The sequence below is a fragment of the Perna viridis genome, chromosome 8, assembly GCF_037379345.1.
Source record: "Perna viridis isolate PV_CMFRI_1.1 ecotype Kerala chromosome 8, ASM3737934v1, whole genome shotgun sequence".
Classification (NCBI taxonomy): domain Eukaryota; kingdom Metazoa; phylum Mollusca; class Bivalvia; order Mytilida; family Mytilidae; genus Perna; species Perna viridis.
The window spans coordinates 17,483,659-17,546,579 of NC_142452.1; the positions used below are offsets into that span (position 1 = coordinate 17,483,659).

Consider the following 62,921-nt stretch of genomic DNA (forward strand, 5'->3'; position numbering starts at 1 on the left):
ATTGTTATTCCAAATATAACAGTATGCATTCAAGTAACTCTTACAAAAACCTTAAACTTTTAACATTTCTGCAATTTTAAGATGTTTTTGCGTGGAACAGAAGACGCCACATATCTGTTGACTCACAATATTTCTACACGAGTTGTAACTGACAATCTTACACAAAATATATGAAGCACGAGATTCAACACGCATGTGACATTGTTAAAAGAGTGAAAACTGCACAAAATTTTGTTTTCTCCAGCCTTTTGAGCCGTTTTCCCAAAATCAGCAAAGTTTGAAGGGCATATATGACCGTATATGTTCAAATAATTGCCATTAGCCAATCAAATCAACTATAAAACACATTAAAGAGTTTAAAATTTTGCCCTTACCGAACCAACTTCTTTCAAATTAAAACAATAATAAAGTTTAAGATCATACTTTTTGGAATATGTGGAAAGTTTGATTTGAGGATATTTTTCATTGACGTTTTGAACCATGGAAACGTGGTTATGACGTATTATTATGTTTTTGCTTTTTGTTTTTGTTTTTATCTGTTTGCATTTTTATGCTTGCAACAAACATCATGTTGTGCCGTCAAAATATACTAATTTGTATTATATTGTGATATCTCTAAGAAATGAATTAAAAATTCATATTGCTAAATCTTTTAAGACATCATTTTTCTTCCACACTGTCATATCCGCCAATGCGTACATGGATGTGTTACGAATGTATCCCTGATCCATGCATCTTTCGGACCTTTTTGTAACTTCCTACAGGAAACTTTTTTAATCATAAGATTTCAAGTTCAAGTCACAACAAGAGGTTTGACCGCCATCATGTACTTGTCGACCATTATCATGTGTGTACCATTCGTCATATGCAGTATTATGCTTTTAAAATGGTAAATAGTGCACGTTTATATTTTACTGCATATAATCATCATTGGATCTTCCGGAAAAGTCTTCTAAATTATTCAAGGTTAATATTGTAGCAAACTAAAATGTGTTAGAGCTTTAATGAGTGAACCCATATCAGTTTGTTCATTAGTTTGTTAGTGGGTATTTTACAGTGAGAATGCCGAGCTGACAGGAGAGTTCCACTTATTGGTCACGCGGGAAAGGGGAGACCGTGTAATTTTCGTTTCGCGTTTTGTTGTAAAGAAACCGGAAGTAAACATGCTTGCTAAAAAACATAAAATACGCCCTTTTCACAGTTGATCGCTAAAATATTTAAAAATAAATGTTTTTCAAAGAATTAAGATATGTTTTAGAGCAAAAACTCAACTTAAAGGTGCAATGATTTTTCGGGACGATCATTTCAAAAAGGGGGACGTGATTATTTTCTTTCAAGTTAGGAATACCCCTGGGATATATTTAACTGACACAATTGCATCCCTTGTCTTCTGATTAGTCAGTAATGTGATTTTATGGTAGGAATGACGCAGACCTTTCTACAAATACCAAATACTACCCATCATTCCATGTGAATCGTAGTAAATAAAGTGGTTGGAAATATGAAAGTTGAGGGGAAAAAATCGACATTTTGTGGCTGTTTTGAAGCGATTGCAAAGCGGAGATGAAGTAATGGTGGACTGTGAGACACATATAATCCACGCCTTCCATATGATTGACGAACGTTATTTTGGAGTCCTCTAGACGATGTAACAAACGATTTGAAGCTACGAAGAAAGATACATGCTGTGAGTGTGATGTACAAATGATACCTAGCCCAAAGCCCAATGGCTCATCATGTGTTTCATGATTTTTTTTCGCTATCATTATTAGCTTCCTTTCTCGTGATTCATTGTCGATTGAATCATTTTTTTTTTCACTCTTGAAGGATATATTGACGTGAACATTTATTTCTTTTTACAAATTGTCGAGGGGATGGGGTCTTTTGCGGTGATCTCTGAATCCCTTAAAACATTGGTTGTTTTGTCCAGTTCAAATTGAATTATTAAACAACTGTCTAATATTTTGAAAAGCTAGGTCTGCATTACAAATAATAAATGAAAATCATGAAAAATGCACTTTCTAAAGGAAAATGGGGAAAGTAGGTTGTACTGGAACAGAAGATCCAGAAATTTACAAATTAAAGAGGACCTTTTTTCTTCCTTCAAAGTATTTCTTCATAATACATTGAGATGTCAGATTTCCCATCCCCAGTTTAAATGAATGATGCTTTTTAATTCCTGTCTATCAGCGTGGCCAAATCAGAGCTTTCAAAGATATAAGAATAAAAGAATAAAAATATATTCTACAAAAACCAACACACACACAAACAAAGAATATATGCACTTATTGATATCCAACTGTACTGTAGAAATTTGTCCTTTTATAATTTTCATTATTATGCATATAAAACTACTGCACAATTACAATTTATCAGTCAATAGATACTTTTTCTACTAATGTATTGGATTTAAAGATACATGTATAACACAGTGTTAGACATATATATTCTGAAGGTAGTATTTAAGAAAGGAAAATTATTTTCTGTAAAGGACTTTCTTGGATATTTGTTCCTTCCAATGTAGGTTCATATTTGTAATAAATACAAGATATCAAAATATATTAGTTTTAGTATATAAAACGTAATGTATTACTGTCAAATTGGTGAAATATTTAGACTGAGTATGTATATTCTTGCAGGAAATTGAATTTTCTTTGTGAGAGGGATAGCATCAATACCAGTAACCTCAGATTGATAAAGACCATATAGATGTAAAAGAAACACAAATAATTAAGTTTGACTTGTGCATACATGCACACTTGTATGTGAAAAACAACATTCAACATTCATACTTGATAAGAAGTGTCTTAATGTCAAAAACTTAAAATATGGACTTAATTTGTTAATATGTGTGATTAACAAAACAAACTGACACAGATTTCTGTTCTAAAGCCGAAAATACAACTATGAATCTGTATCAAATCTTAGCATGTGGAACCTGAGCGAACTGCGACTGCTTCTTTTCAATTTAAAATTGGAGATGCTAATAATTTCCTTAAATTAACTTTTGTTTTATCTTGTTCTTAAATATTACAATGTTACAAACGAGGAAAAGCATCATGGCAAATATTGAATTTTTATACACGAGACTTCAATACATTTGTAATTTCATTGATTACACATGCATATTTTTAAGTGATGAAGTGTTGTCTAAAATATCTTGAAATAAAAAAATCTACAACTTTTTCACAGGAATTTTTTTTTATAGCTTACTTCTGTTAATTTTATGTTCTATTTAAACTGGTTGTTTAATGAAAATAACTGATAATTTAATATATTAAGATTGTGATGGTATATAAATGTAAAAATATACTTGTATTTCCTTATCCTTTTCTATAACCGCTATAACCTTGGTTCCCTTGATTACTCTATGATATTTATATTGTTAATGAGTGAACAGTTCTATGACCAGAATTTTTTCGTGCCAGTTCACAAACCCTTTTTATAGTATGTCCATCGCTGGTTTGAGTGAGTGATTTTGACTTCTCACCATAGAGAAAAAATGTAATTATTATAATCCCATCTGACAGATTTTATTTTAAATATTATGTTAATGCATGTTCATGTAGATAAAACATTTTAATAGAACGGCAATAACACCACAGAAAGATATTAGCAAAATTTAATAAATAAAAGCTGAATGTTTTGTCCTGGATTTCTATGGTATTAAAGAAGCTTGTATATTTGTTAGAATAGAGAACACACGTCAGCCAACAGAATCTCAAATATCCACATTTTGTGTACAAAGGAAGATGGAAACCAGTTAAATACCAAAGATACTACTGTCAACATTCAGTTGTCTGATTTACATCTAAAGAAAAAAATCAGCTCGTCCATTGTGCCAAGCCGTCAAAATCTGAATTATATTTCGGTCATGTTTGGAGATGAATAGAATTATGATGGGTGTTTCTGGAATCGAGAGGCTACATATACATCTTATCGTCCTACTTATGGTCGTACTTTGTAAAAGCAATTGTGTCAGTTATTTTGGACAATGGTATTTTTCCTTAACTCTCGCCGACGAAGCGCCTGACTATCCAGGTAATTTTTTAAGAAAGTGGGCATAGAAAAATGTTGACAGTATGTCAGTCACCTCGACAAATATGTTTTCTTATACAAATCGGGTTATCTGGATCTAAATTCTCATAATTTATGACAAAACAACACAATTTTCAGACCCGCAAGATGTAAACAAAGATCAACTGCCAAGACGATACTAGCGCCAACACGAAAGAATCGGTAACGGACTGATCTTTCTGGTGAACAATAAAATGACCACTTTTCTACCTCCACCGAACGCGGCGCTCCGACTGTTAACTGACATTCACGAGTAAAATAATCTGTGCTTCTCTATTTGTCTACATGTGTTTAGTAAATTTTGGGTCATATTTATATTCGTGCACTTTTAAACATTAAATAAATAACAAAGTTATCTATGATATTGAAATTTAATAAAGCGAATGGATATTTTGCAAAATTCAAATTTCATGAGCTATTAAACCTTTCTTTTTCCCTTGAGATATTTTTAATTTGGTATTTGTTATAGAGGAAATTCTTGCGACGGCACCAGTTGTGATTAAAGAAAAACTTAAAACGTCATTACGTCTATGGTGTGATATTGCGAATGCTAGCCGTCCATGAAAGATATAAAGACCAATTCACAAAAAAATCGTTTTCCCGCACATTAGGCTATGTCTTATCCAAAATGATGATTTTTCAGCTTCTGTATTTTGTTATTATATATATTTTTTCTCTAGGTTTTCTTTTTGGTTTTTTTTTCATTGTTTTTGTTGTAATTTAAACCAAACTTCACAATTATTTCTATTTAAAATACCTCAGTTCTATTATTAAACATTTTGGTCCGGAAACTTATATGCTTAAACAATAAAGAGTTTGTGAAAGGTCCAGCCATATAACTATGTCTCATGGTTGCGAAAACTAGTTTTGCCAGGCCTTAACCATCTCCATTTAATTCAAGGTTAAAAATGAACGGAAGCAAAAACCACACATACCATAAAATTCAATGTTCTTTGTAAGTCTACGATATGAACATCAGACCCGTTCAAATTTTTATGAAATGCCATTATTCCAACTGGATGCTGGATCTTTTAAACAATACATAATTAATGCGTCATAGTTTTCCTTTCCTCTTTCATCTACACAAGACTTGCCTGTATGTGAGCAGTTCGGCGGATGTTTCTAGAAAAGCAGAGGACGTCAACCTTACCGTTGCACCTTGTTCATGCTCACAGTTTTTAGTTGAGTACTTTTGTTACTTTGTACGTATCATTTTGGTTATTTTATGTTCTTTGTTGTGTTTGTCTGTTTTCTGTGCTTGGACTTAATCCCTTGTAACATTATTTTAATTTCCGCTCGAATCTGGGTTCCTTGATTACTTTTTTATAACATATTAACATATCAGCCAGTATTCACGATGATATTAAAGTTCATTAGTGTACTGTTTTCATTAATATGATGATGATATATGTATTAATTAAGCGTTGTAATGATACTATCTTCTTAACTTTTATCTTTCCCCTTCCATTTAATGTTATTGATCGTGAATAAAATCTATTGTTTTGTACTGGGCGCTGTCTTGTGCAATTAACACATATGGTAGGGAAAAGCATCGAAAATGTACTCTGGTCCAAATGGTGCTTCCTTTCACGGCTTTTTGCTTTTTTTCTTATGCTATAAACCCAAATTGTCACAACCAATAAACGGAAAATTGTTTTGTTTTATCAAGAAAACAAAGTCGTCAAATATCGCGTGTTATCTGTCTCTGATAAAAATCAGTTTGCAAGAGATAAAAATACTATAAAAACTTGACTTTGTCTTTAAATGTTTTTAAAGCCGCTTTTAATATTTATTATTTTAATATACTCTAATGAATAGAGACTGATAGTTACTTCCACAAAAGTCAAAATTCATTTGTATAGAATATTGATAAAAAATTAGTTCAAATGAATAAGGAAATTTTGCTAAAAGATTTGTACCCGTGCAAATTAATTTTGGAGAAATAAAAATGTGAAGTTGCAAGACAAAACATTATAATGTCAAAATTGCTAGTGAAAATCATTTGATAATTTTTTTTTTAAATATCATTATGTTTAATTAAAAGAATCGACAGAATTTATTAATAATATCAATCAGATATATTGAATACTAAGTACGATAGATAAATTTCCCTAGTTGTTTAAAAGTATGCTTCTGTTTTCGATTGTCATGGTCGAGTCATTTTAATTTATATTTACAACGAGTAGTGTTGATAAAAATTATGTTAGGACTATTATGCATGTATTCCTCTGTGGTGAATGAACAGTTATGTTGCTCATGAATTTGTAAGTATTCCTGCTATCAGCGTTCAAAATCAACATAAGAATGCAAACTTCCAATCATATGAATATTGCAAATTTAGATGTGCTGTACACGCTTTTCATGTAGTAACCTTTCATCAGTATCATAAGAATCAAATACGTAGAGAAATGTAAACCCAAAAGTTAATAGTATATAATAAAGATTTACAACCAAAACAGTCTAGATAAGAAGCCAACTCCATCACAAAGAAGTTCTACGATGTACAATACAGGGAATGATGCCTCAGTGCTTTTCTGATTAAGAAATGTGTAACACTGCAAATATTGATAGATAATATATGATATAATTCGGAGTCAGACAAGTCTAACATCTGACTACTGGTTCGGTAAATACTCTCTAGGACCTGTGGTCCTCCAGCAGTGGGATAGATTCAATGGCTATTAAATTAAAAAAAATGTAGAATTGGCTTCAGAGTTTGTTAAAATGTCTAGACGGGTCATTATTTAACTATTTTTTTGTGTTTTTTTTGTTTATGCCTTTTTAGTTTTCTAGTACTTGGGCCACTCGGAAACACCAGAACCAAACGAATGATTTAAATTTGCTATCAACTCTCATTTTCATTTATTATTGGAATATAGGGTTAATAATTTATGCATTGCACTTTCAGTTAATGTTTGATTATCAAGCTTGTCATTGATTTGTTATAAAGTTTCGATGCTTTGAAAAAAAAAAACAATGCCTTAATGAAATATATTCAATGATACTAGGGAATTTTCTGTTCATGTTTTGTTCCCTGGTTTACATTCCTTTGATTTCCGCTAGAATCTTGGATTCCTTGATTACTTTTTTGTAAAGTAATTACTTAGACAAAGAGTTATCGCATACGGTGCATCCATCTGCACCATGCCATGAAAACTAATTTGTTTTTAGCGTGTCCTAGTTTTTCTCTTTCCTCTACCCTGAGCTTGACTTGTTTATGAACAACTCGGCGGGAGTTTTTAGAAAAGCGGAGGACGCTTATTCTACCAGTACACCTGATACATGCTGGAATGTGGAGTCCGAGTTATTCATTTACTTTTGTTACTTTGTGTGTATTATTGTGGTTATTTTATATTCTTTGTTGTGTCTGTTTGTTTTCCATGTCTGGTCTTTGTCCCTGGATTACATTCTTTTGATTTCCGCTAGAATCTTGGTTACCTTAATTACTCTTTTTTAAATTAATTACTTAGACAAAGAATCATTCAAAGGATAGAGTTCAGGATACCAACATTTTTTTCTAAGTTATATTAAAGAGGATAAATGCCTTTGGAAAAGGCGTATCTTAACTTTCTTAACTAATCTTAATTCAAATATTATTTATTTCGTCAATACATTGGCAGAATGCAATTTTCAGTGTACATCATCACACCATCACAGTTACTCATCAATATATAATCATTAAATAAACACTGATGTACAGATATAGAAAATAACAGTGCACTGACTTGACATTAAACTAATATACGGATGAGCCTTAGAACCACGGAAAAATGAGAGGCTGTGCCGAGCATATTCACCGGTTTGAGCCGAATTCGTATATAAACATTAATGTCTTTATACTGCAACAAAATTCGAAACGAAAAGTGACGTTTTAAGGGAGCCGAGAAAAGCAGCGGTCTTTATTTGAAGCGGGGGACATCTTGGCAACTTCAAGACGATGTAACGTTCGTGACGTCACAACAGAAACGTTATATTCTGTAAGTGACCGTATATCACTTGAAAGTAAATGGTCAATGCATTTTGACTGCTCTAATATAAAGGTTGTAGTATAAAGATTTGATAAATGATACAAAAATGAAAAACATACTTTTATAATCCAATAATTACATGAAAAGCTAGATTTCAGAATGGATATTTATGGACTTAATCAATTTAATCCTGCAGGATTAGTTTAAATTTTATCAACGACTTTTTTTTATCAGAACTTTGTTTAAAGATGTGTTAAATTAAAGTGATATAGTATCAATTAATATTTAATCAGCGACCCACTTTCCAATTGCAAGGTTTCCTGTCAAGACAACCCAACCCTCTTTGAAAAACCATTAACCTATTATTGTTTTAAATAAAAATTAATAATTCACTATCAAAATATCTTCGAATACATAATCGCATTAATGTTCGGAACAATTAATTTTTACAAGTTAATTATATTCGCAGATAAACTATATTGCAGACATTATCGAGATTTGAGCTTTGTAGTTTTGATAATGTTTTTTTTTTCAATTAGTTTTTGTCGTCTTAGTTTGTTTTTATTTATTCTTTTTCATGTTTAATTTCTTTTCATTTTGTTTTTCATTTCTATTTTGGTGTAAATCCGATGAAAACTAATATACTAATCGTTTCTATAATAATATCATTTAAGAACCTTAAAACATTGAAGGGGGGTGAACTCCTTAATGTATGTACCATTGTATGGAATTAATTTATTCAAAAGCTGGTAAAAGGTAGTGTAGGGGAATAAAAACATCTGTATTTTTCCCATATTTTCTTTGCCCTCTGAGATTAAAATCAATTTTAACTCAGAATATTTCCTACTGGTAGATGTCGACTTCATGTATGAAAATATCATAGCAATGAAATTGGTAGTTTTTTTTTTTTTGTTTTTGTTTCACCCTTTCGTAATATAATCTTTGGAAATGTACATGTAATTAAGTAGCTGTCTTTATAAAAATCAGACAGAAGGTCATGCATGTCAAAAACCCACCAGTTTCACATTTATTCAGAATCAGTTACTGATCACATCAACAGTCTTAGTTTTTCATTTTGGTGTTGCGCTTTCGAGATAAAATTAAAAACCCACTAGTTTCACTTTTATTTCTTTTATTCAGACTCAATTACTGATCACATCAACAGTCTTATATTTTTCATTTGGGTGTTGCGCTTTTGAGATAAAATTTATATAGACTGTACATGAAATTAGCACTTTGCAAGAGTTATCGTTCTTGATTTGATTTCATTTGATTGATTTTAGTGGAAGATAAATATATGATTTTCTCAAAAGTACAGATCTGAAAACTGAAAAGACAACTTCTTCATAAAAATATAGCATATGTAGACTGAAGCAGCATTGTTTGTTTTGGTGGGTTTTTTCTTCACCATGAATCACTTAAATCTTGGCACTGTCAGAATTTTATATGGACTAGTACTTGAGAGATCAAATACATTTATTTTTGTTGCTGTTTGTTCATTGGAGATGTGATTGCTTGTATTCTGCATGCTTCTGCGTTAAACCCGTTGTGTCCCTTTTCCGTTATTTTGCATACGCTACCGGTGCACCTGTCCCATGCTTCCAGTTTTTAGTGGAGTCCGAGTTGCTCATTTCCTTTGTTACTTTGAATGTATGATTTTAGTTACTGCATGTTCTTTGTTGTGTATGTCGGTTTTCCATGTCTGGTCTTTGTCCCTGGATTACATTCTTGATTACCGCTATAACCTTGGTTCTCTTGATTACTCTTTGCAGACATACAAGTTATTTCTTTATATTTTTCACGTTCGTCTTAAAACATACTACAAACAGTGGATCATATCCTCCACGATTTTCATGTATATAGATCGTGTCATGTGCTTCATTGTCAATCGTTGATACACTAATAAAGTAAAGAACGACCTCTAGTAAAGTGTTTACTTCACATATCCCGGCAAATACAATGGTAATTGAAGTGATCGGTGAAATAATTTTTATCATGACAAAATTCTGAAATTGCCTTACTTATGCAGTTTTATAATCAAGAATGTAACATTGATTACAGGATTACTCGTCAAACAGTTGACGTGGCAAAATGACGAACTTCGTAAAAATAGAGAACCACATGCTTCTGTCACTGCCGTATCTATGATTACAAGTGGATCACAATGTGTTTTAGCTTGTGCACAAATCGATAGTATGAATGTTTCGGGAATCTTTTTCAATAAAGATAAGAAAAGATGTCTTTGTAGTTCTACTCTCCACAGGCCAGTTTTGTCATTACAAAGCTCGGAAGGTTTTGTTTATTACATACCAAGTAAGTTGAATTATTCTACTATGATAAATATAGAAAACCACGGTGTTGAGCGAAGGAAATATGTCAATAATTCACAATCAGTCGGGCACATAAAAAATAGATGGAAAACAGATGACACAAATATTAGACGAAAACTGGTAACACAAATAAAAGGCATTAAACGAAAACAGGTGATTCCATCAGCTATTCAAATAAGGCATAATCAGCTATACACATCAAGCACAATCAGCCGAATAAAACAGACCAAATAAAAGTGACAAAACCAGCTGGGAACATACACAAAAACAAACACGAAGAAGAGCTTACATAAAGTACAAAGAACCAAGAAAGAGACATAAAATCAAGCCGCACGAACCCAACCAAAACCAGAAGGGGATGAACTCAAATTTTCTCAGGAATGACTAAAATGATTATAACACAATATTTATTTTTAATTTCAAATTAATAGGTCTAATAAATTTTTAAGTATATTGGGATTGTTCTATTGTGTTTTCAACCTAAGTATATCATGATTAAAATCTACAAAAAACGTTCATCGAAAATCACTTCTTCAATGAACTACAAATACAATGTATATATGTGTAAAAACAATCTTTGCATAATACTGTGCATTAATAATTTAATTCCTGAGTTCACATTTGTTTTTGTTTTGTTTTGTTTTGTTTTTGTTTTTGTTTTTTGTTTTGCTCGTAATGACCCGGGAATTGTCTTCAATCGACCGTTCATGGCAGGAAAAAAAATCTGATTAAACAGTGTGAAGGTATTTCTTTTTCATTTCAAAGGAAAATTCAGTATGACCTCAACTGAACAATAAATTGTTTTTCTCAATGTCATCGACATATGTTATTATGGCTAAAGAAATAACAAGCATTTATGTTTTTTTCAGTCATGACTACTTTTTCACAAACAACATTGTAAATCAAAGCATTCGGTACCGAAAACTGTCATCATTTAAAACAAACGCTATTAGACATTTGAACATATTTGCTTTTAAACCATTTCTGCTCTCGATTCAGGTCGTTCTAATTATTTAATTTTTCTTCATTTCAGAGGTTTGTGAAATCGATGGGTATTTTGAATTACAAACTGAGTTTTGCGTTAAGCAGTATGAGAATGCTTTATCGTACGTCGACTCCGAAAGCTACTGTGATTCTGAGGGTGGAAGGCTTGTGAGAGTTGATAGTTTAGGCAAATATCAGGCTCTAAAAAATCATTTGATTGATGTAACAGGTACGTTTCTGACTAGGCCTTAGGTCTTTACTGCTTTATTTTCAGACAATGTGTCGGTCTCGTGTCAACGGCAAAGCAAATATTTGTACAAATTGAGAATTTCGATTCCATCCCCACTTCAGAATGAATGCGTGATTAAATTTGTAACAAAATGCATTAGAAACTTCGGAATACATCGGATAATTTGCGCATGTGCTTTATTTCTTAGTTTTTGCTTAAAGTAAATGATAAATAGGATATTTATTTTTGTGTATCTGAGTTTCTAGTATGTTAGAATAATTCCGACATTTAGAATTAAATTTCTGTAATATCTTCTTCATTTATCACCGATATCAGAAAATTGGATAATTTCAGTAGGATTATGTTACGAATCTGACACCCAAAATTAATTTGAATAATTTGAGTTATAAACTATTATTATGTTATTATTTTAAGTTTTGGTTTCTTTTTATGAGTAATATTAAATTTTTTATGTTAAAATGCCCTTTACGTGAATGTTTTTCTACATATAATTTACAGTAAAAAGTAACATGACGTACTATGTAGATGGAACCAAACGGAATGGAAATTGGATTTTTAGCGATAACACGACAATTCCACCGGCTGTATTACTTTGGTATCCAGGTGAACCCAATGCAGACAATTGCTTAAGCCTTTATACAACAATGTTTCAGTTTGGAGATACTATATGTTCAGGAAATGTTCATGGGTATGAGTTTGGTTTCATTTGTGAAAGAATAATTTAACTATTCAACATTTTTGTTGCGGTATAGACACAATGTGAATGAAATAATTTCATATTACTTAGCCGGAAAAATACCATATAATAGAAATGTCGTTTTGAGTTGTGTAGGATAAGTTAATTAATAAAAAAGGGGGGTTTTCAAGTACTTATTGGTATTTTTTCTTTATTAATTCTATGTATTACTTCGTGTTGTCATTTCCGACGTACCATTTTTATCAATTTTAAGTATCGTGCGTTTGGTCGAATAAGATAAGACATCAGTGCTAAGAAATGAAAGTGTTAACTTTTGTTTTTGTATATAGATTATTTTTTCCATAAATGTAGTCATTAGCACTTGGATTTTATCTCTTTATCCGTGGTGTAACATCTCGCATTTAACTTTACTTGATTAATGTTTGTGTGTACAATTATGAACTGCGGGGTTGTCTGTTTCTTCCGATTGATGAGTGTTATTTGGCTCATTTGTGTTTTCTTACTGATTTTGCAGTTGAGGTGTTTTGGTTTTCATCTAATATGATATACTTTTATGCAAATATTATTAAAGAACTAGAAAACAGCGACTATTCATTCAAGCAAGGATACCTCTTGAACCGCCTTCAACCCTACAATCAATTCGTCAAAGTCGACAAACATAAATTGTGTATGGCTTCAATCCAATATGAAAAGAAATTCACACACACACACACACACACACACACACACACACACACACACACACATCTCTATGTGCAAGTCGATCCTTTGATGACAAAAGGTAAAAATGCTGATAAAAGAACTACGTGCATTAAATAAAAAACATTCAGTTCTTCCATGCTTGTATAGTTCATTTTCTTTACGTGTTTGTTTATGTTCCAAGTTAATTTTTTTTACAAAGTCCAAGACTATCTCAAATTTGGATTTCAATGTTATACTTTCCACAATAATTTTAATACGTCACAGGTTTTCACTTGATGATGCAATACGTTTAAGTTATATGTTCCCGTTATTTACCACCCTAAACACTCAGTATATGTCTAGCACTAAAGAAAGTTATAACTTGACTGAAAATTTTTACACGCTTGTATTCTCTTTTAACATCTTTATCGGTATCATTGTACAATCATTTAGATTTGAATATATATTTGAAAAACTTATATATTGCTTCTGTCAAAATATAGTGACTGCGATTACTTATTAAAGCTGTGGATGTACGTACAAACGGCAAGACAGACTTATGTTTAGTGTGTACCTCCCGCAAAGAGGAGGAATAATAGAGGAGATCTAACAGTGCAGTGACAATGAGTGCCTTTTATATAAACTTCCTGTTCATCGTTTTATTTCGTTAATGAATTAGGTAGAAAAAAAATAATCGAAAGAAATGACTTAAATGGCCACTAAACGTTCATCTATCCAGTGAATGTTCATTCAGTTCTTTTTGTAAGACAACGGTTTGTCATGACTTATTTTATTCTTCTGTTCGGGACCATTCTTTAATTTTCGTGTTAAATGCGTAAACAATATTTCATGATAATTCTGGCATTCGAACATCACCATACCACCACTTGTTTGGCCCATGATACTTCAACGATTCGAAACGAGTGACTTTTGTACCTCTTAAGATAATGATTAAAAATTTTAATGACACATGCAATTGGCTGCTTAAAACCTGACGAGATTCTCCCTAGGCATCGGAAAAAACAAACAAGTATTTTCAATAATGCCAAAAAAACATGCACACATCTGACTATCACCATTACAAGGATTTAGCTGCAGAGTAACTGGATGTTTACCTTGACGATTTTGAAAGTATAAATGTCAGAACTATATCACCGGGATAGGTGTTGACTAAGGGGCCAAATGTAATAGATAATGTATAAGTCCAGACATGATTTTGCTTTACACGAGAAGTAAACTTTCTTATACGCAAGAAATCATGAAAGGCTAACAGGAACATGCCTTTGTAAAGTGTTTTTTTTCATAAAATGAGGATGTGTACATTGGTAACGAGTCTTCTATTTTTTCCCAAATAATTGGTGTTGTAGGAAGCCTAACATCTTGATGTCCTTTCAATTTTTGAAAACCCTGTAGTGTCCTTTTGACAACAAAAGGAAGAGTCGTATCTCTAAAGCCATCCAGCTTATTAAACTGAGCAGGAGCAGATAAATAAGTTGTTACAGTTTGAGGAGTTAAACGATGAGATATGAAAAGCATCAACTGTTTTCTTTGTAACGGGAAAATGGTAGGCGGGGAAAATGCTTAGTCATGAGCTTTTCAAATACAATTTTTACCTTTTGTAATGCCCAATATATTTAGAGACACGAGATAAATTGAAGAATGATACTGCCTTTTTACCAGAACTAGCAATCAAAACTTTGCTTTTTTTGGAAATGACACATTATCTGATGATTAAAACAAAGATATATTTAAATTAGTTCAATAATTAATGAAACAATCAAAGCGTTCTGACATATGATGATCACAGCAAGCAATTTTAACTTCATCCTGTTAATATTTCCCATATTTTTATGCTTAATTGCAGAACGTATGTTCACAAAATATTTGTAATTAATTATGTGGAAAGGACCTTTGTAAGTTGGTATAACTTATGTCCAATCCAATTGCCTGTACATTTTAGCAATAAAATATGTTTGAACTAAGGTAAAAATTTGTTCTTGGTACATTGAATTTCTAGTTTAAAATAAGCCCCTTTTACCTGCATAAAATGGGTTTCGAAAGAAAAAAGATATTTGGGATTTAGACAACAACAATTTTAAAGCTTGGTATTCAATATCTATACTTGAAAAAAAACTTTTATAGGTTCTCAATATATCTTCCTATTTCGATATGTTTGTGTTTGTTTTTGTATTTTTCACAACTTGATTTTCTTATATATTTGGGTCTAATGCCGTTGATTTCCTCCTTAAAACACGTGTACAGCATGCCAAAATTCGCAATCCTCATATTATTGGGTTTTTTTAAGTCAGAAAGTAATGTAACCATGCCACTGCTGGTGGACCATAGGTCCACGAGTGTATCAACTAATCTACCAGTCAGAATTGTCTTACCACAGACTATATACGACGTGTGGCATATGAACAACTGAAACTATTAAAACATCGAGGCTTTGTTTCTTGTTTTAAATATGGAGGTACAATAACAAATCTCCATTTACATAATCTTGTAAAACATATCGGTACTTGATTTGGATTCCTTAAACGATTTTTGTTGTTTTTAGTACTTTTTGTATACAATTTACTTTAAAACTTCAACTTCCCATGTATTTGGTTCTCATGGTGCTGATGTGACGGTACTCCAAAACATTTGTTAACTAAAAAACATTATTTAGAAAAGACTAATTATGCTCGATAAATAGAAAATATATATATCCTGAATACATTTGATTTGTTAAAATTCATAAATTGTGAATAAAACACTCATGTGAATTGCAACTATGAAAAAAAACAGAAAAAAAATTCAAGAATAAAATTTGGATGATTACTTGAAGGCCGGTAAGAAAAATTAGAATACTTATCCAAATGTGGAGAATTTCACTGGAAATTTAAAAGATGAAAGCAGATTGCGAAGCAAGGGGTCAAATTGTCAAAAATGATATTGAAACTGTAAAGAGTGTTGGAACCTCAATGTTACAATGTAAATGTGCAATGAAGTTTGAAATATCATTGCCGAAATTAACTACATTTTTCAAAATTAAAAAGTCAAATATTTCGAACAAGATCGTTTCGGATTATTACAAGATAATTGTTATTACACATGGTACAGGGATAATTCATAGATTTCTGTTGAAATAAAATACATGTATATGTACCACTATTAATTTCATATTCATTTATTTGGGATAAAGTGTAAGGTCAATTTAAGGATAGCTATAACGCTTCACATGCTATGTAACTATTGATGTTTTGAAAATTGATATATCTTATTTTTTTAAATCATAAATTATTAAAATTGATTTGTAACAGCTTTCTGATTCTGGTTCTTAGAGCAAACCAGGTTATCTTGTATTTTATGCTTGAAACTATAACGTCATTAACGCCGATCTGTCCGCACTCCGCGATTCAAATAATTAATAATAATAAAGAACGTTTAGATTACGAATCAATCATTTAAGTTTGGACTGTTATCCATTTGATATTAAATTATAAGGATTGTTTCCCTTTTTTACAGGTTTTATTCAATAACTTGATTTTGGCCAGTTAACACTTTTTATTAACCGTTTCGCAGATTATCATTGTAAGCTGTCGCAAACCGAATTATTTCCTATAACCTGTTCAAACAAAATTATTTAAATTTTCATTTATGTTGTACACAATATATATAAGTAAATGCAAATAAATACATTTTTCTCTTCACTTCTTCTAACTTGGGTTAAAATTGTTAGTACCAAGTAAATTCATAATCAAATGTGTTTACAAAGAGTAAACGTGTTATCGGTTAAAAGCTGTGTGATGATTCGTCGTATGGGTTATCGCCCTTGAATGCATTTTGTGGGTATTAATATTATGTTTACGATTTGTCATATTTTATTGATTAAAAGCAGTTTACAGGTTATCAACAGAATTGACAAAAATATTGTCTTAAATAGCTAAATCCTTTAAATCATAAGAAAGATAACTCAAGCTCGATCTTGATTATCGATAAAATAATGTGATCGTTGATACTTTTGTTTGTAGAATAATTGAACGCAGTAAAAACGAAAAAAGGAAGTATTTGTACATTATCTATAAAAGATAGACAATGAAATTAATACACTATATAAAATGTCTGTATACCTCTCACATAAGCAATCATCAGTACAGTGTAAAGAAGTTCAATAAGACAAAAACAAACATCAAAAATCAAGAAACAAGCAACAATCAACAAGCAACAGTATAAACGAAGACAGCAAATATCACATGACACGAAAATATTTAAACAGAATTATTTAATGTTTTTTGTATAGATAGAAGCATGTTTTACACTGTGCTAAAATAAATTCTTAGCATTTTTTTTTAAATCATGGTTTTATATCCTTTGGTTACAAAGAAATAAATTCGTTTCAGTTCAAAATCTTATCATATATTAAAACAATTGTTGATCGGTACTGTGAAACGTTTTGTGAAATTCTACATCTGCGTGCTTTAGAATTCTTTTCATTTAAACAAAAATCACGTGCATATACATAAAATAACAAAACTTTTTCAATAAATAGATATTGTTAAAATTGAAAATTGCTTAATTCATACAAGATCAAACAACAATTGTTGTCTAGGTGTCATTTCATGTTAATTTACTGGACCATTCGCTTAGAAGATGCGTTATATTGTGGTGCGACACATTGTCATGAAATAATCAACATAATCCACGGAACTTTATATAATAATTTCATTTTAACGATGTAATGGATGTTAGATATTTTTTGTACAAGAGTTTATCGCTAGGATAGTCATTTGATACTAATAGTTGTAATTTAAATGAATAAATGAACCATATGTGTTTTGGTATAACAGAATAAATACAAATAAGATTGCTACACGTAGCCATATGTCTCCAACAAAAGTTTGAAAACTAAATAAAAATATAAAAATGTGTACTATTAAAATAGCTTTGTAAAGCATGGAGGTACAACATATTTATAAAAACACACACACACACACACACACACACACACACACACACACACACACACAGATGTATATATATATATATTTATATATACAACGTCTCAGAATGTGACGACTCTATTTGCTACACAGCTCCTTCGGATCAAGTTGATGCAGGGAAGATATATAAACGTATAGAAAGGTCTGAAAAATTCCCAACGATGTTAGAACTGTCAAATTTGCGATGCAAATTTTTGGTCGTTCCCTCCGCGGGACTCGAACTCGTACTGCTGTGACATCTATGGCAAATTTAACATCGTCGGGAATTTTTCAAACCCTTCTATAAGTTTACGTTATCTTCCATGTATCAATTTGATCCGATGGAACAGTGTACCAAGGTTCCAGCGGAAATTAAAAGAAAGCAATCCACGGAAAAAACCAAACACTTACAGGTTCAAGCCCTGTAACTTTGTCGAATTAAAAGAGTGGTGTTGTATGTTCAATAAGTTAGTGTTCCTAACAGTCCTGCAAAATTTGAATGAAATCCGTCCTGTGATGTCAAAGAAGTTGTGTCAACATAGTATAAATATAGTGTTCAAAGTTAATAATAATCAAATTACCATAACTTTCGTAGTACAATTTGATCAGCTAGGTATGATTCCTATCAATCTTTGAACAAGATTTGAACATAATCCATCATGCAGATCCAGAGGAGTTGCGTCTGCGGACAAACAAACACTATTGATATACCCCTCCATTGCTTTGATGCGGGGGGGGGAAATATTGAGGAACCAATAAATTAGTGTAAGGGATGATGGGCAAAATACTTATCACTGAATAAGTTTTTGAAATGAAAATATATTTTGAGAATAGATTTATGTTTTCCTTATCAAGTGCAGTGAAATAATGAATGTGATGTTTTGGATGTAGTTGGAAAGTAACCAACAAAAAGGGGGCAGCTGTTATGGGTAATATTTTGATGTTCCAAACTTGGAAAATTTGTCTGTATGTGGAAGTAGTACGCTTGGCTATATTACAATTCATGAATACGTTAATATGAATGACAGTTTGCGTTTGGAATAAAACGGAAATAACAACATCTGTCATAGGACGTTCAGCCACAATCAATCAGGCAATTAATCATAATTTTTTTAATGATCGTTGGTTCAGAGGTATATCTCTAGACCAATCAAAAGTATAGATTATATGATATCTGTTCCATTATGTAACATACAATACAGACCGGAAGGGAACCAATTTACAGTTCAACATCAGAAGATATTTGATAAGAATTAGTCCTTCGATAAATATTAAGCTTACTTTCTCATTTAAAATGTAATTAAGGGAAGCAAAAGAATGTAATCCAGTGTCAAGGAACAGACATGGAGAACAGACAAACGCAACAAAGGACATACAAAACTAAAATAATACATACAATGTAACAACAGTGAATGAGCAACTCGAACTCGAATAAAAACTGGGAGCATGGAAAAGGTGTATTGATTGGGTAAGCTTCCTCTGCTTTTCTAGAAATACCCGCCGAGTTCTTCACAAAAAGTCCGTGATAGAAGAAATCATTTTGTTTTTCGTATTCTCTTACACTCTAACACAAATGGAAGTGTGAGGCTAGGGTAGCCAAAAAACTGGTTTAATCCACCATTTCAAGTTTGAAATGCCAGTACCGAGGCAGGAACTTGTGACTTATTTAAATTTTCCGATTTATCTTTGAATTTGCAGATCATGTATAGAATTGCTATTTTTGTGTATTTGCACAGTTATGTATCTCCATTCTTAAATTATTTACTATAAAGTCAGTATGAGATATAAAAAAATATTATGCAAATGACATGAATTAATTGCAATTTATTTGTTATTGACACAACATATTTGAAATGAAAATAGACAACAAAATTTAACGAAGTTCGATCACGTGACACCCTTCAGCGATAATAGTCTATACCACGCCAATCGTTCATGCATTTTCATTAGAACAAAAGGGAGTTATTTAATAATGCAAACATAAACTTGTCAAATATCATTCATCAATCCGTTATTTAATTCAAATTCTCTATTTGTAGAAAAAATAATGTAGCAATATTAAAACTATCGGAGTGTATCCATCTGCACCATGTAAACTGATTTATTCAGCGGTTCATAGTTTTCTTTTCCTGATTTGTCTACCCCGGACCTGATTATTTATGAGCAACTCGGCGGGTGTTTCTATAAAAACAGAGGACGCTTACCCTACCGGTGCACCTGGTCCATGCTCCCAGTTTTTAGTGGAGTCCGAGTTGCTCATTTGCTTTTGTTACTTTGTATGTATGATTTTAGTTACTGTATGTTCTTTGTTGTGTATGACTGTTTTCCATGTCGGGTCTTTGTCCCTGGATTACATTCTTTTGATTACCGCTATAACCTTGGTTCCCTTGATTACTCTTTAAGGAATCAGACGTTATAATACGTTTACTATAATTAATAATTATCATTATTTGACCGGTTGCATTGATATTTCCAACAATACATTTACGAACAATGCTTTCTCGATTTGCATAACAATAGACCTTTCTGTATTCAGCTCTCTATTTTTTTAGAAAACCGTACATTAATATCAACTAAAATAGACCAAGAACGAAAACTCTTTCTATGTGCCATTTTCATACACAATCAATATATTTTTTATCTCAAAAGTTCATTAACCTAATGTCAAACTGAGACTGGTAATGTGGGGATATGTAACTGTTTCTTAATTAGAATCCAAAGTGAAATTAGTGGGTTTTTGACGCGCATGAATCATCTTTTGTCTGATTTTTTTATATAAAAGACTGGTACATAAAACAGATAAATAATTAATGAACAAAACATGAGAATATTTAGTGATTGACACTTACCCTACCGGTGCACCTGGTCCATGCCCCCAGTATTTAATGGAGTCCGAGTTGCTCATTTGCTTTTATTACTTTGTATGTATGATTTTAGTTAATGTATGTTCTTTTTTGTGTATGACTTTTTCCATGTCGGGTCTTTGTTCCTGGATTTCATTCTTTTGATTACCGCTATAACCTTGGTTACCTTTATTACTCTTTCAGATACAAATGTATCTGTAGTTTTTCTGATAAAAGCAATTTCGATATTCTTCTACATTATTAAGATAGATAAAACAACTAATTTCTATTTCCTACTTATTTATTAAAATACCCATGCCTTCCGACATTGATAGCAACGTGTAACAATAGCAACAATACTATTACTTTAATTCTTAAGTTTAAAATAAAAGGAAAACCAAATGAAAATTGAAAACAAGAAATATGAACCAAAACGAAACAAAATTCTGTGATGTGAGGGTTTCCTTGTCGTTCATTGAAGACCAATAGGTGGCATTGTGCTGACATTTTCATCCAGGTGGAATTGTTTACTCTTTGGCATATTCACACCTATTCTCGTTATATTATATTAACTAAACGCCAATTTTAAATTGAGAGCCGAGACCCAGCAGCATAACTTAACCATATACCAAGTGCACCAGCTTGGAAATATACTTTGCTTTTCTAGATTTAACTGTCGTGTCTTTTTCAGCAATGTTTGATGGAAAAAACTAATAATTATGAAAAAAACTATACTCTTGGCTTTCGTGCAAAATGGTTTGAACAGAAGTGGTAATAAGTAATTTTCCTTCGTAAAATAATATGATTCAGAAATAGGTAAACTGTTAATGTAAATACAACCTTAGTTTCAATGTAGAAAGTTCTACGTATGGGTTTCATTGCATAATCTCTGTTTCTGTGTACGTGATATTTTTTTAAGTCCAGGGTGTTTATAATTTTTGTTTTTTTTTGTTTTGTTTTTTGAGTGATCTGATTTGATTTGATCGGTCTTGCCTTGTTAGTATAACAGTAAAGAATAAAACATTTACACACCCATTCTTATATGAATACATTACGGGTACTAATTGGTATCACATATCAGGAAGAAGCGAAATGACAGCTAGTGTGTGGGCCATATTTGTCTGAAAAGCTCGTAGTTAATTTGTGTGGGAGGGGTGTATTTGAAAACCTCTAAATATCACTTCTAAAATGATGGACAGATTACTGTGCTAAATGTCACATCTGAAAACAATGATCAAATTGCTTGCTATATTTCAATCAAACCTTCACATAAAGGAGATAAAATGGCCTTGACCTCTAATGACTTTATTGCTTTCATATTGTCGTCTTTGAGATATTAACTTACAACATTCAAAACACAGCGATTTTCTTAAAATTACTGTATGATGGCTCAATAATGGCACGGATTCTTTCATTTTGTGGTAAAGAATCTGGTTTTGTAATTTGTAAACTTAATTGATAAAATCTAATTAGTTTCATCCATGTACTACTCTTGTTAAAACATAATATGTTCATACGTGAAATAAACATTTATATCATTTTTGTATGCAGAACATATCGCATCACTTCATGAAAATCACAGTTACAATGACAATTTATAATCAAAGAATTAATGCTCGTGTGTAAAATAATGTTCATCCCGACATGAGTTATATTTCACAACAAAATTGTTCTATTGTCACAATTTCCTGGTTTTTATTCATACAAAGAGGTAGATTAAAATCGTTCTATGATCAAAATTATGATTATGTGTGGAGGGGACTATATTGAAGAAATAAATTGAAATATGATATGGCTTTTCTTCAGTTGTATCAACTTATATTGCGTTATGACTGTACGAATCTTTAAAATACTTCAATTTCTTGAAATATGTCAAGTTTTAAAGTAGAAGATGGAAAGTTTAAAAATACTCGGATGATCAAATAGGAGGAGTGAGTAACCAAAATATGATCACAAGCGCAAAATAATGCAAAGATTTAAGAAAGTATTAAACTCGTTATAATTTGAATATTCATGATAGCCAGTTGATTATCCTAATTATCATATAGATTTTATCAATATCTCATTGACATTTTCAAAAACATTTGACATTCTGTGAACGGTTGATTGATATGCAAAGCATCAGCAACGTCAAATAAAAATAACGCCTCGAGAGAAAAGTGTAAAAGTTACAGAATTTATTTCATGCTTACCCTACCGGTGCACCAGGTCCATGTCCCCAGTTTCTAGTTGAGTTTGAGTTGCTCATTTGCTTTTTTTATTTTGTATGTATTATTTTGTTTTTTTTTAATCGTTACTGAAAACCGAAACCATGATTATTTTCTCGCCGTTTGCATTTGGTCAAGAATCTGGTGGGTAAACCCAGTCTAGTATCTCAAATATGGTTTTGTTAGCCTCTTCTAATTAAAACATATTTATAGAAGAGGAAAATTTCAAATTGACTTTTATGGGTATACGCCTGAACCATGTGAAAATATTATCGGTCATGCCTAAACAGTGACGTAAATCTGATTAGAACGGGTGTTATCCTGATCATAGTATGAATCAATTATTCCAATTTGTAAAATGACAATTTCCTGTTATATTCTGCTTCGGCAAAGTTATGAAACACCTTACATAGGAAAAAAATCGTTACTTATTTCGATATTCATCCTCCTACGTTTGATACAAAATATTGGGCAATACAGAGATTTTATCAATTGCTTGTAGTCCTTATATATATATAGTTATTTCTTTTTTCCTACATTAAAAAAGAAAATTCATTTCATGGACATTTTAGTAGCCCCTCAAAAATTATAAAGTTGCATTATTATTTCAGACATTAAATTTTATCTTTAACATTTTATTATTCTTGTTATATTTTTTGTCAAAACACATGTTTTTTTTTATGTTTAAATGTTATTCTTTATCTATATTACTCTGGTTCTATTGTGGTCAATTTTAAATTGCAACAAGAAACGTACTTTTGTGTTGAAGTCTCGAAAGTCAAATTATCAAATCACACATGACAATTGAAAACAAAATAATCGACAATAATATCTTATAAGAGAACAAAACTTAAGTATGACGCCATAAGAAAATAGTATGGGGTGAATTAATTACTTAAATTTAATGCACCGTACTTGCAACATATGGGCTAAAATGTTTTTTTAACTTATTTACGGAAAATATCATACACTTTTAAAGTGCAAATGGTTATATAAATGACAATCAATCACTTAGCATTAACCCACGATAGACTGTTAACGCTGTTCATTCATCTTATCGAAATTTGAGAGGCTATGTTGATAGTTTCAGTAAAACTGGAGAAAAAATTAAACTTACTATAACGATATGGCCATTACGCTGTATGTCCATTATGTTAAAACGCGTTACATTCAGCTCATTCAAGATCGTTTTAGAAAACAAGCAGTCATAATTGATATAACAGGGGATTTTTATTTTCTCGAGACGATATTAAGTAGCTGGATTCGTTGTTTATACGAAGATATTATCTATAATGTGGCTATCATTTATAAACCGGATAAGAGTTTTACAGTTGATAAAATACTGGCAACCTTAAGGAGAATTTAGATATATAAGGAAGTGGGACAAACAACCAGTTATCAACTGAATAGAATACTAGAATCTAGATACGATCGTTAAAATGTTACAATAATTATGAGGTTATCTTAGATTGAAGTTTAAGGTCTTCATTACTTTTAAGTGTAAGTAAAAATTCTTGGAATGCATAGCAATAATGGAAAAGAAACCTGTTACAATCTTAGATCTTGAATGTTTTGTTTATCATTACAAGAGCAGCTACGTAAAATTAAAAATACGTCACCCTAATAAAATGCTCTTTTATAATTACGGTAAACACGAACGGAAAACAAATTTAGGAAATCAAAAAGAACAAATTCACGTCAGATGTTAACATCGAAATCATATCTCACTTTAGTTTTGGCTCTCTCCGATTATCGAATTATGTTCGTAAGAGGATGTTTATCCCCACCATGACACAAAGTCGCAATTTTCCTCATTAGTTGTAACCCAGATTTGACATATTATGATTTAATGACCCTCTCATTTGGCATTTCCCCGTGGTTCTTGGCCTTATCTGTTTATCAATTATGTCTTCAGCTAGCGCACAGCTATTGTCTATTTGTACATAACCTGATAAAACGTCCCATGACCAGTCAGCCCATAGCTTCCTTTGTCCAATCAGGTTATTTCATAAAGCTTATTTTCATATGAGAAGTAAATAAAGAGTTACAAATTGTCGACAAAAAAGATTGTATATAAAAAAAAAGAAAAACGTGTAATATTCAGCTCATCTAACTTGTTCAAGTAAACAAAGCCTTCGTAATTTTGATATAACAGGTAATTGTTTTATTTCATTTGAAAACCGTTCGAGAACATATTAACTGACAATGACAAATAATAAAAAAATAAATAAATAAACACAAATATACCTTAAAAAGAGTTACACATATCGTGCTGCTCATTGAAGGTCATATCCGTATTTTTGACATTCCAAAAATGGTTTACACTATAAATGGTTAATGCATTTTTACGGGGGGAGGGGTATTTTTAAACATTTTCGAATGTGTCCTGTAGCCATCGAACGTTACCAAATGAGTTTTAAGCTTGATGGAACAAATATATAATTGACTTTTTCATTGTTTTTTTTTATTATTTTACATGGAAATAGCTCTTTCCAGGATAAAAATGAAACCTTGTTATGAATTAACAGTTACAAAGGTCATCGCTGACTACCATATCTAAAAGACAGAAATTCTAATTTTTCAATTAAACTCTGCTTTGATATTCGCTTTTTTTTTTATGACAAACACATTATTTCAATTGTTCATAATTTTTGACAAAATACATTGAAGACCCTTTTCATAGTGGATCACTCTCAGTATTTTGTAATAAATATTTGACTATTTGAGAAAAAGATGAGAATATGTTGGAAATGTTTGTGTTGTCTGTGCGTTAAGCATTTTCAAATTGTTTCACTGAAAATATGATAAAAATGAGAAAATACTATTTTATCAACAAAGCGGTTGCAATCAATATAAAAAAGTGTTTGTCTTGACCATTTCATTTAGATATATTAAACTGTAAGTATTTTCAAAATCACAAAATGAGAATAAAAATAAAGACGAGATGCCAAATGTTGCAGTCGATTAGGTGTCAAATTTGTAAGGTATGTATTAACAGCACAAAGTTTTCTTATTTCACGACTTCTTTGCTTAACCTTTCATTGAATATTTGCATAAAAATTTCGAACAGTCAATTAAAATTGAACTGTGTTATTTTCATATTATATTTACATGTATATTTCAACGTGCGCCTTGCCGAAAATATTACCCGTAGTGTTTTTAGTAAACTTAGTATCAGGGCCTTGATTATTTCCTTCATGCTGTCGTTATACCTTCCCTGGAGGGAATCATCTTCGTCTTATTTAAACCTTAATCACTTAAATGGTGTTTCCTCTCGTAAACATTTTCAACAAAATACCAAAAAGCTTTTAATACCAATATATTTTATTGCATTGTTTTACATTAATCGATGAAATTGGCAAGTTTTCAGTTTTAAATTTTTAAGATTTTAATTATAGACAGAGAGTCATGCAGAATTATAACTTTGGGAATTGTAGTGCTTATATTGTCTTTCCAACAAGAATATTTGAGTAGGTAGGATAAACTGGCTTCCTCGCCTGTATGCCCTATCAAACCTTTAAAAATTGAATGGAAAAGCAATTCAATATCTAACCTGATATCAAGCACGGAAGAAAAAGCAAAAATGTAATGACTGACCATCGACATATAAGGACGTAGTATCACGATTATATTTTACTAAATATAACACCTGCGGAAGAGTAATTAGTAGGCTTTGTTCGTTACAAAATGGACAGTCCTCGGAAGTGAATAATGGGATTTTGAATAGAAAAGGCTTTAGGTGAGCTTTCATTCTTACCATGTAGTAAACCGATTTATCGATTGACTTTAGATCATATCAGAGCCGTCATGAGTGCCTCATAATTCAAATATAAGGATCCGTTTCATTTCAAATATATCCACCCCCGCTGTCACAAGTGCGCATGCGACGATTTCGTCATGTATCGTGGTATAGCGTATTTGAACTTTAATAACAGTAACATTTCGGAGATTTTTTAACGTTATGATATGATGGAAATCGTTCAATGAGTAAATTGTTCATGATATATATCTGGAATAATTCATAACAGGCTATTGCATCATTTGATTTAAAACGATTTCTGATGAAAAATTTTGACGCCAATGCCATCGTCAGTATTAGGAACTTTAAAAAGAGTCTGTAGTTTGTTAGAGGTAAGTTTACGAAAAATTGGCTTTCGAGTGCGTCCTATTTAACTTTTAAAGAAAAAGCCTTTGAGATAAAAAAAAAAAAAATCGTATGAATAGTTCTTTGATCTTTAGATTTTGATTTTTTTTTTATTTCTGTACTAATTATCGTCACTCTTTTGAATGGGGTACTTTAAATTGTTTGCGTAATTATTATGTTTTTGAATGCATTTTATTCCAAATTTATCGGAACGATGTATAGACAGAGTGTATAACGTTTAAAACATTAAGGGAAAGAATGTAAATTTCGGAAAACTGTAGGAATGATTATTTGCCGATGTAAATCATTAAGTTGGAGTCAAGTCATTTGATTAAGCTTCGGCAGTGGCTAGCCATAGTATCATATTTTCTATACAATAAAATAAACTTTGGTATGTTTATTTGTTTCAATTTTCAATTAAAGCTTTAGATATTACGAAACGAAAGGTGACCTGCTGAAAGCAGAACTGCTTATCCTTTCGAAAAATGAGTTAATCCCGTTTTAGTGTTGTCGTGCTATTCATTGTTCTGTATGTAATTTATAGTGCTTTTGAGTAATACATTTTGTTCTTTATCTGTTAAATTTTGAAGCATTTGATATTGTTTTTCACGGACTTACGGTCGTTTTTACCTTCACAGTTGCTCCTTTTTCTTTGAAATCACATAAGTCGTGAGAAATGATAAAATGATCATGTGTAAAAACCTTTTGAAAGAAAACAGATTTAGCTTTGCTGCTCTTAAAGGGCATTCATTGAACACCACGCAGGAATTTGCAAATTTCAATATAAGTGGAATTTGAAAGCTTCGATTTAAATCATTACAATAAATAGAGGTATGCCTTTTTCTTCCGATGAAAGTGCTTTCAAATATTTCTTCATTCATTTTTACCATAATCATACAAGCTTCAGCAAAAATGTCAAGTATAAACTTCACAACGGAAAGGGAAAATTAATTGTAATTAAAACTTAAAAAGAGGAATCATTTTCTTACTTAAAATAATTTTAAAAAGAATCTCGGAATATCCTTGCTGAAAAAGGAATCAGGGTCCACCGTTTACGGAGTTGCATGCATATGTAATGAGACAAAGTTTTGCTGAGGTCAAAATTTTGATCATTTTATTAATGTTAAAAATGGGAGAAGAAGTGCTATTCTACTTTAAAACAAATCTAAAATCGACATTGTGTCTGTAAAAGTCATGTAAGAATGTTTTAAGAGCAAATAATGGTATACAAGAGGATACTATTAATGAGATTTCTTCAATTTCCAACACTAAATACACAAATAAGCCGATGAAAAGAGCACAGTAGATGGTTAATTGATAAAATTACTATATTCAGAGTTTCATTCACATCTGAGGCATGTCTACATTGTCAGACTGAATTTAACCTTTGATATTGAAGGTGAGTGGCCAGTTGGGGAAGATAATGGAATAATGAAATAAGGTATCAAGTATCAGTCCCTGTAAGAATAAGGCAGTGGATGAAACATGGTATAAAAAACATCATTTTGATAATGTGATTTGACTATTTTCACGATCAGAATCAGGGAAAACAGACAAGCTTTTCCATATCATGCTGGACCATTGAGTTACAATATCATTGAAATGCACTGAAAATGAACATTTCAAGGGCATATAACTGTCAAAAAACCTCTAACATTCTATAGAAAAATTTCTGAGCAAATCCAATGATGCAGAGATTAAATAGTGTTATTTTCAAATAGAAAAAGTATCGAGTGATATTACATTGCTTTTTGACATGCATTTTTTTCTGATTTTTCCCATTTCCCTTGCTTCTTACACTTAAAATATAACTAATGACTTTGTGTTGTAGCTGACAGAATATATATATATGTGTGTGTGTGTGTGTGTGTGTGTGTGTGTGTGTGTGTGTGTGTGTGTGTGTGCCTAACGAGAAATCTACAGGCAACAAAAATATTTACACGTTACCTTTTTAGGAAGGTGTTCGAATTCAATTGAAATTTATCATCAAAATGAGTGATGAAAAATCTAAAAATGATAAAACGTGGTATTAAATTATCATGTTGTATACTACAATTTTACTTCTGTTGTTTTTAAGTACAATATTTCGATGGGCGCACATTTTTTTTAATTTCGATGACTTTTTGGTTTTACCTTTCATATTGTTTTGTCAGTTGTTACTTTCTGATCTTTTTAGACATTTGCACCACGAAAGCAATATTATAGTGCTATGCAACATACAGGAACTGAGGGTTGGTCTAAATGATACGTGCTCCTTCAATCAAATTTGCAAAATGTCGTTGGTGTGAAATATCATAAGCTTAGATGTCACAGCATGGCCTTTTTTTGTACTGGCATAGTATAGGTAAATCCTCTGGTGTTTTTTTTTTTTTTTTTTTTTTTTTTCCTTTTTATCTAGATTGTACTACGTGTAATTAGAACAACATAGGTATTGTTGAACCAAAATTTTTACCTGTCCTCTTGGCCATACATAACATTTATTTACGTCATTTTGAATAGTGTTCTATAGAGGAAAGTATAAGTCTATTTAGGCTGTCCTCAGTTGTGATATGGTTAAAATCTTGTGAATGTAAGAGTTAAGATTTTCAAGTACATGTGCTGCGTGACAAGAATTACTCCCATTTTCAAAGAATCCATCAAACCAAAAATCTTCGCATATGTCTTCAGGCAAAAATGCAAACATTAGGTTCACTTTAATTCAATGTGTCAATACGAATATCATTGTATGTGCTATACTGCATTTTCTTGCCATATTGAACAAAAAGTGTATCAAATACATTGAGCATATTTAGTGCGCATTTCACAGTACTGTTGACTAATAAGTGTGGAAATGACATATACATATTTTTTTCCGAAATTTGAAATCACATCCAAAGCAAAAGCTTAAATGTTTAAAGAAAAAAGTCTTAGACTTTTATCATTTAGGAATTTGAAAATCGTTGATGCATGTATCAATTTCATTTATTTGGTGTACAAGAAAAATGTGATTGCGTGAGAATTGAAGAAATGTCACAGTCATTTGTCACGAAACACTAATAAATGGGTCTTTAAATTTTTTATCACACGATTCCTCAAGCTCAAGAAAACTGACTCCATTGATTCGTTATTGATCAGTAGCAGATTATAGATTTACCATTTTCTTTTAGAATATTTCTATTAAATAAAAGTAACATTTATGTTTTCTAATATAACATAAAGTTTATATTTACTTATCTTGTTTTTTTTTAATTACTTCTGCATAAGTCAGACATGAGAGTGATCTGGCTGTAGAACTCAACCATGCTTACGTTAATGGATGTCTTCAGTAACTTTCAATATTGGTTTTATCTTTATCAACGTTGTTATTTTCTAGGTACGAACTTTCTTCAATTAAATATATAGACAACTTGTCAATTTCTTGCTACACTTCCATATAAAGTTTTGCAACAATTAATTGTCATGATATTATAAAACTAGGAGTGGATACCTCCCGATATGGAATATGGATTGATAATGATTAATATAAAGGATATTAGTCATTGCTATATGGTATACAAGTCTCGTTCTAGTTTCATTAACTTTACCGCAGTGTTCCGATATATTGAAACCCGAAGACCGATCTGTATTTTGTTGTTTACTGCCAGGTTCCCAAAATTCTGCATTACAATGCAAAATATTTTTGTCTATTGCATTTCGTACCTTTTCAATTTTATTATATAAAATTTGATACTATCATATGATATCTTAACCTTTATCTTTTTATATAAACGTGAGTTTTGGTAACAGTTATTTTATTTTGATCTCTTTATGCGTAGTTTATGAAACCAGTAAATATCTCAACATCTCATTTTCGGGTAATTAACATTTCTAATGTAATTTTAAAATTGATCTTTGCACGGTAATGAAAACAAAATCATGGAATATTATAAGTTTTCATTAGTCGAGTATGAGTAAAGATTTATGACATAGCTTTAATACAGTCGCAAACCGGATCTTACAGCAAATTTCAAAGATTTACGTTAAAATGACTAACGAGAACTTGAATTTTAGCATAAAAAATACGACGTATTAAGTGTTAGTCCATGTTAAAATCCGGCAGTGGGTGAAACATGGTATAAAAACGCTATTTTAAAGGTATAATTTGACTAATTAAACCATTAGAATCGAAAGAAAAGAAAACAAGATTCCAAATCATTTTGGTAAACTGAGTTATTATTTCACTGAAATACACTGCAAATGACATTTGAAGGGTAGTGAACTCTGTCAAAAATTTCAATTTTCAAACATTCTATTGAAAACTTTCTGAGCAAAGATCAAACAATGGTCGTAATTAAAAGAGAAAGCATCCTTCGTGATATTACATTGTCATATTGGTGGGGTTGTGACATGCATGCTTCTGATTTATCCCATTTTGCCTGATTCTTACAAAAAATCCTTACACTTAACCATGAAAAACTACTGCCATAGTAAGCTTAATCATAATCAATCAACGTCATTTATTGTCAAGCAGTAATAAACTAATAGCAAGCATTTACCTACTACCTCATAATAACATACTAAATAAAAAAAAAAATACCAAAACATGTTCTAAAAAGATTATAATCAAGTTATTTTTTTAATTTTAAAATGACATTCTGGTCAAAGATACGGATCAAGGTCGACTGTACATGGTATATTTTAAATTTTTGTTTAACTTTATATTTTAACATAAATTAATTTTTTTCATTTTGAAAATAGGGAACTATGATTCGAACCAAAATCAAAAGAATATATTCCAAGGATAAAAAATAGACAAGAAAAACAGACACACACAACAAAGACATTAAATAAACACAATAACAGGTACAAAAAAAAAACAAAAGTAAAATGAGCATAATGAAAATAATGAATAATATCGTATTGCACAGTGCATGGAATTATTTTATCAATAGTTACATAGGATGCAACGGAGAAAATAAAATCGACATAACACCTTTTTAGTTCTGCAATACTTAAAACGGTACTTAAAACCAGGCTAGAAGGATTTACAAGATAAGACCCAATGGATACGGATATATAAGAATTTGCCACTTACTTATCACTGATGTGAGAATATTAGTATATGCAATATCGATATCACTCTGTTTATACCAATCCTAAAGATATTAATATACTGTAGTGAAGCATGTTAAACGTCCTTCAAACGTCTCTGATAGATCAATGATTTAATCAGACGATTTACCAAGGTTATACAGCAAATTATTTCATTTGAAACCAAATATTTGTAGTCCGGAAATGTACTATTTACATCAGCGTTTTTCATTTATTTTTTATGCTCTCTTCTATACGCTATGTGAACTCTGTATGGATAATAGTTGTGCCTCGATTTATGATAGCGTTAATTGAATGTGTTCATTTGTAAATGGAGTTATCTACTGTCTATAGGCGCACTTCAGAAGTAGACATTGTAAAAGTATTCAAAGGGTTTTGTATGCAGTCCTATAATAGTTCAGTGAATTACGTTTACTCTGCAGTCAATCAGACTGTACGCATTGCCAATATGGCTAAACGCAGTGGTAGTCGTTCGTTTCCTCTCTTTTTAACCTATGCAGACAGGCCTTTCGAAATTCTCGGACATCATCAGAATTAAACTTCTCTTGACAATAGGTTAACGTCGGGAAAAAGCATTAACTTTTTCCCGGCTTCTCTAGATCCTTGAAATTTTTGTGAGGGCTGGCTGCAGTGTATAGAGTGAATTTTGAACCAACCTCAGACGCTGTTTCCAAATTTGATTGCCAATGTGCCGGAGATGTAATATGTCTGACTGCACAAATTGCCAATGTGCCGGAGATGTAATATGTCTGACTGCACAAATTGCCAATGTGCCGGAGAAGTATTATATTGACACCGTCAATGTCAAAACGACCGTTCGTAACAGTCGGATATTCTTATAAACATTTTTTTTCTCAGTAAAAATTCTAAAATTATTATTTACATAAATTTACTAAAATATGATATTAAATATTCCTATTAAGTTTTCTAAGTGTGTTTACTGTAAACTTATCATTGAAATTTAAGAAAAGTGATTACAACATTGGAGCAAGGACGGTTTCTACGTAAACATGCATATAAGAAAAAAAAATGGAATAAAGATTCGGAGGGTATTAAAAAACTGGTAGCATGGACTAGGTGCACCAGTAAGATTAGCGTCCTCTTCCTTTCTAAATGTGATAAATTCTACAATTTTAGAGTATCATTTGGTGCAAAAAAAACAACGTTCGTTGATATGACAGTATTCAGTAGAAAATGGATTGTAATACTGCAATACAAAATAATGCATTTTGCCAGCAAAATATATGAGTTTACTATCAGAAAGTGTTGTTTTCAATTGTCAACTTTCCTTTCATCTGTGGCAACATCCCTCTAGCACATGTGTATGGAGTTTTCATCTGCACCATGAAGACCAATTTTTTTTCTATGTGTCATAGTTTTCCTTTCCTTTCGTCTGCCTCGGACTTGCCCTGTTTTAGCAACCTGGAGGGTTTTTCTAGAAAAGCAGAGGACGCTTACCCTACCGGTGCACCTGGTCCATGCTCCCAGAGTCCGATTTACTTTCGTTACTTTATGTGTTTAATTTTAGCTACTGTATGTTTTTGTTGTGTTTGTCTGTTTTCCATTTTTTTTTGTCCCTGGATTACATTCTTTTGATTTCCGCTCGAATCTTGATTCCCTTGATTACTTTTTCATAGTATTTACAATCGGAATCTTCTCTTTTATTTGACATATATTTTGCAGGCGAATGCACCATTTACGTACAATATGTTTAGGAAAATACATGTAAAAATCAAATCTAAAGTAAAATACATGAAATATGTAATATACGTTTTTTCGTCAAACTAAATATTGAAGAATTTCTATATGTGATACATTATTATCTTTATTCGTAGCACCTCCATAACATCATACTAAATGAATTAGTGGAAATTGTTTCAATAGGATATGTCCAGTCACCCTTTAACATGGCATATAACAAATTCATCAGAAAAATTATGACAACCTTAGTTACTTTATGGTTATTTATGTCTTAATGCCAAGCATCAATCGATAAGTAAGCATTACTCAACAAATTTATCATGCTAAAAAGAAACTAGAACTCAGTTTTTTGTATTTATTTATGTTTTTTCTGAATCATCAAAATACGTTGATAGGTTGATCCTTTCAATTTGTTGCCTACACTACTAGTGACTTTTTTTTTTGGTAAGGAAAAAAATAAAACAAAATATCCTTCTAATGTCCTTTATTAAAAGACGAAAACCCAATCAGTAAATTAAGTAACATGTCTTCATTAAATGGGATTGTCACAGTCAAAGATGAGAAAATCAACATGAAACTTAAACACAATTTTCATTTGTCAATTTTTCATTAGTACTTCGATTTTGTTCTTTTAATGCAGTTTGTGTAGTAGTGTTGTAGTAAGCTGTCAATTATCGTTTTATCTATTTAGATATCTCGTTCTGTCATACGACATGTAAGTTTTTACCCAAGTGACTAAACGACTTATATATACTTGTAATTGTCTAGCCTGAGAATGACAAAATTTATTTTGACGAATGATGACTAAATTGGTAAAATATCACAAGTTAGATCACAAATATAGACAGGCTAAATAATTCATTTTCTTCTCACTTTTGATTGATATGAATGCATATGACATGCAAAAAACTTCAATGTAGTTGATGCATGCCTAAATAAGTAAATAGTAAAATAAACAAAAAAAATTGTAATCTGAAAGCAAACCATGTAAATTTAAATGAACTATGTACTCGATGCGTTATTAAAAATCAGAAATAAACACACACACAATGCATTAATTGTCCTGTCAACTGCAGTTTCAATTGACCAATAGTGGTTTGTATATATAAGCACTATAACTAAAGAGGGGATTGAAAACATGTGTCATGTATTTAATAATCATACTTCCGAAAACAAAAATTATTCTTTCTAAATTTGGCGTTTATATATGTTTATTCAATAAAAGGTAACTAAACAGTTATCAACTCAACATGGATTCATTCAATTAAATTGAATCTAAATATATCTGTATAATGTAACCCCCTTTCAAGATTTGCATGTCAAAATAGAATTGTATTGTGAAAGTTATAGTCATTTTCTACAAAATTCACTTCTGTTTTTAAAACAACAACAGAAATTGTATCTGATAAGACAGCAAATGTAAAGGTCTAGATTCCATCAATTTGACAGTTTCTACATTTCCATTGTTATTATTATTTATTTATAGGCATGAATCACAAACATGTTTTGTCATGTTTTTGAATTGTTCCCGTAAAGCAAATTGCCTTATTTGATAATAAGATTTTCTACAGATCGTAAGCATAAGCAAAAGACGATTTGAATGTTGGCCTTATTTCTTTATTTGTTTGGAGCGTAATAACATATTTGCTTGGTTTTGATACGATGACATGCAAAGGGATATTTTTACAAAATGTTGATGAACACTCCTGTTTAGAATCCTAGAGCTCGTGCAATATATATATATATATAGAAGGGTCTGAAAAATTCCCAACGATGTTAGAACTGTCAAATTTGCCAAGGAAATTTCTGGTCGTTCTCTCCGCGGGACTCGTACCGCTGTGACATCTATGGCAACACCGCCTGCACTAAGTCCAGCGCCCTAGACCACTCGGCCAGCTAGGCTATATTAAAATATAGTTTTCGCTGGCCGGGTCATTCCTCCTCGTAGGATTAATATATATATATAAACATCGTTATCACATTTTTTTCAATTTTCTGACATAAAAGCATAAAGACCTACGAATTGGTACTCCTAGATACAAATACAAAGTTCTTGGTGGAGATTCGTCGTACTTTGAGCAATTATGATAGTTGATCTGGTCCAAAAGAAGGACCATCATTTAGCCAAATTTCTTGAACTCATTTTTCGCTATATAGATGATATTGTGTCTTTCCTAGTTTCGAGAATTTTTCAAGCAAAAAAACTTAAAGGACACTACAAGCACTATGAAGTCAGCCTCACATTTTGATATACACTCAGCGATCGATCGAAAAGAAAATTTATAACCAGTCTACACGAACAGCACGTTGACTGTTTATTCCACTATGCCAACTTTCTTTTTATCTGTGGCAACGCTGTGCCTGCGTATGGTATTTTCTTATCACAACTCATACGTTATGCCCGAGCATGCCATAACTACACGGATATTTTTTACCGTCTTAGAATCTTATAATTTGGCTTCTGGAACAGGGTTATTTTGCTACATTATTGAAGTCAGTATAGAAGTCTTATGGTCGTCAACATTAACTTGTGGACCGTTTTTGTGTATCTATCGGCATTACGAAAATCGATTGGCCATATTTTACCTTTTCTCTTTCGTCTAACCCAGACGTGACATTTTCTTAGCAAATCGGCTGGTGTTTCTAGAAAAGCAGACGCCGCTTACCCTACCAGTGCACCGGTCCATGCTCCAAGTTTTAGTGGATTCTGGGTTGCTCGTGTACTTTTTTTTTCTTTGTAGGTGTTTTTTTTTTTTTTTTGTATGTCTGTCTACACTCTAGGTCTTATCCCTGGAATATCTTCTTTTGTTTTCCGTTCGAATATTGATTCCGTTGCATGATTTCTCTCATGTTTAAAGTGTTTTGTAACCAATCTCATGAACAATGTTATTCATATAAGTTAATTTCTTTTGACATCAGATTGTATAGCATGACATCTTATTGTTTGTCTTATGTAGTCTTTTCATTTTAAAACTGTCCGCTTTGTATTATCTTTTAAAGACAATATCGTGAGTATATGAGTTAATCGTATCTATTGAAATATCGAAAATCTTTAAGCATTCGTTTGTCGGACGTCAAATAAAAATACTTGTTTGATTACGAATTGAAAATACAGTTTTTTTACAGTACCTACTGGTTTTAAAATCCATAAATGGATTAAATTCATCACAAACAAACCTACCCTTTAACGCTTAATCATATTGTCCAAAGTAGTCTGTATAATATAGTTTATGATTTAGCTCGTTATTTACTCTCAGTTGTAAGATGATAAGAATCTTCTTAAATAAAGATTAAAACAATAATTTTGTGTAAATATGAAAGAATACATAACAAATATGACTTGTAATATTTTCTACTACATGTAGTTTTACCATTAGAATTATAATTGAAACAAATTGTGTGAATACTAATTATACTGTACTAACTGCATGTACAAATTGAGCATCAGAATGACTATGTTGAAGGCAATAATGAGTAGTCGGATGGCCAGCCATAATCATTTCCTAGTTGTGTATCCTAAAATGATAAATTAAACGCACTTTGAAGAATATTAGGCTATAAGAATAAATTTAGACTGCAGACCAAAGTAAGCGGAGAAAGACATTCGCCATTTACTCAAATTATTTCATTTTTATATATCGTTTAAAATGGACTCAACTAAGCCGCTCCGGATGGCGAAATTTTCGTAAAGTCTATTAGCCCATTTTCCAAATGCAGCCAATATGAAGCTATTGTTTCAAATTAAATCCTTATTTTAATTGTCTGTCTCTGATTCTTTTTGCAACTTCTTAATTATGTATGAAATGTGTTTGGCTGGAGGTAAAGCAAATATCATTTAATTAATAGCTTGAAAAAATTAGGTATCATATTTCACTACCAAACAAATTCTTAAAAATGTGACAATACACTTAACTACAGGGACTTAGTCAGTACACAAATATTTTTTTTCAGCCAATGAAGCAAATTCTTTGCTAAAAAGGCTTGCAATTTGCAAATAAATGCATACATTGAATGAAATCAAATGGAATGAAGTGGCATTCTTGATATTTCCATTATTGAAAATTTGAATATGCGACAATTTATCAAGAAGATAAGATCATTTTAAAATCCTGTTACCTATTCGTTTTCATCTGTGTTGAATAGACCGTTGCCTTTCAGTTGAAATCAGTTATACTGTGATCCGACAAAAATGGTTGTTGTCAAAAACAAGTGATTAAATTAATACATTTATGAATCCCGAATGTTCTACGTTATCCGCGAATAACTTTATAAAGGCACTTTGTGGGTAAAAAAAAACTCTATTTAGTTATTGTTAATGTCAAGTGACAAATGTTGACTGTTTAATTATGTGATGGCAGATCGCTACAACATATAAAGCGCTACAGTTTATCAATAAATGAACAAATATCAAGCAGACATCAGTCTTGTTCAAGATTTGTCAAATTCCGGACATTGTAAATCTGATTACTTTTTGTAACCTCAGTCTTACAAGCATGGTTAACACGCCAGGTATCATAAATCTGATATTACATTATTCACTCCAGTGATGCGTTATCCAGTGTTACTACTTTCCTGACAGCAATGACTGTAATAAAAACAGTTATATAGTCCCAATAGTATTGAAATTTCTGTTTAATATTCAAAGTTTAACAGTCATATATGAGAATTATCACTGTCAAGGTATTATTGAGCAATTGTATAAATATTTCATATTACATTTCAATCGAGTAAAAGTTTAATCATTTTTTTTAAATCAATCAATACTAACGCCTTCACTGAAAGACACGTCGTTCATAAAAAACATTATTCCATAACATTTCACTGCGTACATCAATATAACGACAAATATCTAATCAGGCGTAAATTTCACAAAAAGTCGTAAGTGTAAATTTGATCATAAGAAAGACGTCACAACATAAAATAACATTGTTACGTCATAACTTGCGACCCATTTTACACTTACGACTTTTTGTAAAATTGACCACTGTAGTCCTGAAAATTAGTTGACATGACAGGAAAAAAACGAATATTCAAATGATCTTGCACTCATGCTGTTTAAAAAGTCACGAGTTACAAAGACAGACTCCTGGATGTTATATAATGAAATGAGAGTTGTAGACAACATTGGAAGATGAGTGCTGCTTAAAATCAATACAGTTTTGTCATCTTTGATAAGGTATTCACTAAGACTATAATGGATAAATTCAAAAGAATAGAAAATTGAATTGCTCTTGATGAGATTGGTCAGAAAACAAGGAGATGGGCGATCACATCACAAAAATTTTAGTTGAAAATATGGAAGGACTAACTGTTTTCCATTAATTTCATTTAGCACAAGAGCGTCATACCAAATTTAGATTTGAAAATTGATAACAAAATGAAATCAAAACAAACAGAAAACAAATACGCAGAACTCTAGACCATTTCTGACTTTACCTATCATTAAATTAAACATTTAGGTTCTATCATAACCTGAAAGAGTAATCAAGGGAACCAAGGTTATAGCGGTAAACCGGACATGGAAAACAGACAAATACAACAAAGAACATAAAGTAACTAAAATCATACATACAAAGTAACGAAAGTAAATGAGCAACTCGGAATCCACTTAAAACTGGGAGCATGGACCAGGTGCACCGGTAGGGTAAGCGTCCTATGTTTTTCTAGAAAAACCCGCCGAGTTGCTCATAAAAAGTCAAGTCCGGGATAGACAAACGAGGAAAGGAAAACTATGACCCGTTGAATAAATCAGTTTTCATGGTGCTGATGGATACACCATAACGATCCACGAGTTCATGATGACGACCATAAAACTTCTGAAAGCACTAAAAACTGACATTTTTACGATAAAAATTACTTATCATCAACATTAAATCCCCACCTTTTAAATTTTGTTCCCTTTGTGGTCACTTTAAATTTACTAATTGACCTATCGATAATGGCGGTGACATAAAATGAAGAAATGATATGTTTAAATTGATTATGGCAATTCAGATTCATTTATCATGATGGAACGATTATTTACGACAACAAATTTGATATAGGTAAAAGAAATTTACTCCCTGATGAACAAGATGGCGCCCATGCCCTCTACTTGTTAAATATGACTGCGTATGTAGTAATCTACATCTTCAATTCACGACGCCAATTGTCTTGATAGTTGTCTGTTTCTTGGTATAAACGCTAATTGAAAATTTGGTTAATCATGATTACCCTTCCGGAGCACTTGGTGTCACTCCCAAATTTTTTGTGGGAGGTCATACTGTTAGCTATTAGTTTCATGGGTGACATCTTGTTCCATTATCTTCAGTTTTTTATGGTTTATCTTTTTTATTCAGTTCACTACATTGTGTGTGTAGACCGTCTCTATTTCATGTGTTCACGTTAAGATCATGTTTTGGAATATTGACGTATTTGAATCATCCCACTGCTAACGCTTCGGTATTTTTTTCCGATATTTACTATTGTAATGCACAAACAGTGAATGATGTTGATACTGAAGATAAACGATTATTTTACTGATCACATGAAGGGTTCATTTTCTCAATTTTTAAAATCTTTTTTCAATTTCAGTTTCTCGTTTTTGTTTTTGCAAACCACTTTATTCATTTTTAAATGCACACAACATCTATTTGGTTTGTGAATTTTCCGTGATTCTGTCAGTGTTGAAATAAAAATTGTTCAAGGTAAACGCAAACAACACCACGTGTTTTGTAAAAAAAGTTTACTTAAAACCGATACAAATTGAAAAAAAAATATATTTCTCTCAGAACCTTCTATAATGAAATATAAAATCTTAGTTACCAAGAAACTTATTAATTACCGGATTTTACGGACATGACGGACATGACGTACCAATGTGGCCAGTGATACGTCATGACCAGGTGTAAAATATCACTTCAAATATGTCATTAGGTATAAACAAACTGCAAAAAATAATCAACGGTTTTCTCGATAAAGTTATAATTTTAAAGGAATTTTCAAAAATATGTTGGGAATATGTGATCTTTCACTATTTATTCAATAGTGCCATTTTTACGGAAAAGCGCTCGTGTTCTGTTTCAACCCGTGAAATCTCGCACAGCTAAAAATAGGAATTTTAATGTCTTTTTAGTGAGAAAAAACTCTCCCTACGCAGTAACGGAGTTAACATCTCATAAATGAGAAATGACAAAATAATATGTTTTTCCGTTTTACAAAGCGCCTAATCATGGGTTTCCTTTTTATTCGATTTTTTAAATTGCTTTCTTTAAATTTTTATCACTGTAAAACTTACCTGTCAGAAAACAATCATGTTTCATTCAATAAGGTGATTATTATCATATTTATGACAGTTCCGTTATGAAAAACTAACACATTAGGAATCGCAGTACCTTAAAATGCATTACTGTTCAATTAACGTGCAAGTTGTGATAAAAAGAAATTGTCAATGTACTGTTAACTATTTTATTCCACCACTCCTAACTCAGATGTCAATCTATTCAACTTTTATATGAAGTGTGTAAATGATTATATAACACATGGCAATTTTACTGAGTCAATCTTGAGGGGCAAATTTTTAACTTATTATAAGATTGAAACTGATATTATTCTAGTTTTGCAGTACTTCGCAAATCACAGAAAAGGTGACAAAAGGATTTGTTGTTGTTGAACTTTAAGAATTGGATATGTTGCGATAATCATGTACAATTGATTTATCCTGCTAATACATATCTTGAGTGGAATTGAATACCTTTGAGATACATTTTTATAACCATATGGGACAATAAGCAGTTACTTTTCTCATGTTTAGAATGAAGTAAAAAATAGGAGACTAGGTATAGAGGCTCCACCTGAAATTGAAAAATCTCTTTATTTAACATCTCTATTGGATGTCTTCAAAATCTTAATTATTTTCTATAATCTTCAATTTCAAGTGATCTGATTGGTCGAAATTTGAGTTTAGGAACTCCATTTCAGATTTTTTATTAAATCGGGCACTGAACATGAAAGGAGCTTGACAATGACTGACATATGATTAATTTTAAACTTTTCAGAATTGATTTTCCCTATAGAAAAGCAAAATCAAATTCATTTGTTAATGGGTGAAAACTGATTATCGCAAAATGTGAATTACAATTTCATATTGTTAGAGCTGTTACAAACATTCCACTGTAAAAAAATGTTAAAGCTTTGTGTTAAAAAAAATCAGTCATGCTCTTTGTTTACGTTACTCTATATCGGAAATGTGAGAAAAGTACTTTAGTGGAGCCGATAAAGGCTATGAGCAGAACTTTACCTAAATGTTTCGAAGTCATTTATTTCATTATTTTATTTGAAATGATGGCTGATCTGATCCGAAAGAAAGAATATCGTTTAGCTAGACCCTTTAATCTCAGTTTCCACTACAGAAGTTTTATGGTCGTCATCATGAACCAGTGGATCGTTATGGTGTATCCATCTGCACCATGAAAACTGATTTATTCAACATGTCATGGTTTTCCTCTTCCTCTACCTCGGTTTTGACTTTTTATGAGCAACTTGGCGGGTGTTTCTAGAAAAGCAGAGGACGCTTATCCTACCGGTGCACCTAGTCCATGCTCCTAGTTTTTAGTGGAGTCCGAGTTGCTTATTTGCTTTTGTTACTTTGTATGTGTGATTTTAGTTACTTCATGTTCTTTGTTGTGTTTGTCTGTTTTCCATGTCTGGTCTTTGTCCCTGGGTTACATTCTTTTGATTACCACTATAACCTTGGTTCCCTTGATTATTCATTGACTATATGTACATTCGTTTTTATTCTTTCAGGAAAAGGATGTGTTTTTGTTCTTTCTTTTATAACTGAGATGGAAATATGCATTAGCAATGATGATGGCTGTTTAATTAAGTGAAATTTGTGCTTAAATGTAATAAGAAAAGCCTTGATATTAAAGTATTTAAGAAGGATTCTGATTTAGCTATACAGAATTTGATGAATGAGAAAGGATCGAGGTCTGGTTAAGTTTGGATGTCAATTTCAGTGGCAAAACTGTTTATGACCTATAACATACATTCATACAACGCTGACCTAATATCAATTCAATAAAGCTATTAATTCCATTAAGACATCGGTATCGTTTTTACATATTGATAGTAGACAATTCATAGGGCGACTGTCTATACATTAATTCTACATTATCTATATATCATTTAATTGCATTAGCCACACATCGTTTGTAAAGAGCAAGTCACTTAAAAGGAGTGAATTCTGAATTAATTAGTGAAACGGGAACATTTAAAACTAAAGTCTTACTCAACATTGTCATTTTAAAACACTCTCAAAGGCGTTGTTAATTCAGTCAGCTAATTTACCCATAATGACACAGATCAAATTGTAAATAATTTAGCAGAAAGACCAACTCTCTATCGTAATTTGTTTGTATCATTAAAATAAATTATAACATATCCGAATTCAATGAATATATTAAGACTTGAACAACATTTACGTAAAACAACAGCATGTTGAATGTAATATTATTGTTCGTTCATGATGAGAATATTACAATTGGTAATAATTAATAATGCGTTCAATTTCATATTACATTCACCATCATTTAAAATAAAATTATACAGAGAATATACCGAGGAAAAATTTTGTAAGACTGAGACCTTCAGGTAAGAGATCAAATGCAAGTCTTCTTGATCTATGTACTGATGTATGGTTTTGCGTACTAAAGACATTAAGGGTAATCTTGAAAATACACAATTTCCTTACGGGAATTCAGATATGAACTTTTTTCACATTTAAATTCATACTTTTATTGCTTGTTAATGTACATCGTAAAAGATTTACTTCGCTTATATCACTCGTATGTTTACATAATACAATACCCTTCTCAATTATACGTGTGTAAAATTGTCTTGGACTACATGCACTGGTGATCTATAGTAATGCATGACTACGAGATACAATAAAAAGCCCTACACAGTATCATCTTGCCTGAATGGAACTCTCCTATAGGTGTTGCCACTGTGAAAGACTCATTCGTATTCATAAACCTTTAACATAGAAATGAATAGTTTACGTTACATTATCTATCCATCTTTGTATTAGTCCTTCAAAGCCAGAAACTAACTATGATCATTCATTTTCAGATATGCAACAGTGTATATTGGTATATCTGAGCTGCTTAATCATATCGTTAATCGGAATAACCTCATCTTTCTATATACGTCCAATGAAGATCACAGAAGATGATATAGATTTAGATTTAAGATTAATATTAAGAGGTAAGTTATTGTGTAAATCAGTTAATAAAAAAAAAATCATTTATTTTTGTGAATACTAAGTCATATTTATTGTATATCAATTGTTGAGATATTTTGAGAGGGAGATTTCGTGTTTTTATTTTTATATGTTTGTTTATTTTGTTTTGTTTTGTTTAGTATTTCTTATTTTCCATTCTTAACTCCTATTTGGATGGTCGGATTGGTTTCGATGGAGGTATGTAATGTTTTCTTTTATGAATAATAATTTAGTAAACAATAGCCTCATTTAAACAGTAAAAATGAACTAAATACATGTAGTTACATTAACTGTAAAATACGCATTTCTCATTGGACAATTGGCTTTACACGTAATGTGTCATGAGTCCGAGTTGCTCATTTGCGTTTGTTACTTTGTAAGTATGGTTTTGGTTGCTTTGTGTTCTTTGTTGTGTGTGTCTGTTTTCCATGTCTGGTCTTTGTCCCTGGATTGCATTCTTTTGGTTGCCGCTATAACTTTGTTCCCTTGATTACTCGTCCACAATTAAGTGGACTTCTTTTATTAATCACTGTTTATTTTCTATCTATATTTAAGTAGTACTCCAGCTAAGAATCATGCAAATCTGTTATATGTGATACATTCCCAAAAAAGGCCATCCATTTTTATTTTATTTTTTTTTATTAAGTTGCTTCATAGTCTAATTGATGAAATGTATAATCATTCATTCCAATCTGTCTGCTCTCAGAAGATAATTCACATTAAATTTCCAATGGTTTCTACTGTATTTTGTGTCATTTACAGAGTTATCCCTTTTTTCAAATTCTACAGTACATTCTATATAATTCATAAGTTATATGAAAAACCACATATAATTTCTGTTTAGAATAACGTTTTAAACAAGAAAATCAAAAATAAAAATATGCAGGCTTTTTAACCTTGAATTACATTTTGCATGTTTCTGAGCTGGAGTACTACTTAAAATATTATACAAATAAGGTCAGAGAAACAACCAAAATGTTATCATTAGAATTGAATGTTTCGGTGATATTTCAACGGCGTGTAAAAGCGTCCACCGGTCGATATATTTAGACTTCAAGGAGGTAGACCTAGGATAAGGGACATAACTCATGAAATCAGTGATATGTTTGCATCATACTCAATTTCACCAAAGCCTCTCAAGCTTTCATTTGAAGCTGAATAAAATGAATCCAAGTTAATTAGATGCTTACATAAGATTGTTGTAAAATGTTGAATACAAACGTTCCAATGATTTTTAAGAGTTGTGTCCCTTCCCTAGGTCTATCTCCTGAAGCGCTAGTATGCTTCATTGGAAATGTGCTACGGTCAACGATATTTCATGATGATGCAACATTAAAAATAAAACTTTCAACTCTTGAATAAAAGGACAAAAATATAGGCCCAAATTTTCGTCAGAGGCAAAACGTGAAAAGAGGAGACTACAGAGAAAAGGTGTAATGTTGAATTGTATACTTCTATTTTTATTTTGTTTTGGTATTTACCTTCTGCAAACACAGTTTATTTGTTTCATTTTCAGTTTTCATATTCATTTTATTTTTATTTTTCATTCAAAACTATTGACGTGTCGCTTTTAATAGCACACTTTCTTCCAAAGCTTTAATACAATGCGCGTAATGAAGTTAAACGTATCATATATCATACGATTTCAATTTAAGCAGAAGACGAATAAAACCCACCTTCCTGATAAGTAACATGATCTTAATGGGTATTCTCTCAGCGATGCTAATGTATACATTTAGAAACATTTTGTTGACAGTGCAAGCATGTATTGATTTAAAGTGTCTTTTCAATGATACAATTGATAAATTAATCCAAATTTTATAACGAAAGTATCCTTAAATGTATTTTAGTGACATAATATCCCCTTTTCATTGTAAGGTTTTTTTTTTAATCCTCTTAATACTAACTTCAAGTGTGAAACAGAAAATATGCATAGTGAAATATTGTTTTGGTGACAAAGTGAAAAAGTAACATTAAGAAATATATAGGCACCTAGAAAACAATTCAAGGTCCCTTAAACAGATACTTCAATATTATCACATTGATGACAGTTTTGTTCAGTTAAATTTTTGATGAAGATTTAAATTGACAATCGATTATTGATTCTTAAAACAACAGGCCTGCTTTTATAATGATTTGTTTTACTTATATTTGTATCTTAGGGTACACCATATGTGGTATTTTCAGTGTATTATGCATTCTTTTTTATTTCCTCGCCACGAAATTGACACTCCTCTTTTTTTCAAAATTAGACTCCTTAACAATAAAAATTGTTTGGTTTTATCTTTAACTGCCCTCTTTTTGCATTATATTTCTGAGGACTTGTATCTAAAAGTACTCATTGTTAGACTTGTAGCATCAATAATTATTTGTGTTGTGTAGAATAGAAAAAAAACTGCGACTAAGGAACAATTATTTATTTTGTAATATTTTTCAAATTATACTTGTTTAAGATCTAATTCTCAGATATTAGTTCATTTTCTATCAATGATAGATATCTCTAGAATTTATTATTTATTGAAAGGTTCAAATATAATTGCTTATTGCATCATTATCTTTGAATGACATACGTATACCCAACTTAGTTATTCATTCTTATAAATAATAGAAATAAATGCCTTTATGTCTATTATATAATTCTCGTTTGTTTTGAATGATATATCAGATAATTATAACCAGGTGGGCAAGGATGACGGCATATCCTTTTAAAAAGGAGCAAAAATCACAATGGAAAATCATAATATTTGCAAAATTGAAAGCGTATTTATTGCAGAATAAAATAGAGTAACTTATGAATGAATTGTCCTTTATTAATTAACTACTTTTCTGGCGATCAGTCGGCATTACGGAATATATAATTATATTTAGTAGTTATATAACTAATTAAGTGTGACATTTTACCTGATCACTCCAAAAGACCTTATTTATTTTGCATGATGTTGTTAAACTGGTGACCGAGGAAAAGGTAACACACAAGAGTTATCAAATGACATTCAGCACTCTTGGCCGTGGGATGCACTTCTCCTGAAAAGAAGTTATAAAATACAAGAAAAAAAAAAACATTTGTTAAGTCGATAAAACAGTAACTGAGTAACCCCATACAGCAAGTATTGCATTCAGCAAAATTAATGGTAAGCTTGTGTTAATTGCGTTAATATATTTTCCACCTAACCTCATGACCCTTTTAAGTGAAAGTATTTGTAAGAATTAGGCAATATGGGAAAAATCAGAAGCATGCTTGTAAAACACTAACTAATCTGACAATATAATTTCACTCAAGGATAAAACACCGCTCTTAGTTATCTGCATAACAGGATTTTTCCGGAAATTTTTCATAGAATTCTTTGTTGTAGACATACACTTATGTCAAAGTAATATGTAGTAACTTTCTTTCGATTTCCACTCGAGATTACTCTTGTAAACTACTGATCTTTTTTTTTATCAAAGCAAATGCACATTTTAAAAGACACTATTGGAAAACTGTGTTAAATAAAGGCATAACGTATGTGATACATATATCTTATACTTGTTGTACAATAATGATTTTAGATTATTTTTGAAATTATATTTCTATTTTTATTTATTTTTTGTTATTATTCTTATCGCTCTGAAAGGTTTGGCACTCAACTTTAAAAAGTAAAATCTTTCCATCATGGTTTTGATGATTGAATAATAAACTAAACACAGGCAAAGTTTATATCAAGGCAGATATGTGTATTTATCAAGTCACTGTTCTGCGTTTTTATTTGTTTGTCTATTTTATTTTGTTTTTGTTTTTGTTTTTGTTTTTTTTTTTGCTACACTGGCTAGCCAAGGTCGGCGTTTTAGGATATTGGAACTCTCGAGCAGTAATCAAAAGCGTACAATCCAAATATAAAGACAACAGGGACTCACAACAAAGACAATAAAAAACAAAATAACACGTACAACGAAACAAAAGTAAATGAGCAACCCGAACTCCACTATATTCTAGGTGCATGGACCAGGTACACTGGTAGGGTTAGCTTCCTCTGCTATAATTCGGAGTAAGTGAGTAAATTCAGATCAAACCAAGGTTCACTCGATTGACCCATCTAAAATATAAAATGTAAAGAAGGATAGGTCTACACAAGATTGTAAGTACCAAATTCAGTGAAAGAAATACATTGTAAAGCTATAACTTCCTATAATTTTAGACTATGGGCCTATGGAATTGATAAGTATCTTTTTTGTTACTATGCACACTTTATTATACCAAAGAGGTGTGGATTTTTATACTAAACCAAATAATGAATAAATAATCTGTTAACATGGGACATCATATAAATTTGTTTTAAAATCCTTTGAGTGTCTAAATGGCGTCTGTATGACCGTTCCCAGTATCATGTTTTGTTTTACAACAACTTTTCCTGAATAAGAAGGCCGTAATAAATGAATTAGTACTCTACAGAGAATACACCAGAGTTAAGAATGAAAAACACATGATAACTTTTTTTTCAATGATTCTCAAGTTCATTGAATATTCCGCCCCTTATAAAAGCATGCTTATGATCTGACTGCGTCATGCTTACCAGACAAATAATGTACATGAATGGTTGTTGAAATACTACAGACAATCAATTATGGTAGAGTTTTGTTGGTTTAATTATATATACAACAACCCATTTCTAAATTCATTGTTGGGGTTTATGGAGATGCTACTGTTAACATGATTCCAGATAGCATCATTTCAGAACTGTCTAGGTGCTAAAAGATACAATTTCTTGAAAGGGAAAGCAAGTAAGCAGTTATCAAAAAGAAAATAATCAATGAATAACGACTGGACATGAAAAAAAGACACATACAACAAACATCATGAAATAATCCAAAATAACATGCGGATAGAAACCCCCCAAAAATATGAAACCCGAACTCCACTCATAACTGGGAGGGTAAGCGTCCACTTTTTTTCTAGAAACACCCACCGAGTTGTTCATAAAATTTAACGTCGAATGTTGACAAAAAGGAGAAAAAAATAGAAAAAAGGAACACTATGACATGATGAACAAATAGGTTCAGATGGACACACCATAGAAATCAATGAGTTCGTGAAACATTGCCTAATTCAATATTCAATCAAATATACAGTAACCCATTTCTAAATTCATTGTTGGGGTTTATGGAGACGCTATTGTTAAAATGCACTTGTTTAGGAAATTGTTTCACTGTCAATCACTTAGTGATGCTGAAAATATTCTAGAAATAGCTTTTCCAGAATGTTTTTATTTTACGCGCAGCGATTTAAGTATTGCCAATTTTAAACATTGCTTCTACCAAATCATTTATTTGTATTTTACCATGTAATACACGTGAAATGGTACACTAACTTAATGTACGTTGTCAAAGTAGCCGGATATGAATTTGCATTGGAAAATTAAACCCGCTACTTGTATAGAAAAAACAACAAAACAAACTAAAATACAACTTATCGTGGTGTCATTTAATGGAGTAGGCTAATTTGTATTATATTTAATGTAACATAACTAGGGTACATAAATTTGCTAATTAACAAACATCTCTCGCGATGTAATTAGTAAACTAAGTGATGATCGGGTTAATTATTCAATCAAATAATCTATAAGACCGTATGTAAAATTAAAAAAGGATAATAAGTTTTGAATATGAAGGGAGAGTAAAGACTTTTTTTTTGACTTTAACAGCTTTCCCCATAAAAAGTAAAACAAGGAAACCAGGAATCGAACGGTATTCAAAGAGAAGATAATCCAAGGATAACGAATAGGCAAGGAAAATAGAAACAAACAGGAAAAAATTAAAACAAAAACAGCATAGTTTTTTTCATACATTTAGGAAAAATGTGAAAAAAAAAATATGAAAAAAACATATGTTTAAGACTAATACGATATTTATGTTTTTTTTGAGAACGTCATATGTGAGTATAGTATGGTTTTTGAAGATTTTTGAAAACCATTGTTTAATATGCATAAAAACATAAATATCCAAATCGGTCCTTTACATAGGTTTCCATAAATTTTAAAATATGTGAAAATATATGTTGCATTTTTTCCTGTGTAAGACATTCAATGGAACGAAAGGAAATTAGTTATTAGTTATCTCGACTGAAAATGTGATCATGGAGTAGGTGCAAAGGTAGTGTAAGCCTCAAACGTTGCAGTGAACTTCTCATATTAGTACTTTTGTGCATAAAGAATTGGCTCATATAATAAGACAACATTCTTAATTCAATGCATAAAAAGAGAAATTGAGGAAGCTCGTGAAATTTACGCGTTTACAAAATGGAACTGCGATGGTTGAAGATTGATTAAGTCGTAATTGAAACAGATATATAAACAATCGAGACCATAAAATCACTCATCGTACATACAAATAAGCAACTTTGAATAATTACTGATCAGTTTTGTTCACCGGGTAGCTTTCTTTGCAGTGCTAAAATGAGCAACGTATTGATAACTCTTTCATGGATAGTCTTTCTCATATATCATTTCCGGTATATTTTCGAAGAGGATAATAATATCGAAAGAATAATTAAATCCTTATTGTGGGTACTAAGTACACTTTTTCAAACCATGATGTTTTAGTTTAATGATAACAAGAGACAGGTTTTTAAACAGAAATTTCAAAGCAGCCGGTTTTTTTAATCATGATGTATTGAAGATATTATCATTTAACAACTTTTCTTAAGGGTTTAAAACCTCGCATATTCTTAATGAGATGCTCTTATTGGTTTCCAAACAATCTAACATTAATAACATAAACATTCATGATGACTATTCCTATTAGAGTAATCAAGGGTACCAAGGTTATAGGTATAAAAAATGTAATCAAAAGAATGTATTCCAGGGACAAAGACAAGACATGGAAAAGTAATCAAGGGAACCAAGGTTATAGCAGTAATCAAAAGAATGTAATCCAGGGACAAAGACCAGACATGGAAAACAGACATACACAACAAAGAACATAAAGTAATTAAAATCATACATACAAAGTAACAAAAGTAAATGAGCAACTCGGACTCCACTAAAAACTGGGAGCATGGACTAGGTGCAGCGGTAGGGTAAGCGTCCTCTACTTTTCTAGAAACCCCCGCCGAGTTGCTCATAAAAAGTCAAGTCCGGGGTAGACAAACGAGGAAAGGAAAACTATGACCCGTTGAATAAATCAGTTTTCATGGTGCTGATGGATACATCATAACGATCCACGAGTTCATGATGACGACTATAAAACTTCTATAGTGATGACTTCAATCTTGTAGCAACGTAACCCTGTTCCAGAAGCCTATTTGTTAGAGTTCTAGAGCGATACAGAAAGTCTGCGTAGTTTCGGCAAGCTCTGGCAAAACGTTTGAGTTGTTATATGAACACTCCATACGCAGGTGCTGAAGGTATGGTGTCACAGATGACAGGAAAGTTGACAATGCTGAATGAAAAGTCATCACGTTTGTCTAATGTTTGGTCAATAGTTTTCCTTTACCATCGATTTCTAAGTGTAGGTCAAGATATGAGGCTGACTTCACAGTGCCTATAGTATCTCAAGTTCTCTGGGGTAGATGCGCTGTATCAAATCCCCGAAATTAGGATTGTTGAAAGATAATACGTCATCTATATAGCGGAAACTGAGATTAAAGGATCTAGCCAAGCGATATTCTTTCGGATCAGATCTATAAAGTCAGCCTAATAAGATGTCAGCAAGTAGAGGAGCATAATTTGTTCCCATTGGAATGCCGACCGTTTGTTGAAAAACACGTCAACCACACTGGACAAATATGTTGTCGATTAAAAATTCCAGCATTTTGTTAACATCTTCCTCTGTATATTTGGAAGATGATTTGGAATTATTCTTACAAGGTATGAAGAATCTCTAGAGTGTGACTCGATTGTATTTCTTAGGAGAATGATAAGTGGTATATGATATTGAATATTTTTAAAGACTAATTTAAATGATTTTTTACTCTGAAATCGCACAACACATGTTACAGTAATGTTAACGATAATTCAATAGAATCTATTATTATAAAGATAGCAGCAATTTACCGAATGTTCCCAGTGTAATAAATTTCGAAATTTCACACTGTGAAATAAATGTTCGATAATTTCACTTTCCGACTTTCTCCCGCCAAAACGTTACAACTTTGATACCAATCCGCCAATCACAGAATTTATAATTCACGTTGTAAATATCGATTATTTGTGATGAAAACCTATATAATAAATAGGATAATCAATTGGATATCGTGAATAACCATAATATGATCACTTATGCCAAGAAAGCTTGAGGATTTGACTCGTACGCGGAACATGTTCCACACACTCGTTAAATCTAGGTGTTGTTCGGCACTCGTGATAGAATTTTGGTAATTCACTCTTATTAATTCATTATTATTTAGGGTAGATCCTGTGTACCATTACAGTGAAGATTACACTTATAAAGTCAGGAACTAAGATCCTGTTTAGGCATGCTAGGTTTCCTTTACTTTTGTTTTTATTATTTCTCAAAACGTTCTTCTCTCTATTGTTATCAATTTGTAAAAGGAGATTGGATTGAATGAAATACTAATACACATTAGAACGATATTTTTTTCTCAGTATATATGTTTTTAAACTTGTTCAACAGTGGTTTACTTAAAAAAAATATAAATCGCTTCCCTTACCTCTAAATTTAGATTTTGGCGGTAAAAGAAATTATGTTACATTTTAAACTGTCTTAAAAAGTATAGTTTAGATAATCTCTTTTATGAGACTGTATGATTTTAGTTACTTTATGTTCTTTGTTGTGTATGTCTGTTTTCCATGTGTGGTCTTTGTCCCTGGATTAAATTCTTTTGATTACCGCTATAACCTTGGTTCCCTTGATTACTCTTAAACTTGTGAAATTATTGCAATTTAAGCAAACGCGCCGCGTATACAATTTATGTTATGCAACCATCCCAATTTATAAATATGTGTATCAGATACCATAAAAAGGGAATCGTTTTAAGTACACGCGGGGCAACACCCAACCATTTTCGTCTTTATAATGGACTTTCCAACTTAATTAAAGAGTAATCAAAGGAACCAAGGTTATAAGGTAATCAAACAAATGTAATCCAGGGACAAAGACCAGACATGGAAAACAGACATACACAAAAAAGAACATAAAGTAACTAAATGCAGACTTTGAATTATATAAATTATATACATATTTTTGACAATGCAAAAATTAAAATAAAATAAAAATAAAACATTCAATAACTACAAAACGCCGCACATAACAACTCTTTAAAAACCAGTTTTAGTTTCGTGAAGCATTTGTTGGTTTTCTGCTACACTTGTCCCAGTTTTTAGTAGAGTCCGAGTTGATAATTTACTTTTATTGCTTTGTATTATTTTGGTTATTTTATGTTCTTTGTTGTGTGTGTCCGTTTTCCATGTATTGTCTTTGCCCTTTGATTACATTTTTTTTATTTCCGCAAGAATCTTGGTTCCCTTGATAACTCTTTCATGGATAGTATTTCTCTTTAACGCAGATCTGACCTTCATCGAGCAGCACGGTATGTGTCTTTCAAGAGGCAGGAACTCATATTTTTGTGGAAAGTGTATATAGTTACGTGTATACATTTGAACAACTAAGTGTTGTTTATATTTCACTTTTTCTTGCAGGTTCCTTACCGGGAGGTTTAAAAAAAAGAAATTTCAGAATTTTAACACAAAAACTACGGTCGCACCAAAATTCCTACCAACATCACACAGAATCGTTTATTGGCAGATTATTCCAACTATTTGATAGAAATGGTACGTATTTTTATCTTATTTCTTTTTTTCTTTTTTCTTTATTTTTTCTTTTTCCCCTTTCCTTTCTTTTGTTTTTTGTTTTGTTTTTGTTTTGTTTTGTTTTGTTTTGTTTTATTTTTTTTTGTTTGTTGCTGATCGTCTTTTCGTTAATATTTCTGGATCTCTAATTCACTTCAATGTTATTCACTAGTGTAACGGAGATTCATCAAGCTTTAAACACGTCTGTTTAAATGAACCCTGGGTTTCGATAACTTATTCTCGTTTTCATTCCTTTGAAATAACCTCTTTTACAACCCTTGACCGTTGAATACAAAATAAATTCAATCTAACAACTTATACCATCAGGCGTCAATTTAAAAAAAAAAGTCGTAAGTGTGGAATTGATCGTAAATTATGACGTCACAATGCTATGTTAGGTTGTGACGTCATTACTTACGATCAACTTTACACTACAGACTTTTTGTGAAATCGACACCAGAACTGTAAGGCAATAAGTTTTCAGATTTTGAATAGATTTATTTCGGCACAAATGTACATTCTACGATAACCAGTATCAATTATACATACAATTTTGTATTCTACGTTACCCAGAATTAATCATACATGCATTGTTGTATTCTCTGATGTCTAGTACTATTCATGCAGACAATTCTGTATTCTTCGACATCCAGTATTAATCAAACATGCATTTCCGTTGTATTCTACGATACCCAGTAGTAATTATACATGCATTTTTGTATTTTATGATATCCATTATTAATCATACATATATTTATGTGTTTTAAACAAGACCCAGTATTAATAATACATACATGTTTGTATTCTACGAAACCCAGTATCATTAATACATATATTTTGGTATTCTATAATACCCAGTATTAATCATACATAATTTTTTTTTTGTATTCTTCGATACCCATCGTTAATTATGCATACATTTTCGGATTGCTTCGAGAATCAAATCAAATTCAGCCATCACCTGGAAGTTCTCATGGAACGTTGAGAACTTGCAAGTAATGAACACAAATTAAGTTTGTGCTGAATTGTTACGGGGAAATATTTAAGGGTTTGGGGTGAGTGTATATTTGTAAAAAAAAAAGGCTTTTGCTGCCTTTCAAGAAGTGTAGAAATAAAACACATAATTAAGCACATACTTATAAAACCTTATTTCTATTTTAACATTTTTTTTTCAATTTTCGACAGGTGATGAATGCGTTAGAAAGGATGAGTTTGAAAGAGTCATAGAATTCATAATATCGTAACCAAGGCTATCCCACCACCAACAGAAGAGAAACACCAAGATGGCAATAGGCAAATTGGAAAAAAAACTAGTTATAATTCATAGCTATGTCATCCGAATAACTTGTACTTATCAGAAGTTGAATTAAGACTACGTTATTTCCAAATTTTCGTGGTCTTCGGTCACATATGGGTTGGCACTTCTCTAATATCCATTTTTAAATATACTAATTGTTAAAGAAATTTATTTTTGTGTACCAAATGATTTAACCCTTAGTTGAGTGTGATTTGAAAGATATGCGTAAATTATTTCTCCCTCTGAATATAATCTGGCTTAATACAATATTTTTGTTGCATATGACTTACTGAACTTGTCACAAATAGACAGTGTCTAACTTTTACATGCAAAACACACGTTCAACCGCCGTAATGCTGCTTATAACTTTATAAAACGTATTGCTTTTGGTATTTAAAATGAAGCCGTGATATTGATGAACGAAGTGGCAAAGTGCATCGGTACTTTTTATTATTCTTTCGTCTGGAAGAAACAACCATGCATGAATTATAAAGGAGAAACAGAGAGATGCAATGTTTATTGGTTATATCTTACACGAAGATTTTATTTTTATTGTGTATGTGTTTATTTGAATGACAATCTATAATTCATGTTTTATTAATCTTTTTTTTTTTGATTTATTAGAATTCCACAATTCATTACTATGCTGTAGGAATTGTTTTAAGTCTATTTACAGTATCATGGTCTCCTTGTTTCAAAATTGTCACAATTTATTTTAAAGTCCCATTGTACGCCTCCATGAATGTTCTGGAATTGATTTGAAGTTTTGACCAGCGGTCATCTGGGAATGGCTGCGATTAAAGAAAAATCTATACCGTCAATCGACAGCCAATATAGTTACCTATTTTTAAATGAGTTTGAACTTACTACGTTTTTTCCTATTTTTAAAGTTTGAACGGCGGCCATTTGTTGGATTTCTTAATACGTTGATGCACAAAGTCAAATGGTGCCCTATTTTGTGCCAAGTTTTGCATTCTCAGAGTTGATCTGACGAGACGAAGTTTAGACGAAAAATAATATGAAAGATACATTCCCCCAACTTTGTGGCGAGAACATTATTAAGAACGTTATCTCTGGACTTTTACCGAAAGGGGAATTAATACTCATGGAAAATCGTTTCCCATATCCTCCACACAGTAGAACTGAAAGCGTGGCATGTTTATCATTTATATAAACTATAAAATATCAACCTACAACAACTAAATAAAAACGTTTGCAAGTCAGCACAAAATTGAGGTGTGCGACATGATATAAAGAAATTTAATCTGGCCACTATTTCGAGACCACATAATTGAAATGATTGGCATTGTTATGTGTAAACCAATATTTTCATATGATGCTCTGATATCATTTAACAAGTTAATCCCTCATAATGTCTTACGTTAGCGCATGTTAAACATGTATCCGTACCCTCGAATAAGTTAATAATAAAGAATACATACATGTACATCTGTGATTCGAAGGTGGATTATTGGTTTTTAATCCTCAGTGACCAATTTTACAAAACTAATGTTTATAATCATTGTCATTTTGTTCCTTTTAAATAAGTCTGTATTTTGTGTGGAGAGAACATTTTCATATCATGTCTCTATATTATAAATAGCAACAATATTTATTTAATTCAAAGCGTTCGGTTTGTACTTTTAACAAATCTATTAATAGAAACAAACAGAATGTGAGCTTGTCTTCGCGGGGGGATAATTTTAATATGTAAAGGTCAAATCTGTGAATTGAATGAAATGAAAAATACTCATTTTACAAAATAAATATATTTTAAGGAATGACTGTATTTTTTTTCTATGGAGAAATAAAATCATTTGTTATAAACTAAGTAACCAGTGGTGCAGGGTTTTTTCAAATGTGCACTACGGGCACTAAAGTTATTTCTTCATAGAGTGAAAAAATATATTACCGTAATTCCTATTTTTTTTAATTTCAATACTATTTAAATTTGAAAAAAAAATGGTAATAACATCACTATCACATAGCCAATTTATACGAGATGATGGAAATTCTAACTGAAAAACGCGTTGACTTCCCAAATTAAAATATCAATGTTTATATTACATCAAAACAAAATAACCAATCAAAAAATTCTCATAGGTTTTTCATTTGATTTATTTGTTTCAAAGCAATTGTCCGAAATGAATGAAAAAGTTTACATTTAGAATTGTATAGGAATTAAATGGAAAGATAATAGCTAAATTATTTTAAATAAAACTGGTGTTTTCCTCAAGGATATTGATATACATTTAAGTGGCAAAGAAAATCTCTTTAACTGTATAATTGTAATTAGATAAATCCATACCAGTTTAGTTTGCAATAATTAATTGTTTGAACAACAAGTAAAAACAAATTGAAGTAGGTAGCCCTGGGGTAAGGGATACAACTCTTACAAATCATTGAAACGTGTGTATTCAGCATTTTACATCAATCTCATGTAAGCATAAAAGTAACTTGGACGGAGTTCATACCGTTTCCAATTAAAGCTTGATAGGTTTGGTGAAACTGAATATGATACAAAAATATCACTAGTTTCAAGAGTTATATTTTTAATAGACAACAGATTTGTCCAGTATGGTAGACGTGTTTTTCAACAAACGGTCGGCATTCCAATGGAACAAATTGTGCTCCTTTACTTGCTGACCTTTTCCTTCACTATTATGAGGCTGACTTTATAGCTGATCTGATCCGAAAGAAAGAATATCGTTTAGCTAGATCCTTTAATCTCAATTTTCGCTATATAGATGACGTATTTTCTTTAAACAATCCTAATTTCGGGGATTTGATACATCGCATCTACTCAATAAAACTTGAGATAAAGGATACTGCAGACACTGTGAAGGAAGTCCGCCTTATATCTTGACCTACACCTAGAAATCGATGGTAAAGGAAAACTATTGACCAAACTTTACGACAAACTTGATGACTTTTCTTTCATTTGTGGCAACATCCCTTCAGCACCTGCGTATGGAGTGTTTATATCACAACTTATACGTTATGCCAGAGCTTGCCAAAACTACGCAGACTTTTTGTATCGCGCTAGAACTCTAACAAACAGGCTTATGTTGCTACAAGATTGTAGTCATCACTACAGAAGTTTTATGGTCGTCATCATGAACTCGTTGGATCGTTATGGTGTATCCATCTGCACCATAAAAACTGATTTGTTCAACGGGTCATAGTTTTCCTTTCCTCGTTTGTCTACCTCGGACTTGACTTTTTACGAGCAACTCGGCGGGTGTGTCTAGCAGAGCAGAGGACGCTTATCCTACCGGTGCACCTAGTCCATGCTCCCAGTTTTTAGTGGAGTCCAAGTTGCTCATTTGCTTTTGTTACTTTGTATGTATGATTTAGTTATTTGATGTTCTTTGTTGTGTATGTCTGTTTTTTATGTCTGGTCTTTATCCCTGGATTACATTCTTTTGATTACCGCTATAACCTTGGTTCCCTTAATTACTCTTTTTCATCCCTTACCTTAGGTCTACCTCCTTGACTCAACTTGAGACTTCTTTTATAAGATATAGAATTTACTAATTTTTATCAAATTTTTGATTGATTATATTAAATTGATAAATTTCTGTGATTGGAATGTTACTATTTATATTTTCTTTCGAGTATATATGCATATCGGAATGTTTAAAAGGACTACATGTATCTGTATGTTAAAAAATAAGAAACATATTGTAGTACTTTGGTACCATGGATTATTTCAAACAAAATATTTCAGGTACAAGAAATAAAGCGCAACTTGATAAATAATTGAAGTGGAAATGATATCATGGGTAAAAATCAACTTTCTGACGTTCTAAATAACAAACATATGTAAAAAGTATGAAACGACAAAACCCTGCCGTTAACCTCTGTGTTCTTTAATTAAACATGACTTCTCAGGCAAAAAGAAAAAAAGGTAAAAAAAAATAAATGTATAACATTCAGTGATTAATAAGTATCATGAAGAATCATCTAGGCAGGAAGACATAGATATCCTCATTGCAGGTCAAAGTTTATAAAAATCAGACAGAAGGTGTTATTCGGATATTTGTTAAAAAAAAATGTCAAATGAATAATTATAGACAAATTTTCTCTTAATTCATAATATTTGTATGTGTTTATTGTAGTAAACCTTTTACAAATATGATTACGATTTTTAACACTTAAGTTGTGACTTTCATAGTAAATAAAGTAAGACTTAAAAGAAACATTAGTTTTTTCTACAAATAATTGCTCTTGTTCATAAAATTTTCATTATCTCTATTTCTTTATTTAGGAGAGACCTACGTAATAAGAAATAAAGACGATAAGTAAAGTAATTAAAAGTGGACCTAGTAGTAATTGTGAATAGGGGATGGGAAGGGGGCTGACTCATGGTATAAATTTTACCCTTTGAAATACTGAAAATATTTTTTGTGTTTACAATACATAGCTGAATAACGATTTTTTAAAATAGTTTTGTACTAGATATTTTCCGCCTGTGATTAAACTTGCTCTAATTAACTATCACGTGTTTTTTTTTCGACGAAATTCTTTTCCTTTTTTAAACCCCTAATTTCCAAATGTCAAGTGTATTAATCTTTGAAATATGACTCATATGGTTGCATAATATTTCTTTCATTATTTTGCGCATTTCCCTTTTTGTACCAAGCTTCACTCGAGGGTGTTAGCTATAACTGTCGTTAGTATGAAAGGGCTGAAAATGGTGTGTATCATTACTTATACCAGCTGAACAAGTAAACGGCTATAATTTTTGACGATGGAGTATGACTTATTTGTCAGTCAATTTGTTGAAAGAACTGGTCTGAGTGCCACGAAACTTTATAGATACTTAAGTCTGAGAACATTGTTACTTTCCATTGTAACTTCAATAAATGTCACTGGAATTAATGACGTTACAGAAACTTAAGAATGTTGTCAGATATAAGTATTTTGTGGCGCTAGGCCCAGATTCTTGTTTGTATGGAGACTCAGTTGTATTTGTATTTATTTATTTTCGTTTCGGTTATGTACTGTGATAATGAGAGAAAGTAACATTTTTTTCTTAAAAGGATTGTATTGATTCTTTACAGTTAAATGAATAAAACATATTTTAATGCATTGTATATATGCTTTCATGCTTGCCAATCTTGGTGCCATTATTCCAATGTAGCGAACCGAACAAAAAAAAGCTTATGTATAAAAACCGAAAATGAGAAAAACAAAACATCACAGAAAACTCTAACGCATAAGGCAAGTACTGAAAGATAACAAGATAAATCATACCGCCGAATAATATCTGGAAAGTATATTATTGAGTGAAAGTATTTAAATGTTGGTTAAAATTAAGAAAAGGTAGACAGAAAACATACAGAAAATTAATAGAATGTCCATACATAAGCATCATTCGGTCTACATGTCCTGATAAATTGTCTTCCGTTTAAAAAAAAGGCATACAGTTCAAACGCACATATATTCAGGACAGTCGGAAGCCGTTTTAAATGTGTTTTAAGTCTTAAGGTAGACACGGTGCATCTTTTTTATGTCATCTTTCAAAAATCACACAGACATTTATAATACCTGGGCTGAGATAACCCCATAACTGAAGCATTTTCTATTTTTGGTCACTTTTCATACCTCGTTGATGCAAAAATCCAATTTTGGTTTTTTGTACATATTTTAGTCGTCAAACAGCCAAATAACTCAGCTTTCCAATGATACCAAAAAGTTGGTGGTGACAAAGATGAAGAAAATGGGAAATAAATGAAAATTATGTACCCCTACCCCACCAAAAAATCGCTTAAATTGACACAATTTACTATGTAAAAACTCCTACAGTATTCATGCTTTAGTAAAAAATGGTTGATCTTGGTATTTGCTGTTTATTACTATCGCAATTGATACGTCTGGGGTTCTTTTAATGAATTGTGACGATTTTCATAGTCAGAATTAAACCAAAATTGCAAGAAGTTATTGCTCAAATAAAACGTCTCAAAATTGGTATCATTCGATACATAATTCAATTTTCTGCATAACAAAACTACGAGAAACAAATTTTCATGAAAGTTTTTTCTGAGTGAAAATATTACCCCCACTCCTAAAAGACTGGTTTCAGTATCAAACAAAACAAAGAAAGAAAAGAAAAAAAATTCACAGCATACCGACACCGTAAAACTCATATTTAGGCACTCATAATTAAAAATAATGATCTATCAAACATACCTGATCAATTTAAATGCTTAGAGTTTCCTCTTGCCGTTACAATTATTATAAAATGGTAAAAAAAGGAATTTTTAAGATTTAGGTTTTCTTCTATATCACCCGTTATTTTCTTCGTGCCGTAGTTCAAACCAGCTTTTATATGATACAATACAATGATACGGTGTCTGAGCTTTCGAATGAGCCCAAGAAATAAATATTTTCAACTTTCAAACTTTTTCAAATCCAATCATGTGAATAAGTGGCACCCCTACAACCGAAAAAAAAATCCCTCTGTATGAATAAAAATGTTTACTTTAGCATATGTACGAAGTGGAAAGACACTAGAGGTAATATTGTTTTTAGTAACAATATATTCAAATATATCTGCTCATTTCAGGCGCTAGTTTCACATTTTCATTGTGATAATAATGATTTTTTTGATAAAAAGGATAGTTTTTCAATTCCTCTTCCATTTTATCTGTAATTGGCATTTTCTTCTAAATACCGTACTTCAAATAAGCTTTTGTATTTGTATATTTAGCATCTTCGCTTTCTAATGAGCCACAGTAATGCATATTTAAATTTAAATAAGTCTATTTAGACGAATGAATAGTACCCTTACCACACTTCTTGTGTAGTGGCGTTTTGGGCTAAGGTGAGTAGTAATAACGTCTGATCGTTTCAATCGTATATTCAAGAAGCCATGGTAGGACGTCGACGTAGTGTGACGTTACATAAATTCCGCATAAGTCCGTACTAACATTACATACAATTTCGGACATTCAAAATTATTTAATTTCAATTATACAATAGAAATAAAGAACTTGAATCTCACTTAAACGCAAAAAAGTGTCTCTGATCTGAAGTTTTCTGTAAAAGTCACTATTCGGAATTAAAATTAGATCATTTTAACAGTCTCTAAATTGCACATGAAAAGTCTCTAATTCACTTTCTTTTACCATTGGTCCATACTTTCATCTTCTGAATGGCATCACATTTCGTCTTCCGTGGTAGATTGCGCCTTCCGTGATCATATTAAGATCGCTAATCACAGTTGACGTTCCTGGAGTTTGCCGTCCGTTGTCGGGCAAAGAAATGTTTGTTAAATTATCGTTAACGTTGACCCCCAACGGGTACAGTTTGCTGGTGGGTCTCGTCGTGAATCCAGTTCTCGTTCGAACGACATTGTCTCCTCCAAAGTTGGGCTCCTCAACGATAGCTAGTGTCCATTTAGTTCTCAAGGAATCGTCGTGCACTTGCACAACATCACCTTTACGTATCGTGGTGATGTTTCTCCCAGCATTACGCTGGTATTCTCGAAGTGAAGTGAGGTAGTCGTACTTCCTTTTGTTCCAAAAATGTTTCAATAATTATGTCTTTTGCGAACTCACCTTTTAACGTTTCGTGGTTTAAGTCCCTATATTGAGGTCTCTATCATCTTTGGGATATGGAATGGAAGAAATGCGTCTACCATACAACGATTTCGACGCA

At 31.5% G+C, this 62,921-nt stretch overlaps 1 protein-coding gene across 3 annotated transcripts; it reads left to right on the forward strand.

Annotated features, from left to right (window-relative positions):
- The first annotated feature begins 26,608 nt into the window (after positions 1-26,608).
- Positions 26,609-60,355, forward strand: LOC148609578 (uncharacterized). 3 transcript variants are annotated; one of them, XM_088541014.1, is made up of 4 exons: positions 26,609-26,740; positions 44,027-44,161; positions 53,810-53,941; positions 55,145-60,355. In XM_088541014.1, the coding sequence occupies exons 2-4, from the start codon at positions 44,029-44,031 to the stop codon at positions 55,201-55,203; spliced, it is 324 nt and encodes a 107-aa protein (XP_088397140.1). In that variant the 5' UTR covers positions 26,609-26,740; positions 44,027-44,028; the 3' UTR covers positions 55,204-60,355. The 3 variants fall into 3 exon arrangements, with proteins under 3 accessions (XP_088397140.1, XP_088397139.1, XP_088397141.1); XM_088541013.1 differs by having other exon boundaries at positions 26,638-27,132; XM_088541015.1 differs by lacking the exon at positions 26,609-26,740 and adding an exon at positions 43,480-43,546.
- The last annotated feature ends 2,566 nt before the right edge of the window (positions 60,356-62,921 follow it).

Excerpts from the sequence above, each read along its gene's own strand:
- LOC148609578 (XM_088541014.1), top strand. The coding sequence starts at position 44,029 with ATGCAACAGTGTATATTGGTATATCTGAGCTGCTTAATCATATCGTTA. Across the intron at positions 44,162-53,809 it reads TTTAAGATTAATATTAAGAG|GTTCCTTACCGGGAGGTTTA; the intron begins GTAAGTTATTGT and ends TTTTTCTTGCAG. Across the intron at positions 53,942-55,144 it reads CCAACTATTTGATAGAAATG|GTGATGAATGCGTTAGAAAG; the intron begins GTACGTATTTTT and ends AATTTTCGACAG.